This window comes from Papaver somniferum, chromosome 5 (assembly GCF_003573695.1).
Source record: "Papaver somniferum cultivar HN1 chromosome 5, ASM357369v1, whole genome shotgun sequence".
NCBI classification, from domain to species: Eukaryota; Viridiplantae; Streptophyta; class Magnoliopsida; order Ranunculales; family Papaveraceae; genus Papaver; species Papaver somniferum.
In genome coordinates, this window is record NC_039362.1 from 118601668 (window position 1) to 118673756 (window position 72089).

The following is a 72089-nucleotide window of genomic DNA, read 5'->3' on the forward strand; positions in this document are numbered from 1 at the left end:
TCTCACTCGAGAAAAACGCCTTGAGGCTGATTTAGCTGTTGCTCTTGATAAAATAAAGATGTTGGAAGATGACTTGAAAAAGTTCAATACTAGTTCAAGCAAATTAACCACTATGCTAGGGGCAAGTAAAAATCATCGTGATACACGAGGATTGGGCTATAAGGGAATAGATGCTCCAAGTATTAGCAAAGAGGTAAAATTTGTCAAGGCCAGTGATTCTTCTCAAAAAAAGGTTTCCACTGATGGAAAAAGTGAAATACCTTCACCGGCAGTTAAGGTTCAAAAGACCAAAGTATATCAACCTCCAAAACCAGCATACATGAATCCGGGTAAGAACGTTCCTTATATTTGTCATTATTGTGGAAACAAAGGTCATCTGGAAAGAAGATGTCGTTTTCGTATAAGGAATGAAAAACTTCATGACATTCTTGTTTGGGTGTCAAAAGAAGTTATTAAACCAGGATCATATGTTAAGTCTAACACTCTTGACATTACGGGTTGTAAACGTCCAACCTTTAGGCAAAGGAATCAGTGTTGCGATAATCCTAGATTTTCCTATAAACGTAATACGAAGTATTTTCACAATTGTAATGATTATCAAAAGAATAACTTTGTAAAGACGAAGACAAGATCTGATGCTCCCAATTGGAGAAAGACTAACTTGCAAAAGAATAGTCAATCCAATTCTCTTCCGAGAAAACTTTAAGAGAGTAATGGGAAGAAGGTTCCGGTTTTTCCTAAACGCACTCAGAAGTGGGTACCAAAGAAATCCAGTGATGCTTTGAGTGTGAAAAGGAATGATCTTCCAGAAAATTCCATGACTATGGAGAAGGCAGTATCCATGATGTTGGAACTTAACAAGTTTTTTGGAAAAATGGAATTGGATGTGAAAGGTTCTAAAAGCTATCTCTTTCATGATAATCCAAAGGTCACTTGTGGTGAGAAAGACATTGTTCACCCCAACGAAACTTGATTGTGTTGTAAGTGCATCCTCACCAAGGAATGCCCTGTTATGTATACGGTGACGGAAGCACGAGAATTGGGGCACACAGATTATGTTCGGTAAAGCGGTAGAATTCAATTGGACTTTTCTAAAAAGGTATGTCTATAAACTTGAGCAAATTTTATGTTTTTATTACTTGTTTGAGTACTTATAATGATCCATGTACCTTGCTTATCATTCATTTCTACCTAACTCTGTGTTTAAGGTTCTTCAATGTTTAGGTTTGAAAACATTAGTTCGGGATGTTTGGACTTCATGGTACACATACCAAGTATGCATAACATCATTTAGAACCAAAATTCAGGGGTTTAAGTTCGCAAACCTGGTAGGTTCGGAAACCTACAATAAAATACTGCAAGTGCACAGCGTCTAACTAGTAGACAATGGAAAGTACAGGTCGTTCCCACGAGGAGTGTGAAATACTACTACTGACTAATACCAACAATTAACTAACCGAATAAGATGATGTTTTAACGATGTTTAAGATAATTGGGATGAAATAAAATAATAATGATTCTGACAGTACACAAAACAGGAAAGGGTTACTAGGGTTTTCGATTTCCATCAATCCAATCATATAAAACTCTACTAATCTCTATTTATTACTCAAGACAAATTTCGAAATCAATCTCATGTCCCCGAAGATGTTATATTAAATTCTAAAGTATAGTTTCTCCGCCGTAACTTCCTTCGCTTCATGGGTAGTGATTCTAAAGCATTACCTATCAATCCCTGCATACCTCGTCTAGGGATTTAACCGAAGCACGAAATATCAATTCTGCAGGATCAGAATCTCACAGCAATAATGCCTCAGCGAAATTATTAATAACACAACACGGCAGCGTCGCAGAATAACTTCAGAAACGAAATAATAAACGACGTCAGCTAAATCATGAGAAAAATGTGATGGTTTTGCGAAAATTAGAGAGTTTGCGAGATTAACATTTGTAAGGTCGCGAGAATGTCGCAAGCCATATCCGAAAATAAATGACATATTATCTGTCATCCACTATATAATTCCCTATAAATAGCCGCTCAGTTGTAAAGGAAAGGAGAGATCTTTTTCTGAGTGAGAAGCAAGTAAATAGGAGAGAGAAAATCTAGAGCAGTGATTATTCTTGATTCCTGTATCTTTTCTTGTAAGATTGTTCAAAGATTGATCAATAAAATTAAGATTGTTAATATAAAATGAGTTGAATATTAATGAAATCTTGTGAGGGGTGTAGTGTAGGATTTCCTGCAACTACATAATGGCGCTAGAAACAGGGAACGATGGAAGATTGAAGATTTTTCTAGAAAAAATTGAAGATTAATATTGAGATTTGTGAAGATTTGGAGTGATAGATTAAGAATTTTACATAATATCTTGCAATTCATTAATATTGAAGAAATGGCTAGAAGAAGAAATACATCAGAACAACCAACTACTGTTAGAAGAAGCAAGAGAATTGCTGGAAGGGAAAGAAGTGAAATGGGAGAATCTAGTAGAATGAGAAATAATGGATAAAATCAAATTCAACCACCAGTTCAACAAACACTAATACAAGGAAGGAATACAGATTATGATAGGGTGAGTATACACACTTGGCAGTCAAATTCAGCAGCAGCAGAAGAAGAAGAGCAGCAAACCAGAAATCATAGACAAGTAGAGAGAAATCAAGAAGCAGATGAAGGAATAATTCATGGAGATGAGGAAATTGGAGCGTTGGAAACGTTGAGACGAAGAATACATGAAGAAAGAAGAGCTGAGGCAGAAGAACGTGCGAATCTAACAAGGCAAAATCACGAATTGAGGATGGAAAATATGAGACTACAGAGTAGAAGATCGAGAAGTATTACAAAATCATATTCAAGATCGACTAGAAGAGAGATGAGGCGAAACTCACCCACAACTAATGCCGGAAATAATATTCAAGAAGAAATATCAAATCCTAATGAAGAACATCGCGAATATAGAGAAAGGAATGATGATGGTTACGTTCCACAAAATGAAACTTTTGATGATAGGCAAAATGATAGAAATCAAGAAAATGGACAACGTCAGGGACAAAATAATCAAGATGACGAAGGGAATCGAGAGGAAGGAAGGAGAATTTTACATGAGAGAGAAGCTCAAAGAAATCAACAAATGATTGAAGAAGAAATTGAAAGACATTATGCTGAACAAGCACGTTTAATTTGCGAACGTGAAAGACTGAGAGAGAAAATGGAAGAACAAGAGATTCGGGAGACAATTCGCCAGAACAATCACGACAATCGAAAAAGAAGGCGTACACAAAACCGGAATAACGATAATACCAATGAAGAGTATGATAGAGTACAGAGGATGGATGAAAGACAGCGAATGGAATTGATAAGAAATGAACAAAATCATGGAGGGGAAGATGAGAGACATCATCATATGAGAATTCAAGATAGAGATGAGGAAGAGAATCGCAGAAGAAGACGAGATGAAGATGATGAAGAAGAAATGCAAAATTTCGCGAGAGAAGAAAGACATGAACGCAGAAGAAGGGAGGAGAAATTAAAAAGACCAATGGATCAAAATTCAGGTGTAAATAAAAAAGTCTTAAAAGAATTAGAAAAAATGAGAGGAATGCTAAATAATAGAGGAGAAGTGGGCAGTAGGAAATTAGATGAAGCTATAGAAGAAGCTGTGAAAACTCCGTTTACAAGGGAAGTACAACTAGGAGGAATACCACCGAAATGCAATTTGCCCGCATTAACCAGCATTTTTGATGGAACAACTTGTGCAATTCAACACATTAAAGCTTATGTGAGATGCATGTTGCAATGGGAAAATCATGATGTCGTTTTATGCAAGTATTTCGCATCAAGCTTAACAGGGGAGGCGTTAAAATGGTTCGAAGGTCTACCAAAGAATACAATAACATCCTTCAATCATTTGCATACTACATTCCTGGGGGCATATATAAGTAATAATTCTTCGCGACCTGGTATTGAAGACGTGTTTGGATTAAAACAAAGGATTGGCGAAAGTTTGAAGCACCTAACTAAAAGATGGAGGACTATGTGTAGCAAAATGGCTGGCCGTGTAGATGAGAGATATCTCATCTTATCATTTATCAATGTTATGTTTGCAACCAACCTATTGTATATCCAAATTTTCAGAGTCAAGAATACAATCACAATGACTGAATTGCGAGAACTTCAGGAAGAATATATTGCTCTAGAGGAAAGGCAAAATAAAATGGAATCATATCCGGTTGCGAACACCAGTTCACAAACATAAAATGCAAGCTTATTACCCAAACTAATAAACACAGTGGCGAGCATTTCGCAAGTACAACAAGAAAAGGTGACGGGCAACAATCAACAAAAACTGGTGGCTATGGGAAGTCGAGATCAAGAAGAGTATGAAAAAGAGAAATAAATTTCTACAATCGTGGTGGAAATAACAAAGTTCAAAGACTCGATCAGCCGCAAGACACTTATGGAGGTCAAAGACAAAACTATAATAGAGGACAAGGAGGCCACAAAGTGGTATGGGAAGAAATCAAGATGCCACCTCTAAATGCAAGTGTGGAGAAAATATGGGAAGCTATAATTTTGATGGAGAATATACTAACACCATGGAACATGGGAACGGAACCACCTCCAAACCACAGAAGTCATGAATTCTGTTCTTATCATCATTTTCATGGACATACTACAAATGATTGCAGAAATGTAAAAAGAATTATTCTGAGAATGATAGATCAAGGAAAACTAAACCACTTTTTGGTAGAGCACCCGCAATCTCAACCATTACCACCACCACCACCAGAGCATCACAAAGTAAACACGATGAAAAAGAAGGAAACATTCTTCGTAGAAGTTGGTGCAAAAGCAAAGAATCTATTCTGTCACTTTATCATACATTCATACAAAATAATTGAAGATTTTCATGACAATGTTTTGAGTAGAATATTCGCAAGATATAATGATGGAAGAGAAATTATGAATGTTGCAAAAATCTCGCCACTAGAGGAATGGAAAAAACAGACTATTTCTTTTATCGCAGAAGAAGTCCCCGGAGGTGGAGAGGTACATGACAATACATTGGTGGTAAAATTAGAAATTAATCCAAAACCGAAAGAAGATGAGGATGATGAAGCTGAAGATTCATGGGAAATTAATAGGATTTTAATCGATACTGGAAGCTCTGTGAACATCTTATTTTATCATACTTATAAAACTATGGGAGGAAGAGATGATGATCTTATACCATCAACATATAAGATATATGGTATTAATGGTACTGCCAACAAGCCTAAAGGGGAGATTACTATGCGAATTCCATTGAAGGGAATATCTTCTGAAATCCTGTTCTGTGTCGTTGACGTAGAGTCACCCTACAATGCATTAATTGGTCGACCTTGATTACATGATATTTTAGGTGTAGCTTCAACTTTCCATCAGTGCATCAAATTCCCTCACCCCAGCGGCGTAGGAATCATAAAGGGAGATTGGGTTGAAGGAAAGAGGTGTTACGAAACTGAGGTGGAATCCTGCGAAGGAAGAGCAAACAAGAAGGCAAGTTGGCGACAAAAAATCAAAGAGACACAAAAAGTGAGAGGTTGATGGTGGATGCAATCGAAAGAAAAGAAGAAGAGATGTTGCGAAACTAATGCTAGCTCAGAATAAAAAATGGTGAACATACCACTACCAAGGAAGCAGTAGCAGAAAATAACAAAGCAGAGGATAACAAAGGTAATGTATGAATGATTGATTTGTTGCGACACTCTCGCAATAAATAAAATTCTCAAAAATACATTTTATTGAATGACAAAATTGAGATTGCGAAATGCAAATACATATGATGATGTGCAAGAATCTCGCAGAGATAATGAATTCTACAAAAGACAATCAGAGAACAATGACAAAAGAGAAAGGGGCGAACCTTTATGGCGTACACCCTAGTTCGCGAATAAAATTTCGCAAGAGGCAAATGTAAGACCTAAAGTACGTCATATAAGGGGGTACCTGTTGCATGGCTCAGGGAAAGGCTACACCGCCACTGGAACCTGAGTCATGGAGATTTGGGGTCAATAAAGCCCATCCGGGAGAGGCACCTTGGATTCTCAGCTTAAGCATATGACTTAGGTTGGGTGACTAAGGTAATAAGGACTCTCCCAAGGAGTGCAGAATCTGATCAAGGAGTCGAGGTACACGGTTAAGTCAAGAGTGTCAGGGGCGTTTGGAGCGTATCTTGCCATTCTTGACAAGTCTTGGCTTATACTGCACTTGGCCCGAAGAAAACCCCACTTAGGGTGTAGTCCTGTAACCATAAGCCCTATAGGTAAAAGGGATAAGAGGCTACGAAAACAACTGGTTGTTGTTAAGACTGGATGGGAGAAGATAACCTTGTATGGTAGAAGTACGCCTCCTTGAAGGGGCAACCAGGGGGAGATAAGGGCGGCACCCTCCATTAGGGAGCTGATAAGTGTCTTAAGACGCAAATTTCATGAGTCTTTTTACTCGCAAGGGTATTAAGGCTTGTCATATTTGTGCAACAATCCTGAAGAGGAAATAATACAAAGAAAAAGATAAGACGAGATCAATGGGTTTTCGCATGAAAGTGCGAAGACGTCCTGCGATTTCGTCGTAAGACGACAATGTCATGGGGCTTTATTTTCGCAAGAATATTTAGGCCTGTCATATTGTCGCAACATTCCTGAAGAGGTCATAATACAAAAGAAAAAGTTAAGGCAAGATCAATGGGTTTTTGCATGAAAGTGCAAGGACGTCCTGCGATTTTGTCGCAATGACAAGAGGTGGCATAATAAGACCTTTAACTAGGAAGGAAAATAAGACCACACAGGATGAGATTTTGAAAAGAATCAAAATTCACTTTGCATATGATTGCGAAATTATACATAAACAACTGCGAAGTTGAGGCACAAAATAAGAAAAATCTGCAAAATCTCTCATTTGGATACAAATAACAGAGGCAAGTATGGGAATGAATGAAATTAGAAAATGTTATTTGTCTCCACATATAGATTTACGCAAAAATTAAAAATTAATGATTATATTGATTAACCATATTGCAAGGAAGAATTGTTTTAATGAATGCAGGTCAAAATGAAAGAAACTCATATATTAAGGAATATGGAGAACCAAAAGAATTCGCAAATATACAGAAAGAGGAATAAATGTACAAGTATTACAGAAGATTAAAGAAAGAACAAAGACTACTTCTTAGTTGATCCTTCATCATCTTCATCAGACTTGTTCCCTTCTTCGTCTGCATCAGAACTTTTATCTCCATCAGAACCTTCATCACCATCAGATTCTTCATCATCAGCTTCGCTATCAGAAATAGTCAGACTAGGAATGTTCTTTGGGATCTCCTCCAAGAGACAAGGATAATCAGAATGAGGAATACTATGGTCATCACAAACCATTTGAATAGTTTGATTGCGAAAATGCATAGCATTTCTTAAAGTTCGCAACAGTGATCTTGATTTGATTCTTTAATCTAGAATACTTATCGTTGCGAGAAGAAAGATTCTTTGCGAGTTCCTCTTTTTCAGCTTCAAGTTCCTCAATTTTTCGCGATATCTACTTTCAGAATCTGCGAGCAAAAGGCAATCAATTAATAACTTGATGAAAATTCATAAGAAACAAAAGATTAGTGAAGAAGAACAGTTAATAACCTTCTCTGTCAGAAATCATATCTCTAATCAAGGCTGTATGCTCAACTTGGAGACTAACATTTACACCTAAATCTTTTCTGGCATCGTCTAAGATTTTCGCAGCCCAAGCGAATTCATCCTCATTATTTATAAGGAGACGAGAACGAATTTGGTTTTCTCTTTCGCAGAGCTCGGTATTCTTGCGGTTAGCTTCATCTCGTTCAAGTTGAACTTCAAGAAGGGTCTCTTGGAATTTCGCCAAAGCCTTAGCACCTTGATCAGAGATGCGATCCTTATCATCTATGAGACCGCTAATTTTGGTTCTTAGCTCATTGATTTTCTCTTTAGAATTAAGAAAGACGCTTAAATCGGTTGGCTAAGCCTAAACTAGATCTATGGTCAATCTCTAAGAGGCGAAATTTGGATCTCAGTTCATTCAGAGAAAGAGATGAAATTTTATCATTTGAGAAACTATTTAAAGATTTATTAAGACGCTCAAGAAGGGTATCATTATCCAAGGCATTAGGAAATGAACGAAGAATGGTAGCTTCATCAGAAAGACCATAAATGTCTGCAAAAAGGATCAATTAAATAAGATAAAAAACAGGATGAATGAATGAAGGGAAAGGAGAAAAGTAACATACCATAGAGTTGATTATTAGCTTGCTGAAGACTAGAGATTTTATTCTTGTACGAAGAAGAATCAATTTCTAGTTGTTTGTTCTTCTCGCGAAGACTTTGACTTCAATTTCCAGTTCCTCATTCTTTGCACGAAATTGAAGATTCTTCTTTTCAAGAATTTCGCGTCTCCTCAGATCTGAGGCAACAGAAAGAAGCTTTTCCAGCCTGCGAGAAAATGTAAAAAGTATTAAAATAGAAAGAGATTTTGAGTTACAGTAATGAAGAAGTAAAAAGACGAAAGCATACCAGACTATTAAGAGAATGCAGGAAGTTGGGAGTAACGATCTAGAAACTCCGCGAAGAGAATTATCACCATCCAGTAAAGGAACATCGCAAATCGTAGCGAGAGCTTTGCAGGTATTAGCGAATTGACTCTCCCATTCCTTGCAAGAATCAGAAAAGAGGCCAGAGAGCTTAGCCATAGAAGATTCAGATGGAGAATCTTCATTTGCAGCAAGGTCATCATTATCCTCATCATCCTCATCACTCTCGGAGTTTTCATGAGAAGGAATATTTGAAGGAGAGGAAGAACGATTTTTCTCTTCTTTGAAGGAGGAGCAGTTGGTTTTCCCTGCGAAGAGCACCTTTGCCTTTATCACCAGTCTTCGCAACATTGGCAGGCTCTTCTATTTCAGCAATAATCTTCACACACAGATAGAAATAAGAAATAGAGGCAACAATATACTGTTTAAAATCATAAGAGAATATTTCTTACCTCATCTGTGTATGAGCGAAGAGCTAACAAGGTACTAGCCTTCCCAGTCCTGTGATAGCTATCTTTCAGTTTCTGGATCTGTAGAATTCGCAAGAATCAGCGAACAAAAGAATAAAGATAAATAAAGAAATGTAAAGTGGGTGAAACTGGAAGAGACGTACCTCTTTCTCCTTCTCGGGCCAAGAGAATACCCAAGGTTGATAGGAAGCGAGATTCTCAGAAAGAACATTTGACCCAACAATGTAAGGTCCTTTCAGTATCAAGGGAAAAACACACCATTTATCATCTTTAGATTGGAGAGGAGTTATGTTCTTACCAGAGTGCCAATCAATATCTTGCATGAGTATTTTAGCTTCATCAATGTTATCTTTCCTTTTCAAGCGAATACCCCAGCGAGTATTCTCTTTCTTCATGGAGATCAATTCGTAATTCTCAAAGAAAATCGTTATTTTATATTTTTCAGCGATTATCTCCAAGTCTGCGAATTTAGGATCCCTAAGTTCTTTGGAATAAAGAGATCCTTTACCAGCACCACGGTTAGCGAACTCCAGCATCAGACGGATGCACTCCCCACTCAATTGGAAGATAGCTCGCGAGAATCCCGAGTAAGCGAGAATTTCATAGAATAGAGGAATATCTGGATCATAAAGAGGAATGGGGAGACCTGCGAGAATTTGACCTAGCGAAATTATGATTGATTGATTATCACAATACTGATCAGAGAAAAGTTTGATAGAAAGAATTGACTTGGCACTTTCACCAGGAATGGTAGAAAGTGTGAAACCTTTCTCAGCAAGATCTTTTTGGATGTCTTTTAAATTTTTCTCATGTTTATGGCCACTTGGAGGCATATCTGAATATGAAGTATGGGAATGGATAAAAAGTAAGAAGATTGAAGAGGGAAGAATTACAGTAGCAGAACTTACGGAAGAACAATAGAGTTGCAGAGATGAGAGAATAAAAAGAGAAGAGAAAGTAAAAAGAAAATGGAAAGAAGAGTAAAAAGAATATATATATAAAATAAAATTTACTCGAAGAAATAAACACCATTAATGTGAAAAGACGTGAGCGGTTGAAAAGCAGCGGTTACAGAAGACGTGTTAGGAAATAGATGGAAGAAAGAATACGTGTGATAAATACAGAATATGAAGAGATGAACAGCTGCGGCATTTCTCACATCATTATCTACTTCGCAGAGAAGATATGAGAAGAGGCAAGATGTAGGATCAGAATCTCGCAGCAATAATGCCTCAGCGAAATTATTAACAACACAACACGGCAGCGTCGCAGAATAACTTCAGAAACGAAATAATAAACGACGTCAGCTAAATCATGAGAAAATGTGATGGTCTTGCGAAAATTAGAGAGTTTGCGAGATTAACATTTGTAAGGTCGCGAGAATGTCGCAAGCCATATCCGAAAATAAATGACATATTAGCTGTCATCCACTATATAATTCCCTATAAATAGCCGCTCAGTTGTAAAGGAAAGGAGAGATCTTTTTCTGAGTGAGAAGCAAGTAAATATGAGAGAGAAAATCTAGAACAGTGATTATTCTTGATTCCTTTATCTTTTCTTGTAAGATTGTTCAAAGATTGATCAATAAAATTAAGATTGTTAATCTAAAATGAGTTGAATGTTAATGAAATCTTGTGAGGGGTGTAGTGTAGGATTTCCTGCAACTATAAATTCAAAAGCATAAATAATCTAGAAAATCACATGAACGATAAAACACCAAGCCATATGAAGAGAAATCACTAATCAATGAATCATTATTAGAAATATCATCCTAGAGTTCATATAAATAAATTGGTTTTTATCTAAACCCTAATGGCTCTAGCTAGTCATGACTTTCTCAAAAGCCATAAACAAAATGGAAAAATCAACACTAGTCAAGCAAAAACGAAAATGAAAGAAATTAATCCTCAAATCCTACTCCCTCTTCACGGCTATGTGTCGCGGCCGTCTCCATCTTCTGATTTGAGTTCTTTTCATCTTTTATTTCTTTTCTTCCACACGTCACAAATAAATTATCATCCAAAGAAAGCACGCCACAACATCCTTTCCAGCACCACCGTATTCCAAATCAGAACATTGCCCAAGTCTGACCATCGGTCATTCTGTCCGTCACACCTCCTTGCCCGGTCAAACGAACTCAACCATCTGAGCGCTCCTATTTTTGTCTACTGACCCCGGCCATCACCACCGATCACATCACTACTTGGTTCCTCCAACGAAACCTAACTTCGCTGCTGCGAATGAACAGTCATCATCGAAACACCAGGAGGTCCAGGACTTTATATAGCTTCATAATCAACTCAAATCTTCTTCTCCCTGGTCGTCAGTGATGTCTTCTCCATCTCCTTCCTAAATCTGGCATCAATGTCCTACTTTTTGTCCATAAGCCCTTGTAAATCTCGGCTGCAACCTCTATTTGCTGTTTAAACTCGAGCTGTCTCCTTCATCTCCGTCTCACAACATCACTTAGAATTCGTCTTAACCCACAGGCTGCACCCGAATGCCGAATACTCTGCCTATCCACAGCAATTCCCATCTCCATTCACGTCCATCTAATTAATCCAACGCCAAGTCCGGGTGAATCCATCACAACATGACGAGACTCCATACTTTAAAACCACAGCATCAGCTCCCTAGCCTCTGAACAATCATACAGGCTCGTCATCCACCGTTGCCTTTGCTCGAAGCTTCATTCCATCACCATTTCCAACTGCAACCAGCTCACGACCACAGCTCATTCTTGGTTGTTTTCACGACACTCAACAGTCAACTAAGACTGGCACAGCAGGTAACTCGTGTACCGTAAATTCATTCTCCATCTTCGTTGCTTACTGATCGTCGACTGCAACACAGCTCCAAATTTCTATTCGTTCAAAGCATCGATTATCTCTCACTGGACCTAACTTGTTGACAACCATTCATTCCCTGAGATAGATGAGATACGACCAATGAAAATGGGCAGCAGCTACTTGATCGAAGACTTGCACCATCCCGCCTGAAAACAACTCCATTCAATAACCACCAGCATCACTGCCTCTTTGCTCCATCGACCTCAATCCATCACTGCCATTCATTACTTCAGCCAATAGCTCCTCCATCTTTTTCTTGTGTTACCACTAACGTAACGTCCAAACTGCTCAACAGATTCACATCGAGATCAATTCCAGACTGCAGGCACCATAAGCATCACCCAACAACAGAAACCGGCGGCCATATGCAACTTCAGTTCACAACAAACCCATTTTCTTCAACTATAACAAGATCACCATCAATCACCGCCGGTATTCAGCTCCTCCTTCCACTGCCATCTCCATTCATATCCACGATCTCATTGATGTTGTTGTATGCACAGAGAACCAATCTGTTCGACAGCTGCTTGCTTGATAAATGCAAATTTCTTCTCCTTATTTTGACCGAAATGAGATGAGGTGTAGAATACCAAAGAAGAAGCCACGTCCCCCTTTTCATCTTATCCATTAGTGGGCCGTGCTTGTATTGAAGATCTCCTGGCCGTGACATGCAGCCAAGCAGATGGTGCTGCACCATGGGTCATAGACTTGGCAACAAACTCAATAGTTAAGATGTGTCTCGGTGCCGTGAGAGCACTAGCTTTAGTTGTTTTCGTCGCAAACTGCTTTTGACTTCTACTTTAGCCATTTTTCTCCGGTAATCGGAATTGTTTGTATTTTTTATAAAAGCACTAAAATAGTATTATTAGCCAAAATATCGAGTCCTAACTAATATAAATATGAGCATAAAATGTAACATTTTCGTGCTTATCAACACCCACACATTTATATTTTACTAGTCCTCGAGCAAAACAAAGAATTGACCCGCTACACAGCTGGTCATATGAATATAGAGACCCGCTACACAGCTGGTCATATCATTTTTTTTCTTGTTTTTATTAGACCCGCTACACAGCTGGTCAAATAATAAGATAAAGAGAGAGACCCGCTACACAGATGGTCATAGAAAATACCATACAAAAGACCCGCTACACAGCTGGTCATGACCCTAAAAACCATAACGATAATAATATTTTTTTAAGACCCGCTACACAGCTGATCATTTTTTTTTTAATCCTAACCAAAGTGCCACTCCCCCACACTTAAATATTACATTGTCCTCAATGTAATTGAGTCATCCAACGTAGAAATCAAGGTGGAAAATTATAAATTGCAAAAAAAATAAACAAATAAAAATAAAAGATAGAGAAAAGGGAACAAATCTGATGTATTGTTTCCTTGCTTTCAATAGCACATAATATCAAACAAAATGAGGTTGATACCCCAAAGTAAGCTGCCAATCATATATATAGAGTCTGAAAAGTTGGGGATCAACCCAAGCAATCCGGTCAGCTGAAAATATGCACCTGCAAAAACTATAATCATCCAAATATATATGTGAATCCATTCCCCATAAATAACAATGCTTAGTAATCAATCCATGCATTGTCGGGATATGTAAATCATTCACACAAAGAGGTATAAATTTTTCAATAGATTCTAGTTGAGGTGCACGCCCTAAATCAGGTTCTAAATCAGCGGAAATGACTTTTATGGATGATATTGGTTCCAGTTGAGCAAAATAGGGCACACGAACATATGTTGGCTCAAATGGAGCAATAATATCATGACTCATAGACCCGTTATCATCTAAAACGGTTTCATTATTAATATCATCAAGAAAAAAAGATTCTGAACTTAATGGCTTAAAGGTCATGGTCGAAACTTTCTCGACTGATGGAACTAGTCGAGACTCGAACAAAACTAGAGGTTCTAGTTTGGATTTCCATTTATTAGTGTCTAACAGCGGTGTGGAGTCTAACAAGGCATTGACTTCACAAATAACACTATTGTCATCAAAATCATACCCAAAATGAGCTAAGCAAACCTCTAATGGATCTCCCAAGTGGCTCTTGCAAATATCTTGCGAGTGCATACTTTCTTTTCGCCCGCACTTCAGACTAAAGTACCTAAAAAAAATCAAACAAACTGCGTAAAAAGAACTAAAAGAACAATGAAAATAAATTGTTTACAAAAATTAAAAATAAGCTATATACAATGATATCAACTAGCGAGCATTTTGTTACCACTCCCCGGCAGCGGCGCCAAAAACTTGGTAGGTTGGGAAACCTACAATAAAATACTGTAAGTGCACAACGTCTAACTAGTAGACAATGTCAAGTACAGGTCGTTCCCACGAGGAGTGTGAAATACTACTACTGACTAATACCAACAATTAACTAACCGAATAAGATGATGTTTTAACGATGTTTAAGATAATTGGGACGAAATAAAATAATAATGATTCTGACAATACACAAAACAGGAAAGGGTTACTAGGGTTTTCGATTTCCATCGATTCAATCATATAAAACTCTACTAATCTCTATTTATTACTCAAGACAAATTTCGAAATCAATCTCATGTCCCGGAAGATGTTATATTAAATTCTAAAGTATAGTTTCTCCGCTGTAACTTCCTTCGCTTCATAGATGGATAGTGATTCTAAAGCATTACCTATCAATCCTTGCATACCTCGTCTAGAGATTTAACCGAAGCACGAAATATCAATTCAAAAGCATAAATAATCTAGAAAATCACATGAACGATAAAACACCAAGCCATATGAAGAGAAATCAATAATCAATGAATCATTATTAGAAATATCATCGTAGAGTTCATATAAATAAATTGGTTTATATCTAAACCCTACATGGCTCTAACTAGTCATGGCTTTCTCAAAAGCCATAAACAAAATGGAAAAATCAGCACTAGCCAAACAAAAACGAAAATGGAAGAAATTAATCCTCAAACCCTACTCCCTCTTCACGGCTCTGTGCCGCGGCCGTCTCCATCTTCTGATTTGAGTTCTTTTCATCTTTTATTTCTTTTCTTCCACACGTCACAAATAAATTATCAACCAATGAAAGCACGCCACATCATCCTTTCCAGCACCACCGTATTCCAAATCAGAACATTGCCCAAGTCTGGCCATCGGTCATTCTGTCCGTCACACCTCCTTGCCCGGTCAAACGAACTCAACCATCTGAGCGCTCCAGTTTCTGTCTACTGACCCTAGCCATCACCACCGATCACAGCACTACTTGCTTCCTCCAACGAAACCTAACTTCGCAGCTGCGAATGAACAGAATCATCATCGAAACACCAGGAGGTCCAGGACTTTATACAGCTTCATAATCAACTCAAATCTTCTTCTCCCTGGTCGTCTGTGATGTCTTCTCCATCTCCTTCCTAAATCTGGCATCAATGTCCTACTTTTTGTCCATAAGCCCTTGTAAATCTCGGCTGCAACCTCTATTTGTTGTTTAAACTCGAGCTGTCTCCTTCATCTCCGTCTCACAACATCACTTAGAATTCGTCTTCACCCACAGGCTGCAACCGAATGCCGAATACTCTGCATATCCACAGAAATTCCCATCTCCATTCACGTCCATCTAATTAATCCAACGCCAAGTCCGGGTGAATCCATCACAACATGACGAGACTCCATACTTCCGAACCACAGCATCAGCTCCCTAGCCTCTGAACAATCATACAGGCTCGTCATCCACCGTTGCCTTTGCTCGAAGCTTCATTCCATCACCATTTCCAACTACAACCAGCTCACGACCACAACTCATTCTTGGTTGTTTTCACGACACTCAACAGTCAACTAAGACTGGCACAGCAGGTAACTCGTGTACCGTACATTCATTCTCCATCTTCGTTGCTTACTGATCGTCGACTGCAACACAGCTCCAAATTTCTATTCATTCAAAGCATCGATTATCTCTCACTGGACCTAACTTGTTGACAACTATTCATTCCCTGAGATAGATGAGATACAACCAATGGAAATGGGTAGCAGCTACTTGATCGAAGACTTGCACCATCCCGCCTGAAAACAACTCCATTCAATAACCACCAGCATCACTGCCTCTTTGCTCCATCGACCTCAATCCATCACTGCCATTCATTACTTCAGCCACTAGCTCCTCCATCTTCTTCTTGTGTTACCACTAACGTAATGTCCAAACTGCTCAACAAATTCATATCGAGATCAATTCCAGACTGCAGGCACCATAACCATCACCCAACAACAGAAACCGGCGGCCATATGCAACTTCAGTTCACAACAAACCCATTTTCTTCAACTATAACAAGATCACCATCAATCACCGCCGGTATTCAGCTCCTCCTTCCACTGCCATCTCCATTCATATCCACGATCTCATTGATGTTGTTATATGCACAGAGAACCAATCTGTTCGGCAGCTACTTGCTTGAGAAATGCAAATTTCTTCTCCTTATTTCGACCAAAATGAGATGTGGTTGAGAATACCACAGAATAAGCCACGTCCCCCTTTTCATCTTAGCCATTAGTGGGCCGTGCTTGTATTGAAGACCTCCTGGTCGTGACATGCAGCCAAGCAGATGGTGCTGCACCATGGGTTACAGACTTGGCAGCTTACAAACTCAATAGTTAAGATGTGTCTCGGTGTCGTGAGAGCACTAGCTTTAGTTGTTTTCGTCGCAAACTGCTCTTGACTTCTAATTTAGCCATTTTTTCTCCGGTAATCGGAATTGTTTGTACTTTCTATAAAAGCACTAAAATAGTATTATTAGCCAAATTATCGAGTCTTAACTAATATAAATATGACCATAAAATATAGCAAAACCCCGTCTGCATACTACTCCAGGATAAGAAAATTCGTTTGCAAACCCGTATGCATACTTGACGTCGATATTCGGTAAACTTGTTTTGGCCGTAACTTCTTCGTCCGAACTCGGATTGACCTCATTCTTTTTGCAATCTCTTCCTCTTTGGATTATCTTCAAAATGGAGATGAGAAACCTTGAATTTGGATGAGTTAAGATTGGTATTTGTCCTGTATCTATTTTTTGAGAATTTTGCTCCGTTTCGTTGCACTTGTTCCACTTCTCTTGAACTTGGGCAGTTGGATTCTTGGAGTACTACTATTCTAAGCTAATTTTTAGCTTTTAAAAGAATGTTATTGGTGAATCACAAAGAAGGAAGTTCAAGAATGGAAAGTAGTACGCAGTGCTATGGAATTCTTGAATGTTCACAATCATCCTTTGTGAACTATGGTGCATAGTCGTTACTGACTTTCTATGTTCTTCTTTGTTAAGAAAATCTTTTTATACGCCTTTGGTAGCTATTATTGGTGTAAATCCATGCGAAAAAGATTGATTCTACCCTATACGGAAAAATCATCTTGTATGTGCATTACGAGTTTGTCTTGTTGCCTAGGGAACTTCTTATGAGAATTTATTCTTATTTTTGAAGGATTACTAGAGTTTGGAGTAGCCATTATTGTGATTACACATAGCTATGTCCAATATTTTCATCTTCATGTTTTTAGGTTTATGCTTAAATTCTAAATTGTTTGGAAGATGATTTTTTGCAGTATTAATATTTATGGTTTTATATATTGCAATATTATAGGATATGTGTGTTTACGTCCGTGAACTATGATTGTCTCATATCTTGTCAAAAGTAAAGTCTTTCATATGTCGATATGCATGTATTGATAAAAGAATGAATAGACTTTTGACAAATACAAATGTTAAGCCTATTATGTCAATTATTGATGGAAGATAGGTTAAAATCTTTTGTTTGCAAGGATTATGTCTATTAAATATCGTTATGCGAATAGTGATGGAAAATATAATGAATCCTTGTGTATTCCGCAGTAATTGATCTTCTCTGATCTATATTTTATGTATTACTGTGAGTCTCCGTAAAGTGTCTTATGTTGAGCGTTGAACGACCAAGTTGATTATTTTCATGATTAGCTATGTTGTTGTTCCGTAAGGTACTTTATGTCGAGCATATTCAACTAAATTAATCATCTTGTTTGGTTATTTGGTTGTTACTCCGTAAGTTTTCTTATGTCGAGCACGACCAATTAAATTGATTACTTTTGCGATTAGTTTGATTGTGTATTTCGATTAGATTAATTATGGGTTCTCTTGTGATTAATCTAATTGTATGTTTTTAAGTCTCCATAAGTTCACTTATGTTGAGCATTTGTCGATTAAATTAATCATGGGTTCTCTTGTGGTTAGTTTAATTGAATATTTTTGGATTCAAATTCATACTTCTATGTGATTTGTTATGTCCAGAGAAATCCTTCTTTTCTTTCGAAATTAAGGTCGCTCTTGTTGTTCTTTCGGGAATGACATTTAATGGGGAGAGTTCTTTTGAACTTGTGCTTAATGGTCATATCTTGAGGGGTGTGCGGCTGTGGAATTTTAGAGGGGTTATCTTGTATCTTTAAACTCCTTGATGAATGTTGTTAACTTCGGCTATATGATTGCATCTAAATAAGATGATGTGTGTTTCTTTCTCTCAGTCATGAAATGTCTCTTACGGAAATTTCATTATGATCCCGTTCTTGTACCTTTGCCAATTTTATTGACAAAAAGGGGGAGAATTAATATCTAGTTCACACTACAAATACATATGGTTTTCGGCTCATTGTGTAAGGGGGAGTGGTTTTCATGTGAGATGGAGTATTGACTAGGGGGGGTGATACATATCACCATAGTATTATTATTGAAGTTGTGATACAATTGGACTTTGACACTGTATAATAATACTATGACACTGTATAACAATGATCGAGACCGATGCTTTCTCATTGTTATAGCTACGGATCTTCAACAACGGTGATGCTAAACTTACAACCTTTGGGATCATTGGAGTACTTGGAAGTGACGAAGATTTCGAGGAATGTTGAAGATTAGACATGTGGAATATGAGCTACTAAAGTTTCATTATCTTTTTTGTATTCCATATGTATTGATAGTTTTGTCACTAAAATTGACAAAGGGGGAGATCGTTAGAGCACTGCTCGGTCAAACTCGCATGCGTTGCTATCTCAAGCATGTTTGTCAATGTTAGTGTCAAAACTATAAGTCTTGATTTCTAGTATCTTATAGCTAAGTCTCGGACTAGGATAGTAAGTGTAGTTGAGCTCAAGGACTTCATGGCGATTCATCATACAAGTAGAAGATCTACTCAAGGAACTGGTGGAACTTCTCGACAAAAAGGTATGTGGAGACTTGAACTTATCTGTCACTCAAAAGTCTATTTATTCTATCTCCTACTCTTTGAGACAAAAGTCGTATGCTATATATATAGACTAGATCATACACATTTGGTATTTCTATCCGAGTATACCTCGCCTATCTATATCTCGAAATATGTGTTGGTAAGCTTTTCGCTTCGGCCAAGTTTATCTTTACCTAGTGACGAAAGTCATGAATGTTTCAATCACTTTGAAAATTGCTTTGACGAGAAATAGTGTGACAACTATATAACGTCCTCTAAGAATGTTTCAATGATTGGAATGAGAGTTTAGATTACATAACCAATGGATTCCTTGAAGCGAAGTTTTCGAACTTTGTTGATCAAGAGAACCGGAAGTATGGCAAGTGCGACGTCCGCGAACTCAGTCCGCGAACTGCCGAAGTTCTCAAACCCGAGAATTTCTGCTGGAGTTGACAAACTACTTGCGTGAGCCAAGTCCGCGAACCCAGTCCGCGAATCGGCATAGTTCTCGAACCCGAGAATTTTTGCTGGAGTTTGTAAACTTTATCCGGTGTCTTAAGTCCGCGAACCTAGTCTGCGAACTTGAGAAGGTTATATATCTAAAGATGATTTCTGAACTTAATCTTAAAAGACTAAGGAATGCATTTGCAAACCGTGGATATTAAAGTTCATGAACCGATTCGAGTGAATCAAATCATCTTTGATTAAATTGTGTCTTGTGTAGTTACATAAGATTTCCTTGCAATTGAACAACTCTCTTAACTAGTTCATTTGAGTCAATTGAACTAGTTATGGTGAAGAAGAACATGGTTGGTATGAAACGCTCATATGGTTAACTTCTTTGGGTAGACTATTGTTGAACCAACAATGTACATGTTTGGGTGCGGTTAACAAACCTAGAAGCGTACAGTCATTTGTGTATGACAAGATAAGTTTTCGATCTAACGGTTGAGAAATATTAGCTTGAATCTAAATCAGGTTTTCATATAACGGTGAATATTGATTGCTTTGTAACTAAGGCAAAACCCTGATTTGAAAGGCTATATAAATGAGACATCTAGTATTGTACAAAACTAATCTCCACACCTTACGTTTGATACTAGTTTGCGTGCTAGAGTCGATTCTCCTTTAACCTTTGGTTTTCTTCTTTTAAAACCAGGTTAACGACTTAAAGACTTCATTAGGATTGTGAAGCCAGACCGATACAACTTTTATCATAGTTGTGTGATCTGATCTTGCATCTTCTATCGTAACAGTACAATCATATTGATTGGCTTGAGATCGTGAGAGTTCTCCGATAGGTAAGATATAAAAAGTAATTACAAACACCTTCGTCTCATCGTTTGTGATTCCACGAAATCTTGTTTCGCTACTATACGATTAAGATTGTTGTGAGGTAATTGATTAATCTAGGTTGTTCTTCGAGAATATAAGACCGGATTATCAATTAGTTCCTGTTCACCTTGATTATTATCAAAAGACGGAATAAAAACTTTTAGGGTTTTTCTGTGGGAGACAGATTGATCCTTTGATAGACTTGTCTATGTGAGACAGATTTGTTTATTGTTAAAGCCTGCGATTTTGGGTCGTAGCAACTCTTAGTTATAGGTGAGATCATCTAAGGTAATCAAGTGTGCGGTATCCTGCTGGGATCAGAGGCGTTGGGAGTACAACTGTACCTTGGATCAGTGGGAGACTGATTGGGGTTCAACTACAGTCCAGTCCGAAGTTAGCTTGGAGTAGGTTAGTGTCTGTAGCGGCTTAATACAGTGTGTGTTCAATCTGGACTAGGTCCCGAGGTTTTTCTGCATTTGCGGTTTCCTCGTTAAAAAAATTCTGGTGTCTGTGTTATTTCTATTTCCGCATTATATTTGTTTATATAATTGAAATAATACAGGTTGTGCGTTTGAATCAATCAATTGGAAATCCGACCTTTGGTTGTTGATTGATATTGATTGATCCTTGGACATTGGTCTTTGGTACCGTCCAAGTTATTCCTTGTGTTTGATTATAGACTCGCTGATTTCTATTAGCTTGAGTGAATCAAAACAAGAGAGAGATATTAACTCCTTGAGATACTTTTACCTAGATTGATTCTGACTGTCTAGTTGATTCTCTAAAAAGTGTTTCGGAGTTAGTCCATACAGATTGCTAAGCGAAATATTGGGTGTTGTTGTTGGACCCCCACTTTTTCAACTACTACATTTTGTATCTCACAAAGACTAAAATGTAGGGAAACGAAGGAACTAAAATGTATTCGTTCGCAGGTCTGGTATCAATTTTGTTATAGTTGTGGAGTCTAATGACATTAGTCTCATGGTGTTGTGGGAGAGCCATTTGGAATAACACTTGGCAGCTCTGCGGTAGGAAGTATGTTATTGTTCAAGGTGGCATTGGACCATTTGGATTGTTAACTTTAGTGCAGGGTTTCCGAAGCTCATGTGCTTATGTATTTTGGTAGTATCAGGTTAGTTACAATCAGTTTTTGTTAGTTACAAAATAATTATCAGTTTGTAACTCTGGCAGTTACGGAAGCAACTGTCAGGTTGTACACATAACAGAGAAGCGGAGTGTTAAAGCAGGAATTCTCAGTTGTAGGAAAGTAAATCAATTTTATCAATTCTATATATACAAAGTTTCAGCATATACGCAGAAATTTGCCATCTCAGTTCCATATATAATGTGTTTTCATCGTAAACAAAAGCCATTTAACCATCTAAGTTACGCGGATCCCATGGCTAGACCTTTTAGGTAATCAAACTGACTCTTGTTTTATGTGCATCAATATGAATCTGTGGCGCAATGGTAGCGGGTCTGACTCCATGTCAGAAGGCTGCGTGTTCGAATCACGTCAAGTTCACCATCCGACTTTAGTTATCTTTGACCCATTGAATAAAATGCCAAACTTGCAAGAACAAGAAAATCTTCACAAGTAGGGTTAGGTTTATTTTATTTCCTAGGAATCACATTGAAATGAAACTGCAAGTAATTTTCCTTGCAATGAATTACATGAAAAATGAACAACGACAAAAAAATTCCTTTGTCGTTATTAATTTTCTGAAGGATGCAACCATAATTCCAGTGTCACAATGACATGAGTTGAGTACATGGCAGTTCCATTAATACATCGATCATGATGTTTTCAACTCATTCCTTCCATTTTATGCAGCAACCATTTCTCTTAAATTTCTTGGGAGTGAAATTTTATTTAGAAGATTATAACCTTAACGGCATAGTTAAGTATTTGTTATCTATCCAAAAATACATCTGCTTTTCTTGCATAGTTTGGGCTTTCAACACGGTGCGATAATTGGCGGCCAGGATTGATTGGGAGTTTCTGGGTACGATTTCAATGCTTCCATATGTGTATAATTCACACTTTTTTTTTTGTTTTCTTTTTACAGACAACTAATCAGTCCAAACTTACCACTCCTGTAACATCTTTATGTTCTAGCCTTTTTTCTTTCATCCATCCATTTGAGAATAATAATAATAAGAATCCGAAGACTCTGCATTAATTGCATTTGCTAATAATGCTGGGGGTGAAAGTATGACACAAAAATTGAACAACGCATCAAATTAATAGAGAGGCCAACATGAACCCCACACCCTGATTTCTTTCTACCTCACTTATATTCGAAGGTCCATATATAGTACATATATATTAGTATATTTTGTGTGCTAAGTTTTTGCTAACAATCTTCTTAATACATCTCAGACGATATTCTTTTGGAGGGGTACCTTAGTCAAAATACTAGAACAAAGCGAACTGCTTAAACATGCACCAATGTTACCTAAAGGAATGTGTTGAATGACGATTTTATCAATCGTACCCCTATGGTGACATTTTGGATGTCCTAGCTTATAATTCTGAGAAAGAGGATGGAGAAATAACAATTTAGTACCTCCATCACAGATGTAATTCTTTGTCATATTCATGTACTGAAAGTGCTACACTCGAATACAACATCTATACGATATTCTTCACATGCTTAATAGGGAATGTACAAAGACCACATGTTGTCACATGGAAAATTGATGACTTGCAACTAATGCTCATTTTAGGTAGATGTTGTGGTTGTTTCTGTGTTAATATATTTCCCTCTGACAATTTTTGAGCATAGAGTAGAAACTTGATATGGTTTAATGTTATCTGGGGTATTGATTTGATCTAATTTGGGTTTGTTTTGTTGTGTGGATTGTAGCAAGCTATTAAGGTGTCCATTACACAAGTGTTGACTGTGATTTCTCAGAAACAAAAATCTTCTATAAGGGATTCTTACAACAGCGAGATTTCTACCTTGATCAGTTAACTTTTACTTGCAGTTTGGACATAATGTGGCTTGATTAGTTGTTGTAAGATGCACATGTTTAATTCCAATGGTAGTCTGAATTGGTAATTCCATTTAGTTTATTGTAATACACAATATCAAGCTCACCATACATTTCAGTGTTGTACTTCTGGAAGTTTACCCTCGGGGTTCTCTTATTATTGGCTTTATTTATTGTCAGCAACCAAGAAATGTCATGAAAATCCTTGCAAGGTTATATTCATATTAGCATGTACGTAAGTCTAGATTTATTCTTAATATTCCATTTCTACCATAATCTAAGATATCAGAAGGATTTAGAAAGTTGTAAAATTTTGCTGAGCAGACATTTTTATTTTACTTCAACGAATTAATCCGTTGCAGATGTTTGAGAGTTTCGGTATCCATCATTTAACAGTCTCCCTTCAACGGTGCAGCCGAATAAACAGGTGTAAGAGCATCAAATAATTAAGAAAACTTCAAAATCATCATTTGTGAGTTTTTCAATATGGTGTTGTTTGCAATCTAAACATCAAATTATGGGTAGTGGTTGACCAGATAAGGCACTGTGAACTTCAGCTTTATCATATTTGAATTTCATATCTTGGAAACTTATGTCTTTAAATTTTACAATTTTATTTCATAGTTATAGAAAATGTCATTTTTGCATTACCATGTTTGTCAAATTAAGTCAAACCAACTTGGTTAAGCATCGGTCAAGGCATGGAAAATGATTTTCATTCACAACCAAAGACATTTTATACATTGATTGTTGTCGAACATCTTGATTGTCAGTTTACTTGACCATAGTCAAGTTCTTTACTTAGCCCTATGTACCGAGTATTTATGTAGGAGTGAAGAAACTAGACTTTAAAATCAAGTAAACATCCGAAATATGTTAAATTAAGAACCCTTATATTGGATAACCATAAACATGTAACCAAATACCAAAACAGAGGTTGAGAATGTAACAAGTAATAACATGTTGAATCTTCTCTTCCAAATTAAATAAGCTTATTGGGGACCAAAATATTGTTTAAAATGTAAATGTGAACTTAGCATTATTCATAATTTAATTAATAAAACTTATATTGAATAACCATGGATAAAATAAAATATACAATGATGAAAGATTGAAAATAAAATAAAATAAAATAACCATGGACATAGACAATGTGATACCTAGAGACATAAGAAAGGGTAATCATTGCTTGAAAACAAGGTAATTAAACTCTGTAAGGATCAAGAGCTCTAACAGTGATGCTGGAAAAGGACAAGAACGCATTAGACAACAAAGGAAAGACCAATCAATTCTTGAGGGATTCTTATGGGTCCTTAATCAATAGTCAAAATATCCTGATACCAAAGACAAACTGGAGAACTTCTTGGAGTATCAACAACAACAAAAGGTTATCGGTTTAGACCTTTTGAGTCATTAGAATCTAAAAAAGAAATGTTCAAACATGAATTTGAAACGAAAAAAGTGAATGGAAGATTATGCAAAAAAATATTAAACAAGAATATGAGCTACAATATTTAATTAAACAATATAAAAATGAAAAAAATTAGAATGGCATTACATTTTTAAAATTTTTGATGTTACATGATGTTTTAAATTGTTAGATAAAAACGCTCAACATCATCCACTTAAGTCACATGATACTTTGACTTCCATCTTTGACAGATAATGTTCACGTTTAATCAATGACCACCATTTAGTTATCCGGGAATCAATGAACCGACAATACGAAGGAAAAAATTTAGGAAATCATCAACGATGATACCTAGATGACATAAACCAGAAAATATCAATGGAAACACCTGGATAACAATCATATTATTAAATTTTGAAATATTTTTACGGAACTTATCAAGCTAAAAATCATGAGTCCAATACCGAAGACTATGTGACACTTGACACTAATCAGAGGTTGAGTCGGGGCCGTAAGACCCCGATGATACCTAGTGTTGTTATGAATTGTACATATACTAAGTCTGTTTACCAGGGTCGACCACCAAGAACTGCTATTGATGAGTGTAATTTCTGTAAAAAAAGGGACACTGGAAATCTCAATGTCCACAGATTTAAAAAAGAAACAAGAAGGATATGTACACAAGCAATCCCAGACTGCTGCAGTTGCTACTTCTATAATTAAGAACCAACCTTCATAATCCTTCCTTGATCAGTTGCAGAAGATTTTGGAATCACAACAAGTGAAGCAAATGAATTATTCTTTCGCAGGTGCTTCAAATCATATGACTAAAGATATCTCACGTTTTTCGTCATGATTCTTTGTTCCAAACTGTCCACACTGCTGATGGTACCTATAGATGGTTGTGGAATTGTCACAACTTCTCAATAATCTCTTTTCGATGTATATTTTATTTCTAAATTAACCTTGAACTTAATTTCGGTTAGTCAACTATGTGATTCGGGTTATAATCTTCTTTTCCCTTATTTGTTATGTTGTTCAGTATCCGCGGTCGAAGAGGGTGATTGGGATACACTATAGGGAAGGAGTATTATATGTTATACAGCTTTGGATTCCTGATGTTGCGGCTTCCGCGGTCGATTCATCATCTTTTCATCTCACTGAAAAATCTAGTAATTTTTATTTATTGCATTCTCGTTTAGGTCATGTTTCTTCTTCTCTAAAACAAGTCTTTAACAAATCATCATATACACAAGCTTTTTCTTCAACCAAGAAAGAAACTATCTCCGAAAATGATGATGAAATCCAATGCTTCAAATGTCACGATTTTGGACATATGGTTAGAAATTATCCCAACAAAAGAGCCTACAAAAGAAATACAGCATATCAAACTGCTCTTGATGATTTACTGGAGGATAAAACCTATGATGTAATATCATAATAAGATGAATTCTATGCCAAAGCTAGCAGTGGTCATATGAAGGAGTTTGACATTTAACTCTTAGACCATCTAGCTAAACTTGAAGTAATCAGTATAGAAAACATCAAATTGAAAAGGGAACGTGACCATTTAAGGAGACCATTGTATAATAATATCAATAGGTAAAGAATATATGAGATAAACTTTCCGACACAATTGTTCAAAAGATAGAGAGATTGACATCATAAAAAGTGACTTGCAACGTCTCTCGGGGAGTTCTAGCAAAGTTTCGGCTATGTTATTCAAATATAAATCTATTGGGAATATGACAAAAACGTTTGTACTAGAAACAATACATTTATGCTTGCAAAGTCTTCTCTGCTAGAAAGCATTAAAAGGAAGACGAAACGAGAGTTATTGCAAAATCTCAAAGGATTCATATCTCAAGTTGTGTTCCTTTTGTAGAAGAAACGCTCACACTGTCAATTCCTGTTGGAATTCTAAAAGGAATAAAAATTTCATAAAGAAAAATCCAAAAGAACATGAAGAGAATGGACACATATCTTGATGAATTTACCAGATTAGGAAAATGGATTGTTGAATTCCATAAGTTCAGAGAAAAGAAACAAAACAAGTTGAGGACACAAGCTTCTGTGTTCATTAATCATCCTCAAAATGTTTCTTTCACTTGTGGTGAGACAATATCTCACCTAAACATTACCTGATTGTGTTGGATAAATGCATCCTCACTGGTTCCCCAGTTTTTCACAGTGAGGAGGCATAAAAATGAGCAACTATTCAGAAATTTGTTCATTATTAAGGTGATATTTCGTAACCAATTTCTATATGGTTTATGTCATTTTTTTAGTGCAATATATTTCACATTTTTTTAAGAAATAAAAATCTTTTTCGATATATTTACATATTTTGTTTCCGTAAACAAGATATGTTGCTCCTTGTCTCTCTCAGTTTTCGATATTTATATTTACATCTTGTCTCAAGAATGCATACTTGATATTGAATGGAGAAACTCATGAGAGATGTTTTGTCATCTTCTGATAAATCAACACTATTTTCATGCATAAACTATGAATCATTCACGAATGATCGATACAAAGGATGTTCAAAACTTGTTGTTCAACGAAACTCTTTAAGGGAACATATTTTGTCTGTCAAAGAGAGTATCAAATACTATAAACTTATTCTTAAGGATGCAAAGGAGATTCATGATGATCTTCAAACTCAACTTGTTGAGTTACACAATTTTTCGACCGAAAAGGAATTTATATGGAGGAATTTGAATCTTGAGTTCGATCAAGATAGTGATGTCATCAACACTCCCTTTAGGGCTCATGAAAATCTAGTTTGATAAGGTTAAACTAATTATTGATTGATTTCAATCTTTATGTAAAGTCTGTCTAAGACTATCAACGAATATGAATCATCATCTTTTATTTTAAATCCTTGTGTCAATGTTTTGATAGTTGCGATTGCATGGCTTGTTCTAACTTAAGATCTTTTTCCTTCGCTTTTGGTTATGAAATAAACTCTAAGTTTTCATTATCTATAAGTTTTAGTCTCATATTGGCTTATCTTTATTTTATTTTGTGACTTTCTTGATTTAGCGGATTTCACATCTAATCTTTTGGGTTGCTTTATCAAATAATCTTAAGAACATAATGGTGATTAACTCATGTGTGAAGTCATATATATATATATATAAACACTAATATTGATTTATTTTTTATAAATTGTGTATTTGGTACACATATGAGTTGTTTCGGTGTTAGCATTTCATTTTTGCACGTAATGGCTAAGATCTTGTTGACCTTTTTCTGGTAAGGTTGTTTTTGTGTTATTCTTTTGTTTTGTAGGGAATAACATACAATGGGGGAGAGATCTACGTTGAACTGGTGCTTAATGATATATTTTTGTGGCATGTTTGGTTGTGGACGTCGAGGGAAGAATTATTTATGATAATCTCTTTCCTGATAATTACATATATCGATTTTGATTCTAGTTTGGCTTATCAAAGTTAGGTAACGATTATTTCTATTAATCATTTTCCGGATAAGAAAACGAAGTTAATTCTAATCTTAGTTTTTTCTTATCAAAATAGAAACCAATTATTCGAGAATAATTGGTTCCTGATAAGAAACTAGTCACCTAACCTAGTTAGACTTACGAAACAAAGGTATAATTATTTTTCTTAATTCATTCTCGATAAATAACTAAATTAATTCTGATCTTAGTTTGAATTATCGAAATGAAGGAAAATGACTTTGGGTAAGTGTTAATTGGTAAGAGGCTAAAACAAATTACTTAGGTAGTTTCGGTTTTAGTTTTGCTTATAAAAAATGCTATGTTAGACCTCCATTTTGCTTAAGCTCTTATAGGTTGTATCGAGTTCTTAGGAACGTGAGGGTCCTTTCGAAATATATGGAGTATACAGTGACAAAAAGTGGGAGATATATCAGGTGTATACAGTGACTTACAATCACTGACAAAGGACATATGTGCTGAAAAGTATATATCAACACAGAAAAGAGTAATGCATTGATCAAGGGGGAAAAACGTATCATTTTTTTTTTCTGATACGAGAAAGCCGGACCCAGGCCCCAACCCGAACCCATCCAGTTGGACTGTCCCCACTGCCAGATCCAACACCTTCAAATCCACTATATAACTAATCTATTACAAACCTTTAGGGCGGGGATTGAACCCCTGACTTCATCATGTTGTGTCGTATTACATACTCTAAAAGTGAATAGAAAAAATGTTCAGATTGAATATATGCCTATCTTTCCTTTAGGGGGAGTAAAGTTTTTTGTTATTCAAATGCTAGAACAACGACATTTGTTTATTGAATATTTGCAGGACTTTGTAATGTTAAAACTTGGAATCTAGCGTATGAAGATAGACTTAAAAGATTGTTATGTAATGTAATGTTTCGTCTTTTAATTCTTGTATTGATCATATGTAAACAGTTTTGTCACTAAGATTGACATATGGGGAGATTGTTAGAGCATTGCTCAGTTAAACCCACCAAGCGTTGGTATCTCAAGTTTGGTTATCATATTTTATTTCCAAAACTCGAAGCTGCTTGATTAGATTACTATAGTCAACTTCGTTAGGTTAGACTAGGAACAATAGAAATGTTGAGGATTGCTCGTGCTACTCCAAAGAACCTGAAGACGTATCGGCATCACGAACACATCATCCTTTTGTTCGAGGTTAGTAACGCAGACTTGACTTGTTCCATTTCTACATACGTTTCTTTCAAGTCGACATACGAAGTATATTTATGAATTTCTAGTATTGATGACTTTATTATTTCGTTATGATCAAAGTGAAGCATATACTAGTTGTTTTACACAACTTTCGTATATTTGATTACGAAGTATAATTTAGATATTTGGACTTCCTAGATTTTTCATAACACTAATTGGTAACTTGTTGTTAGTTAGTGTGTTGAAATTTTGGATTCATCCCATACCTCGAGGACTATGTTTAATGATATCAGTTTAGGTTGAAAGGAATCAAATGATCTATTCTAGAACCGATCCCTTAAACAAAGATTTTTACTAGCACCAATCCTAAGGATCTCGAGTAGGACCAATTCCTTACTAAGGATCTCCAATATGACTGGTCCTAAGGATCACTACTAGGACTGATCTCATGGATTCCTAGCAGGATCTATCCTTAGGTTAACCAATATTAAAGTTTTCGGTTTATCTATTACTTTAGGGTTTGCATAGATACCGAAAATGTGTTTGGTTAATATGATAAGTTCATTAGATGTCGACATAATGTGCTTAACTCTTATTACTTAATGCTCAAGTATTTTCCTTGATACTCAAGGTATATCCCAAACCAAAATATTCTCAATATCTTTTTTTTTATATTCGAAATTTTCATATGTCATTCATATCCCAGTGGATAAGTGCAAGCTAATACTAGTTGTCTACCAAGAGAGATTTTAGTACATGAGTTGGAATTTTAACAAAACCGAAAATAACCACTTATGGCATATCTTTAGTATTTTCATATTTGGTAATTTATTGTTGTCTATATTTCCTTGGTCATTATAAATAGTGAAGCTTGTAATTCTTAAAAAATTATCCCTTAGACATACTGGACTAATGGTTTGTGTGGTAAGCCCACTAGAGTTTTCTTGTAATACTCGTTCGAGAGGAGAGTATCCATATTAGGTGAAATCTCTTACATACGCCTCATTTAAATACTTCTCTGGGATCAAGAAGCATCTACTAGTACTTTCGGCGGAAAGCTATTTAGTTTTCGATTATTGATTTGATTGACTAACGATATAGTTGAATCTTAACATTACCTAGTTTATTTATATTGTGATCCTTCTCTTTTGATATAAGGTCACTCGAACTAGTTATAGGATCGACAATTTCAGATCCACTTTATTAAATCTAGCTCTGTAGATATGACTTTTGATCATCCATTGTTAACAGACTACATTCTGTGTATGATCGATAGTTAGTGGAATCAAGTTGTTTGTGTGGGTACTTTGAAGACTGAAGATTGAAGACTAGAAGATTTATTTTTGGTATTATGATCTTTGTGATAACTTCGTGCACACTTGATTGACAGGGATCCCACAAGCTTGTTTATCTCTTATATTTTGACAATCTATATTTTTGTTTCTAATTGAGATCCACTTTGATAGGTTGTGAACTAAGATTAATTATTTTGATAATATTAATCTTGGTTGATCTAACCGGACAAAGGATCTTATATTGATTAAATGGAAGAACCTTTGTACTCAATTATATCTCTTATTAACTTTTTGATCTGGGAGATTGATTGAGAGGTTACTGAAACAGGTTAGTTATTTACTGTTTTGGATTACGATTTAAATGAGTTGAGTTGTTGAAGTCTTCGCAGTAGGTGAAGTGATAATAATTTTTGATGGAGTTGTAGTAAATAGGATTCGTTTCAGACTTGTGAAGGAAATGGAATTTTTAAATTTAATAAAAATATATATACAAAAATATTAACAATGGGTGAGAGGTACTGGGACTAAGGATTTGGCTGAATTCACTACACAAGGTTCATTCATATATTCTTTGACAATTAAAACTCAATAAAATTAACATAGACTCTGATTTTGCCAAAATAGATTCTTAAAACATTGATTGTAAGTCCTAAGCATGATGTATCAAAACAACTAAGCTAAGCATACATCATCAAATTAAATAACAACCAATTAATTCAAATCATATTTCAATTTTAGATTAATGCAAAAGTCATAAAAAAGAATAAAATAAATTACCCCAAGGATGAAATTCAGCCTCCTCCGTCGTCCCAGTGTTGGGTTTTAGCTCCTCATGATGAAAACACGCTCAAAATATATTTTTATAGCTCAAATGGTGTTTACAATGGAGAGAAAAGGTGTAAAACTGTAATCTGCGACGCACAAAAAGCGTCACAGAATGAACGATAAAACACAAGTGTTGCTGCTGTTTAGACTGCACTGCGACCCACGGCTGTGCGTCTTAGACACTGTTGATAAACGACTGTCCTTGCGAGTCTGTTCTTCGTGTTCTTGGTGTTCTTCATCAGCAGCAGCAGCAGAAACATAGTTTCATCAACTCTTGATTTCTGCTTCTCTGGACCTCCTCTCGACCCCAAACTCTCGACACCCCTTCTAGGACACCTAGGGAACCTATTTATACCCAACAGCGACAAGAAATCACGCTCATTAACTCTCCATGATCCTCCATTACTCGGTGTTAAAAGAAAATATTTTCCGAATATTTTCTTCCCTGAAATGATTCTCCACGCGTAAACAACTTCTGATACTCCCTTATTTAGCTTCTACACGCATCTTCAATGACTAAGTGTCATCCAAACACGAGCAGCACACATCAAACTTGCTGAAAATCCGTGAATATCATTTTCAAACCCGTGTTTCCCTGATTTCTTCCACGTGATTATCCAGCCAAATTCAGTCGAAACAATCACCCATACCAGCTCTGTTATGATATATTATATCTTTCCACAAAGTTTCAGCGACTGAATCGCACAAAATCACGTCCAAATGCAATCGAGAAAATCTGCCAGTGAAGAGCAAATATTTTCCCGCCAAAATATTTTTTTGAATTTGTGAAGAAGGTCACCCCTTATCCAGTGGTCGCCCCCTTATCCGTTGATGGAGTCCGAATAACACATGTCCCTTGGGGTGCCTTTAGTAATTTTTCTGGGGTGTTTCCAATTCTGGGTTCCTCCGGTGCATTTCTGGTGTGTCTTTAGTACTCTATCCTAGAGTGTAAAACACCACTTTTCGAGCCAATTTCGCCGCAAGAGCTTATTTTTCCAAAAACATCTACAAAAATATAAAATAACACAATAAGTATTTAATCGAGTCTAACAATACAGAACATTGAGAAAAAAATAGACACATAAATGCGTCTATCAAATACCCCCAAACTTATTATTTGCTAGTCCTCGAGCAAAATTTATTTTTGAAAAGTGACCGAGTTGATCTCGGGTGGGTTTATCAGAGGTGTACCCACAAAAAACCATTTACTCCAAAACCTAGCTATCTACGCAGAACCTTGGAAGGCACTAAAGAATCTCCTTGGTTGGGATACAAACATTGACTATAGGAGGAAGTACCCTGATGCGAAATTCCAAAATTCATATATAAGTGACAGAGCTCTACTCATATAGTTTCACTATGGACATCATAACCGGAGTCAAAACTAATCACATAGATAGATAATGAGATGGATATAGAAAAACGTAGATGGTTTTGATGTTTACTAGGTGAACGGTGTTTCCCATATCTGTCTGAAAGCCACTACTAGGATGAACCTATCCTAATGGACTGAGATACCGGTCTGACTAATATCAACACACTGGCATATACAAGGGAACCAGTGATTGACTACATAGAACTTTTTTTTTTGATTAACGACATGAATAGATCTTTTGGATCCAAGCGCATGCTTCTTGTCAGCAGATTACATGATAGTTCCCACGGGTCCTGCATTCCATGCTTGCTTAGGCGACGGAGACAGGGAGAACACACACATATTGCTATCCAAGTGTTAATGTTTATTCCGATTGGTCTAATTGGTATGTTTTTTTTTTTTGGTATCTCAATCACTCTATTCCACCCTAGCAGTGGTAACAACTTGAATCGTGGGACCCACCTACTCTCTTAGAGAAACGTAGTTTAAAAACAAAACAAAATAAGAATAGAAGTGAAAAGGACTCAACGAGATATGGTGAAACTATCATGTTATTAATAACACCTGAGCTTTGTGCTTTTATGAATAGACTCTTTCGATGTTTCCATCTAATCAGATTGGTTCCTCAACTCCTATAACCAAGATGTTCCCATCCACTTAGATTGGTTAGTGCCAACCTTAATAAGCATAAATTTATAGGCTCTGGAGTTTATTTATTTATTCTGCAACTGAAAAGTTTCTCCCATACCCCCAAACTTAAATCTAACATTGTCCTCAATGTTCTAAAGATAAAATTAAAAGCATGAACAAGGAGAGAAATTGTTACTATTTGAAGCAAAAGAGTTAAGGAAAGATATTACCGTGTTGCATGAGATTGGGTTACCTCCCAAGAAGCGCTAAGTTTAAAGTCTTCAGCCAGACATCGGAAGGAATTAGTCATCTCATAGAATCAAAAAGTAACAGTCGAAATAATTGTGGGTCTTCAAAACCAAAAAGAGCTGACCAAAGGAAACTACAATAACCCAAGAAAGTGAACAAGGATAACATGCCCTTATCTAGTTTCCTTATTAAGATATTTATATCTAACTGTAGTTCAGGTTCAGGTTCTATGAAAGGGTCTAAATAAAATATTTTCATTGGTTGCGTTTCTTCATAGGTGGGATCCGAATCATTAGGTCCTAGAGTCTGGAAAAACTCAAATAAGAACTTAAAAGCACAAAAAAATAACCTAAATAATTGAGGATCCTCTAAGTCAATCAGGTTTGAATTACATAACTGACCACAATGAGAGTAGTGGTCATTCTTAAGAAAACGTGTCGATTCTATCAACCTAAAGTACTTAGGCTTAGTCTCAGAACTTAATAAGTGACACATTTTAAATTTATACGTTCCCACAATTGGAAGCAAACTATTTGGTGGGAAAACAAATTCAATCTTGGTATTATTGCCTGGGAAAACCACATCAACCAGAGGATGGGTTTCTAATGACTGAACTTCTTCCTGGACATCATTAGGTTCGGGAAAACGAGTATGAAGGTAATCTTGTAAAATGGTCGAGGCAGAGATATCAAGTCCAAAATGAGGGATCTTTGTAAGAGTTATAGGTACGGCACAAGGAGAATGATAATCACCCCCAAACTTAGATTTTTGGGTATCTCTAGATAGACTAGCTACAATTTCCTTAATTTCTAGATCATTGGAATCCTGAAAATAGTCAAATGCTCCTTCGAGGTTATACTCAAGAGAGGCATCCTTACTCATATTTAATAGCTCCACGAGTTCATTTTCTTCGTCTAAGACTATTGTTTCTAAGTCGCTAGACTCTAAAACAACATTTTCGGAATAAACCCGTTCCTCTAAAGCATTATCGGCTTCGTAATCAAAAGGAAAAACTACATCGTCTAAAACGGTGGTATCCCTAATCAAATCCTCGTCCTTTTGAATAGGTGAATAATCATAAAAATTATTTGGATTTGAACTAGAAATAATAGAATCATTATAAAGCTCAATTGGATTAATAGATTCCTGATCACTATGCCTACACATTTCATATTCTTCATTACTACTATCCTCATCATAATAGTACGAAGATGATTGAACCTCATCAAAACAAGTGGTGTTACCAATTCTAACCTCGTCATCTTGATTATGTGAATAAAAACTATCCTTATTTTCGAGGGTGGTATTGGGAAAACTACACTGGAAAAATTAAGACTATCCTGAGCAAGTTTTTCCACAATCCTATTTGAATTCTCAGTAAATTGCTTGAGGGTATCTTCTAGAGATATCTTAGTTGACCGCTCTACGGACTCTTCTGGAAGCGGAATATTATAAGTCCCTTTCAAAAATAACTTATGTGTTGACTCATTAGAACTCTTGAGAGACTCTTCTAAAGAAATAGGAGGATTATTTTGCTCGTATGACCTATGCGCATGTGGATAGTAATTGGGATCACCATGGTATGGACTATAACTTTCAAAATTTTGGCGTTCCCAACCACTATTCACACTATGGTCATAAAAAGGATGATGTCCATATTCAAATTCAGGTCGATACTCATTGTATTGGCTTCTATCATACCAGTTCGACATTCTTAATTGCAAGGGAATTCTACACAATCACAAACAAGGCTGACTCGACCAATTCAAACCTATAGAATCTAGCAAACAAAAAGCATGATGGCTCCACTTAGATTTTTTTCTAGACCAGCTTCTATTCCTTCGAAAAGGAATTCGTTACAATTTGAGCACACCCCTCTGGAATCAATCCGAGCTAATGTAAGTTGAATCGAGGTGAGGGAAGCTCAGTGGAGCTTTGATACCCAAAGCCTCACCGGTATTACAAGGCGGCGCAGTCACGCATTCAACTTACAGAAACCATCAAGAACTTTGAAGTATGCTTAAAAGAGTAACCAATATGTTTCGAAAGATTTTCCTACCAAGCTCGTTACCCTATCGGTCTCGTTCTAATCAAATTTTAAGCTTGAGTTCGCGTTAGGTTTTGTTTACCTAAGGCGGGCAAGAATGGAACGGTGATGAAATCCGAACCCTTATCTTATATGGCCAGTTCTTGCCCTTTACTAGGAAATTAAAGCAGCCGGTTCAGTCCTCAACATATAATCACCTTAAGGAAGACAGTAAACCCGCTGACAGGAGATTCGCGGGTGTTTAGAAGTTTACCTCCCGTACCATACGGGCGAAGAACCGCTGTAGTCGACTCGTGCCACTGACTCCGATGTCAGTGTGCGAACCCGAGGGGCCGAGAAGATATTGTAATCGTCGTCCTTCCCTGCAAACAATTTATATTTAATTTTTTTTTTTATATAACCCTTCCGTAGGGTTTAAAATTAAAATATATTGTCCAAAGTCCATTCCAATGAAAAGAATTACAAAAAATAATAATAATAATTACAAAAAAAAATGGAAAGTCTCTTAAAAAAAATAAAAAATAAAAAATTCTCTCTCTCTTTTTTTCTTTATTTTTTTGCTTTGTCTTTTTTCCTTCTCTTTTAGCTTTAAGCTTTGATTCCAAGGTCTTTAGTATCCAACTTCAAACCTGTAATACAAAGACACAACCAAAGAGACGTAAAAAAAACAAATGGAATAATAAAAAATAATAAAAACCTAAAAATTCTACCTAAGCACAAATCCGCGTCGGCGGCGCCAAAATGATAATAATTTTTGATGGGGTTGTAGTAAATAGGATTCTTTTCAGACTTGTGAAGGAAATGAAATTTTTAGATTTAGTAAAAATATATACACAAAAATATTAACAATGGGCGAGAGGTACTGGGACTAAGGATTTGGCTGAATTCACTACACAAGGTTCATTCATATATTCTTTGACAATTAAAACTCAATAAAATTAACATAGACTCTGATTTTGCAAAGATAGATTCTTAAAACATTGATTGTAAGTCCTAAGCATGATGTATCAAAAAAACTAAGCTAAGCATACATCATCAAATTAAATAACAACCAATTAATTCAAATCATATTTCAATTTTAGATTAATGCAAAAGTCATAAAAAAGAATAAAATAAATTACCCCAAGGATGAAATTCAGCCTCCTCCGTCGTCCCAGTGTTGGGTTTTAGCTCCTCATGATGAAAACACGCTCAAAATATATTTTTATAGCTCAAATGGTGTTTACAATGGAAGAAAAGGAGAAAATGGTGTAAAACTGTAATCTGCGACGCACAAAAAGCGTCACAGAATGAACGATAAAACACAAGTGTTGCTGCTGTTTAGACTGCACTGCGACCCACGGCTGTGCGTCTTAGACACTGTTGATAAACGACTGTCCTTGCGAGTCTGTTCTTCGTGTTCTTGGTGTTCTTCATCATCAGCAGCAGCAGAAATAGAGTTTTATCAACTCTTGATTTCTGCTTCTCTGGACCTCCTCTCGACCCCAAACTATCGACACCCCTTCTAGGACACCCAGGGAACCTATTTATACCCAACAACGACAAGAAATCATGCTCATTAACTCTCCATGATCCTGCATTACTCGGTGTTAAAAGAAAATATTTTCCGAATATTTTCTTCCCTGAAATGATTCTCCACGCGTACACAGCTTCTGATACTCCCTTATTTAGCTTCTACACGCATCTTCAATGACTAAGTGTCATCCAAACACGAGCAGCACACATCAAACTTGCTGAAAATCCGTGAATATCATTTTCAAACCCGTGTTTACATGATTTCTTCCACGTGATTATCCAGCCAAATTCAGTCGAAACAATCACCCATACCAGCTCTGTTATGATATATTACATCTTTCCACAAAGTTTCAGCGATTGAATCGCACAAAATCACGTCCAAATGCAATCGAGAAAATCTGCCAGTGAAGAGCAAATATTTTCCCGCCAAAATATTTTTTTGAATTTGTGAAGAAGGTCACCCCTTATCCAGTGGTCGCCCCCTTATCCGTTGCTGGAGTCCGAATAACACATGTCCCTTGGGGTGCCTTTAGTAATTTTCTGGGGTGTTTCCAACACTTTTTCTGGGTTCCTCCGGTGCATTTCTGGGGTGTATTTAGTACTCTATCATAGGGTGTAAAACACCACTTTTTGAGCCAATTTCGCCGCAAGAGCTTATTTTTCCAAAAACATCTACAAAAATATAAAATAACACAATAAGTATTTAATCGAGTCTAACAATACAGAACATTGAGAACAAAATAGACACATAAATGCGTCTATCATGAAGCGACTTAAGATAGTGGACTCTATCTTAGGACTCACTTGCGTAGACTAGATTAGTTGTAGGCGCAGGGATACAGAAGGAACTGAGTAAATTGGAGTTGGTTTACTTGGTCTCAACTATACGAAGTTGTAGTATTCTTTGTATAGCGACTTAATTCTACAAGTATTCAAAACTTGACTAGGTCACGAGGTTTTTCTTCCATGCAATTTTACTCGTAAACAATATGTTGTGTGTTGTGTGATTTGCTTTACTTCCGCGTTATATTTCTTTGTCTTTATAATTGTAGTAAATACACTTGTACGTTAGTCTAAGACTTGGTTTGATTTCATAGTTTGGTTCGGATTCGAACTTACCACATATACTAAGTGTAAATCTTGTTTAAGTAATATCCTTGACAATTCGTGTATGTACTAGATTACACAAGGTGTGCCTTGCATAGGTTGATTCCAAAAATATTGTCGTCATTTCAGTATCCGTGGCTTGGGAATAATATTTTGGATACTAGAAGAAGCGTCGCATTTACTTGATCGTGAAATCTATTCATATATTTTGTGATGACCACTCGAGAAAGAGTTTTTCTCAAAAAAAAAGGGGTGGGGGGGCTTGAATGGTAAATTTTACACATTGTTATCAATATTATTATTTTTGTTTAATACGAATTCTCTTTTATCTATTCTTATTTCTCCTCTTTAATATTGTGTATTCGCATCTTTTTTCGTCTCTTCACATCCCATCAATCTCCACATTGCATTTTTCTTTCATCGTTACTACATTACTATACATTCAAAATAGACGAAACTTTAATTAGTGGGATATACTTTGGATATTGCAAACTGTTGGGAGACTACAAATAAGTCAATCTAATATGTTATCGATTCTGCTTCTACAAATCCACACATATATTTAGTGATATTTCTTTTAGAATTTCTAAAAAACAAAACAATTTAAATTTAAAAAAAAATCAAGCAAAGTTGGGCTTCGCTGCGCAAAGCACAGGAGCAGAGCCCCTGATTGACTAAAAATTAGCCCCCTAGATAATTTTTGTTTAGTCTACCGAAAATTTTATATTTATTCAACTATATTTCACACATTGTTGTAGGGCCTTTGGTCCATGTATGTGACCCATCAATATGTAACCAGGTTTGCACCCTAGCCTATATATAGAGAGGTTTATTCCTATGTAATATATGCATCTCATATCTAATAAGTTTTCTTCCTCTTGCTTATCAATATTACAACACGTTATAAGCACGACTCTACCAATTGGTGATTTTCCCCCTTCGTTCGAGATTGTTGAAGAAGTGCTTAATGAAGACATCAAAGTGGTTCGGATCATATTTTTCTTATATTATAGCTGTGTTATCAGGTAATCCCTTTTCACAAAAGAATTTGGTTTTCATAATGTATATATTAGGGTTCCACGAATATATGATTATCAAACATAGAGATTTCACCGTTAGATTTTCATGAAATTTTAATATATTCAACCTAATTAGGTATCACTTAGTAGTTTAAATTTAAATCAAGTTGGAATATGATGCAATCTCTAAAACCTTATTTTTAATGGAACTGTGTACGTTCAATAAAACCCTAATCTATAACAACGTCGTAAAACCAAATATTTAAGAATTAAAGCCGTTGGATTATGTTGTATTTCTGGTATTTGATGTATATAGTTCTTTTTGATCTATTGTAAAAATTTCATAATGGTCTAACCATGAGAAGTACTCTAAAGTACGTGATATTTTCATATGTGTTCACAGAAATGTTAATTGGAACAATCATACGTCTTAATGAATATCTTTTTATCCAGCCGTTGGATTACCTTAAAATTTTATTATGTTTGGCGCATTTTTTTTTGTAGATGTCTGTAACATTTTGATCATCATTGGACATCATCACGATTATTTGCTGATCACTACAGTTGGATGATGAAATTTCCAAATTTAGGGTTAACAATATGTTTTGGGCTCATATGCTAATAATTTCAAGTTTATTATCAACGGGTCTGAATAGTTCATATATAATGGACTATATATGCTTATATTCGTTAACCATGACCTGGTCAACCCAATGGACCGGACCTTAACTAAATAGTTGATCGGACTTTGACTAAACCAATTCAACTCGAATTTGACCTTTTGGGCTCAGAATTACTTGAGAACCATTATAGGGTCTTTGATGTGGATGTTTATTGAACAAGTACATTACTTCCATCGCAAAAAAAAAATATTCTACCTATGACGATGCATCTTTTAAGCAAGAAGCGGTAGTTTCTACGTTTGTAAGGCGATATATTAATTTTTCAGATTATTTTATCCTCTAAATGAAATTATTTAAAACATTCATTATATTTTCCCCCAAGTTTGAATGTTCAATGGGATGAGTTCCACTTGTTAAACTATAAAAGATTCAATAACTTCAACAAAGATATGTTGCAAATTAGCACTTCAACTTTTGTGGAAAAAAATTTATAAAAGGTGACATGAGTCAGAAAAATCTTTCCATTTTTATCTTTTCAACTTCATTCATTTATATTAAAGGACCAGTAGATTATGCTGAAGTATGATAACAAGAGATTCATGGTCTTTAGTAAGCTACTCAACCTGATGTAAATGGTTTAGAGGCATGTGAGATTCTCTTAAACAACAATATGTATATCTACTGGGATAAAAAAATTCTCAACTTAATTAAGGAAAAAACCTCGAAGGAAAAATTCTCAACTTAATTAAGGTAACCGTGGTAAGGCTAAATAAGGAAAAAACCTCGAAGAATAGATGGTTAGACACGCTAAATCATACCCACGTTGGTTGAAGATATTAATATTTTCTAAAATAGGGCCACAGATATAATTATGGCTTAAGTAGTAATGAAGTAAATGTATCTATTGGGCATTGACATAGACGTAATTCTGACTCATTTAAATGAGAGTTGGAAATTACAAGAAATGGGAATGGTACAAGCAATGAATGCAGGTATCATACAGTAGCAGCAAACTACAAGATATATAGAAAGTTTAAAGGACATCAAACTCATTATATGTTAAAAGAAGGTAGTACCCTTGCTTGTCAACGTCAGTGGCAATAAGAAATTTTCCCATTTAATACACTTACCCAATTTGATAATTTTATTATCTTTATTCAACTGTAGTTTATATGATTTGATCCTAGACTATTGATTGTGTGATAGTTTGATTGTTAGAGCACTGCTCGGTCGAACTCGCAAGCGTTGCTATCTCAAGCTTGTTTGTCAAGTTTAGTTGATCACAACTATATATTTGATTCTACTCTACTTATAGCTATGTCTCGGATTAGGATAAAGTGTGTAGTTGAGCTTTAGACTTCACGACGTTCACCAATTGAAGACGAAGATCTACTGAGGAGCTTGGAGGAACTTCATCAAAAAGAGGTATGTGGAGACTAAAACTTATCTATCACTCAGAAGTATATTCTATTCTACCTTCTAATGAGACTAAGTCGTATAGCTATATAGACTTTTACACTATACACATTTGATATCTCGAGCTGAGTTTATCTCGCTAATTTATTTCTCGAAATATGTGTTGGAAGCTTTTTGCTTTAACTATGTTCATCATATTTTTTACAAGTTTAGTTGGAGACAATTTATTTGTTGGAAACTAAATATTAAGTCAAAAGATGATCATGTGAAAATTACCTTGAACATCTTATATGATTTGTGTGAGACAGTCATTTGATGTGAGCTCGGAAAGTTTCGTATTGATCATTCGATCACTTGAAAATTACTTGAAGCTAATGGTATGTGTGAGATTACCATTGTCGTCTTCTAACGATGTTTCAATGACTGGAAAGAGAGTTTAGAACAATTACCCGTGTTTGGATACAACACGGTATGCATACCTAGTATGCAAACTGTATTGTGATGATTCAGGTCCGGGACTCTTGTTTTCGTACTTAGTATGCAGACAGATTTACCTTAGAAGGTCCGAAACTCTTGTTTTCGTACCTAGTATGCGAATGGGTTTACCTGAGTTGGGTCCGGAACGGTTTTTCGTGAACCGGGTTTGCGAACGGCTTGACTAGGCCAAGGTCCAGAGCTGCTGTTCGCATACCTAGTTTGCGAACACAATGGTTAAGTTCTAAAATCAGTTATGTATGATTCTCATACTCATGAACTAACACATTTCTGATTTAAGGAATGTAAATTAACTTTGCAAACCATGGCTTAATGTTCATGAATTGATTCTTGTATAAGTACTTTGTACAATTACAAATCAATCCGATTTTGTTTCAAATTGTTCATATATATTTCTATGAGATAGTGAACAATTAAACAACTCTATTTGAAACACAATCAGATTCATTTGATTATCTTTCATGATTGATTGATCATCATATTTGATCTAGAAGTGTTAGATGAATATGGTTAGGACTAAAGTGTTCATATGGCTAACTTCGGTTAACTATTACTGAGCCAACTCAATATACACGTTTAGGTACGGTTACCCATATCTATATATATATATATTTCATTTGTGTGTAACAAGCTAAGACCATCTAACGGTGGAGATTGATTGTTTAATTTCTAAGCAGACTTAGCTTGAATCTTAAATCAAGAGTTCATATAACGGTGAATATTGAATGCATTGTTACTAATCTATCTTAGATTTGATTATAAGCAACCCTGATTTGAAAGGCTACATAAGGGAAAACTCTAGCAACTGGAAAACCTAATCTCGACACTTTACTGTGTCCTAGTTGCAAACTAGAATCGATTCTCCTTTAACCTAGGTTTTTCCAAAACCATTATTAGGTTAACGACATGAAGACTTCATTTGGCATTCGTGAAGCCAGATCCAACTATTTTCTCTATAGTTGTTCCGATCTTACTTGTTATATCGTATTGAGTTTTATCTTCTCTAAGATTCGCTCGAGATTTATCTCCGATAGGTAAGAAATAAAAAGTAATCACAACAGTTCTTCGTCTCAGACTCTTGTAATTCCGCAATAACTTCTTTTGTTAATCAGTTAGGTTATTGTGAGGTGATTGATATTTATAGGCTGCTCTTCGGGAGTATAAGACCAGATTATCAATTGGTTCCTGTTCACCTTGATCTTTGTATCAAAAGACGGAACAAAAACCGAATAAAGAATAGACATATCTGTGGGAGACAAATTTGTTTATAAGTCTTCGGCTTTGGGTCATACCAACTCTTAGTTGTGGCTGAGATCAGCTAAGGGAATCAAGTGCACAGAATCCGGTGTGGTTCTAGAGGCGTAAGGAATGCGACTGTACCTTAATCGGTGTGAGACTTGGTTAGGGCTCATCAGTCTGAAGTTAACTTGTAGTAAGCTAGCGTATTTAGCGGCTTAATACAGTGTGGTGTATAAAAATATGGACTAGGTCCCAGGTTTTTTCTGCATTTACGGTTTCATTGTTAACAAAATTTCTGATGTCTGTGTTATTTCTTTTCCACATTATATTTGTTTATATAATTGAAATATCACAGGTTGTGTGTAGTTCAATCAGTTGATAAATATGACCTTGATTGTTGGATAGAACTTGATTGACACTTGGGCATTGGTCTTTGGTACCGTCCAAGTTATTTCTCATATCAATCAGGCTCACGGATTTCTATCTGTACGATTTGCTGATAGTGTTGAGAAATAGAGATAAAGCTCTTTGATATATTTCTTGATTGAGTCTCACTTTTAAGTTGGTGCTCTCGGAATTATATTGGAGTTTAGTACATACAGATTGTTGAATTAATTATTTGGTGTGGTTGTTATATCCCCGCTTTTTCAATAAACAATTTTTGTTTTTTAAAAGAAAACACTAAAATATACAATATTTTTCACGAAGAATTAAAATCATTGTATGTACTTATGGAATGAAAAGTGTATCATTTCCATAAGATTGAAACACTATAAATTACTTGAGATATACTCAAAAGTACTTGAGTTATAAGGATCATTCGTACATCATGACGAAAAGTATATCATCTTCATGAAATATAACACTCTAAAGTAAATGAGATAATTTATTTTCTTACGTAATAAGGCCACACCACATTTTACACGAAGCTCTAAGGAAATATATTAAACTGCTTGCTGAATTATTTCCTTATATAATTAAGTACTTTTGTTGGATACAGATTCCCAAAAAATATCTGCATTTTGAAACCTTTGGCAGACGATCTCTTAATTGCTATAATTACGGGTTATCACTTGATGAGACGGTCTTCGCATCATTAGAGAGAGACATAGAAAATGATTTTTCCAAGAGAATGACATGAATTATCGTGGTATGTTTCCTCTTTGTCTCAAATTGATTTTTGTGCTCCATAAATGTAATTTTGAAATGAAAAAGAATTATCAATTTTCAGAATGTGCACTGATATCGCTAAAGTGACAAGATCAAATATACCAGCTGCAAATATGCATGGGAGGTTATAAATCCTCAGTAATGCGTACACCATAGACTAAGGTGTTTCAACTACAATTGGTGGAAGTGTAGTTGAGGTCGTGGCTCTATAAAGGAAGATAGAGAGACCACCAGGTTCGTTCAATGCTCACCTATAAAGGAAGTAGGTGAACAATGCACAACCTAATTTACATCATTAATTAAATCATCTCAATATATTGTCTCTGCTATGTCCATGAATAAAACAGGAGGACCCTCCGAAGTTAGTTATTTTAGAGAACAATGAAATCTTAAAGGATTATGAGAACACACACGAGTCAATGGAAATATCGTGCGAGCATATAAATGATTATTATTTTTAAATACAGGTGCTCAAGGAAATAAAGCACGATGTGATCGAACCATGTTTCTTATTGTTTAATGTCAACAAAGGGCATATTTGGCTTACACAATACATGTAGAACTTGGTTCTTTGAAAAATTAATATACAGGTGTTTGGTGTGGTAGTGCTAAACAACCAAGTGTAAAGACTACAGGACATACATGAAATGGACATCAAATGCTAAATATAAAGGTCTTTGGCTTATAATTTTTTATTACTTAGTTAGCTTGGTAGTTTTAAAAGGACTTGAAATCAACACTTTACAAAAGTGATAAAGATGTTTACAAAAGGATTAAGGGATAAAGATGTTTGCAAAAGTGCATGATAGCCTTTTGTTTCCCATATAAAAAGACTCTAAACGACGGAGTGTGTTTACAATTAGAGTGGAACGCTCACTTAAGGATTGAAACAATCAGGAGGATTTGGTATACCCGTCTAAGTGACTATTTGATTGGGAGAGATAAACAAGTAAGGTATTATGCCATGCGTACTCACAAAGAAATTTTATGAATTGCAATTGTATCTATCTAGATGATATGAACATGGTATGTACTCTTAGTTAAAGAAGAGATTTTAGAAGCTGCTTGAAATTCAAATTTGAGATGAAAGTTTGGAAAAATCTTGATCGGATACCGAGATTGTGGTATATTATTCCACCAGTTTGCATATGTCCAAAGTTGTCAGGCAGTTTAACAAAGATATGCATCCTTCTAGCACTCTCATGATTAGTAAAGGTTCAAATGTAAGTAAACGACCATTTTGTCGAAAGGAAGACGACGAAGATGTGTTGGGTGTAGATACCGTCGAAATCCGTTATGATCTCTAAATATCCGAAATGGGAATCACTTGAAAATTATTATTAAAGGAAGTCGCAACCCAACTTAGGGAGTTGAGACCCAAAATAAGCACTGGTCCAAAACAGAGAAAAAGTCCGGGAATCAAGATACGGGCTAGGAAGGTATGAGGCACCTAACCCGTCCAATCCGAAGATCGGCCTCTACTTTATAATTGGGATACTAGGGTTTTGACCGTCAGACAACAGAAATAATAACTTATAACTTCATAAAATATACCAAAATAATTGAATAATAAACACACTGGCTCGTACTTTTTCCAACCAAGAAAACCTGCTCTCAAACCGATTATTATTATTGCAAAATGGTCACAAATTACTAATATTATTATTGGAAAAATAATCCAAGTAAATCAATTATTATCATTATTATGGCAATTAAATCATCGTCCTTAGTATCGTATCATCACAAAGAAATCATAAATTAATCCGAGCACCTATGTACCTCACAGAGACTACCTTGCCCAAGCAGTGAACATAAACAAGCATTTAGTGATCATTACCCAAACGTGTATGCAAGCAAAACATACTAGCTAGCATGAGAAACAATTGTCACGCGTAATCAACTACAAAATCAACTAATATGCACTATTAAATGGTTTGGACTACTATTAATAAGACAAGATCAAAAATTGAGTAAACAGTGGACAAATGGGAAGCAAAAATGAGTACGTAGAATAATAAGATACTGTAGGACCTGCATTACTACTAGCAACTACACAAGAGTTTTATGAAATAATTTTGCTTAACGAGAAGATGACAAAAATTAATAGATAGCTCGAAGATTAACCTGTTTTCGATGCACGTCTATTTATGATGTTACTTAGATGGAGTTGAATCAACAAAACACAATTGCCGCCAACCGTATCCGAATCCCTACTCTTTTATCGTTCTATTGCTCTCCTAATGTTTTTTTTTTCTTTTTTACTTCAATTTTCCTTGCTGATTTTACCACAATTTTTTCTCTCCTAATTTTTTCTCCTAAACTTTTACCGAAATTCTCCCCCCTTTAAAAACCAAAAGTAGCTCCCAATTTATAGTTTTTCTCCATTAACCATAACCATTGGATTAAACGATGTCGATCTTACGGCTCACAATAAATACCTAAATATCATTACCAAATTGTAGATGGGGAAAAACGATTTGCTGGTTTTTTAAGGAATTGAGGAGACGACCGTACGGAGAAGACTCTTCGAACGGAGCAAAATGTTAAACCTCACACAGATGCACCGCCGCAAAGGGGGTGCTTTAGATTCGAGAGATCAATCTGTAGTACTCCGGCCTAAATCAAGACAATGACCGTTCCAGAGTAAATTCGGTCACAAAGAGAGGATGGGTTGATCTGTAGGAGGAAAGCTGAGAAATGTGTGGAATCAATGGTAATCAAAGATTGTGGGTGTGTGAATTCTGAATACGATAAGCTCTGAGTGATTGAAATTGCTCAATTGAGAGTAGTTGCTCAATTGATGAGTTGATGATCTCGCATTGTCAGTTTGAAGTGAGATTGATGATACTGATGATGCCGATGATTCAATCATGATTCAGAGACTTATTTATATTGTTGGAATTTTAGACACCATGATTCCATGAAGTGTGACAGTTGATGGAATCAAGGAGTGGGGAAGTGGAGATCGTGTTTAAACCAGTTGCTCAACGTAAGGAGACTTGGTCGATTTTCCACCCACTACCTCGTGAATTCCTTCAACTGATTGCACGACTTGCTCACATTCCATCGTGTGTTTGAACACACGTGTCGTAGACCGCCAGACCAAAACCATAAGTGATATCCCCCAAGTGACACGATTGACGTCTCGTGGTTTGTTAGTCAATTGATGACTTTGTGGTTTGATGGGACGATGAGTCCATGTAGTTGCTGAGTTGAACATGATGTTCTGAAACTCATGAATTGAACATGTCATGAGACAGAGGCATAGTTCTTACGATGAAGTGAGCATGTATTGCTCATTCGATGGATCGTTGAATATTAATTGTTGAACCAATATTCCTTGGTTTGAGCAAATATTTATCATCTGAGTAAGTGTTGCTCATGTGATGAATTGTTGAATATTTGATCGTCTGAGCAAGTGTTGCTCATCTGATGGATTATTGGCAGCGTGACCAAAATATTAATTAAAGTACTAGTTGTTGAACCGAGCATAATTAATAAGATTAATGACCATGAGGTCGTCGTAAAATTATTAAGGTTGGAATCTGGAATGATGATCCTTGGATTCAGAAACCCTAATTTGATCAATTGATGATCAATTCATGGTTCGTCATAATTTCAACCATGGGACAAAGGAGGGAGCGCTACATGAGACGTGGATCAACCATGCAGTGTCCATATGATCAATGAGCAAATACGAAGAACTCCCTGAAGAGTTGACGATGTTGGTGGAGAGGGAATGATTAAATGCGGGCTTAATCATTATTCAAAAAATGCTCGCTGAGCCTTAGGTGAGAAAACCTAATTAATATATGACGAGGCGAGGGAACGACCATGGAGTCATGAAAACGGCCTGGGTTGTCGCGTGACCGCTCCTGACGATCCTTCATGAAAATCCCAAGTGTTTGGGAGAGTGTTTTGGACCTAATACGAGCAATTTGTGCAAATTAAGGTCAAAACTGTGAAATTGATGGGACCGGCTTCCGTGAGCCAAAGAGCAATCTTGTCGGTAAAGATAGCGTTCTGTGTCCCCAAAGCGTCCGCGTCTCAGTCCTGAGAATTTTGATATTTGTCTGGCGTGGCAATTGAGTATCCCATTCGACGAGAAAATATGCCAAAATTAGGGTTTCGACGAAACTGGGAAAACACCATGGGATGATGAAAATAATTATAAAATAAGGAATGAGGAGGCTTGGGACGCCGTGGTCAAGGCATGGTCGGCCGGTCGTGACCACGGTCCGTGGTCTTTCCTATATTTTATAATTTTTGATGATTTTTATGAAAAATTCATGAATTTTGAGACAAATTTGATGAATTTAGGGAGTTTCCATGAATTGAGGAGTTTTTCTTATGAGTGAAAGGCTGAAGCAAAAATATTAAAATAATAAAAACAAGGGCGTGTGGACGTGGAAGGCGACGGGCCGGCTTGGGCCGGTCCACGAGTTTCCCTAATTTTTGTGTATTTTTCATGTATTTTTGTGTGAATTGAGGGAATTTTTCCTATTTGAGAGAGAATACCATTGAAATCAAGGAATTTGATAATTCAAGGAAATAATAAATAAAATAATAAAACAAAAGGGGCGTGGTGGGACCGTCTATTAGGACATGGCGGCGGCCAAGGCCCGGTCCACAAGTTTTCATAATTATTTTATTTTATTATTATTTGATGTTTGTGCAAAAATACATGAATTCAGGAGTTTTTCATGAAATTAGAGAAATAATAATAATAATAATAAAATAATAAGGAACCATGGGGTGTGGTCCGGTTGGGACCAAGGCCATGGCCGTGTGGCCAATGGTCACGCCCCACACCTTTTCCTTTTTTTATTTTTTTATGGTTATGGAAGTACCATGAAACGAGGAGTTTCTCGAGACGATTGAGATTTGATAAAATGAGAGGAATTTTCATCAAATCATGGAAATAATAAAAATGCACTAAAAAATATAAAACTGGCGTGGATTGACACGACACGGTCGGTCGGGTCGTGTGTCTGTGCTCCCAGCTCCCTGGTAAATATTTTTAATTATTTATTTTTTCTTCTCTATTTTGCATAGGTTTCATCGTTTCGTTGTATTTTTGAATATATCGTTTCGTGCGGTGACGGTTAGGTGTACGTCGTTGAATACACCTTCACCATTTGAATCGGGTCTTACTTAGAGGTAGCTCAGACGCCCGGTTGTTGATTATTTATTACTAATTGTGGAATTCGGTGGAGAATAATTCACAAAACTGAGTAATAAGAATTTTATTATTAATTCATAAGATCAGCTGAGGATTCGACTACGAATTCAGAATAATAAAGTGAGCATTACCATTCCATGGGATCGTAGATTCGACCATAGAATCAGAGTAATTAAGATTTATCTATTACCATTTATGAGACCAGTTGTGGATTCGATCATGAAATCGGAGTAATGGGATAATATAGTTATTGCTATTCTATGAGATCAAGCCGTGGATTGGATCATAGAATCAGAACAATTGTTATTGCCATTCCATGGGACCAGTCGTGGATTCGACCATGGAATAGGAGCAATTGTTATTGCCATCCCATGAGACCAGTCATGGATTCGACCATGGGATAGGAGAAATAAAAGATTATTCTGGGAATTCAGAAGTGAATGTCACGACAAAATTAATCGTAATTAGGAATAATTAGCTTTGTGGCTCTATACTAGCAGAGCAAGCTGTCTAGGAGCATTAATTATCCCGATATGAGCTTGTCGGTAAGTCATATCCTTTATATAGTCAGGGTAAACTTGTTGTTTGTTCCTGAAGACGTTATCGCTCTATACTAGCAGAGTAAGTTGTCTAGGAGCCGTCCATCTCGTGATACTATATAGAAATAATCACTGAAAGTATTCAGTATTCATGAGATATTCCGTTGTCCAGTCGTGAGACTACATATCTACATGTACTCTGAGAGAAAGTACTCTCCGTTGAGAATTCGATGAGAGAGCCGTGTCTCGATACTCACATATGATTGTTGAATCAGAGCTTCGTATGATTATGAGTTTAAGATTTTAGTCTTTGTAGAAAATCCACCATCTACATTAAGTCCCCTGCTTACTGAGGAAAGCTGTGTTCCTCAGTCAACATTAAATGGTGATTTTCCGGCCATAAATAATAATACCAGTAATTGAACTTAGTCGTAAGTTGAGACGTTACCGGATTTAGAGAGCATGAGCAAACCACGACTTGATGAAGGATTCAATGTCATGATTGGATCGTCGTTTGATGAGCATAAATTGGTGTCGAGCAGCTGGTTGGACGACGAGTCCGTGGTCGGTTAGGATTCGCGGGTCGGGCCCAATAGGGAAATCCTTAGAAAATTAGGTTTTGGAAATAAAATTGATATAAAAGGGATTAATATTTTTTTTTATTTCACGCCCAGAGCTCCATCACGCCTTCATCTTCATCACGTCCGAGCATCAGGAGTTTTCTGCCGGAGTTCCGATCCCCGCGACCGTCAGAGGCACCGACCAGGTGAGCGAATTTTTTTTTTGATGTTTGTTGTTGTTTACATGAATTTCATGAAGTGATCATGTTGAAATCATATACATGTGTATACAATTGGTGTGAGTTTTATGAAAAAACCCTCGTTTTTTGAAAACGTCCGTTCGTTCGATCGTTAGTTTTGAAAACTAACTATAATCCCTGATTTTTGAGAGAGATTTTTTTTTAAAAATATGAACCTAGGTCCAGTGATAAAACTTAGTGTATGAGCTTTCATGTATACCAAGGTTTCATCATAAAAGAAGTGAATTTTCATGAAATCGGAATAATCCTTCGTTTTAAAGACAAATAACGACGACATGAAGGAAAATATGTATGATGAACTTGTGTCCAGTGATAAAATTTTGCTTATCAGCTTTCATGTAAATATAAAACTTTATCATATGTATGAGATGTGAGCTTTCACAATATTTTTGAAATAAACCTTCGTTTTAAAGACAAATAACGACGATGCGAAGGAAAAATAATTTTTTTTTTATATATATATGCAGCCGTGACATATATTGTGAAAAATATGATAATATATTTTATTTGCATGAGTTTGTTTTAGATAAAATCCTTGAGAATTTATGTATGCAAGTTGCATTAATTGTTGTTTTTTCAAAAAATCAAAACGTGGGTTTTGAGGATTCTTAAAAGATAGACAATATATTTATGATAGAATATTGTATTGTTATGAACTTCATAGGTCAGTTGTGTGAATGTTCACATTATGAAAATTGTGTCAATGATTTCATGAAAAATCAATTTCGGAAATTAATAAAGTCTCGTTAATTATCGCAGGTTTCGAAGAGACGAGCGATTTTGAGGTGTTAACTCTAGCATTACTATCACTATTGTTAGTGGAAGTATAAAAGGTAAGAGTTAAGAGTTACCATTTTTTCTTGTATTTCCTTGATTTATATCTGGACGGCATACTGAAGTAGAATTTTCAGCTACTCAGCAAAGATGACCAATTCCCAAGCTGACGACACCTCGAGGGAAGAGATGTGTGTTGATGATGGTATCTCCAGAGATGAGACATGCATGGATGAAACTTCCGTTGGGGGAGACGAAGACGAAATCCCTGGGATTAAGAATGTCCCGAACATAGATGATGTATTCTTTGAAAAAGATATTCCAGGAGCTGAGCAACATTTGAAATCCCCAGTGTATCGTATTTTGATAAATCCCAGAACTGTTACTCAGAAGAAATTGGTGACTCCTAAGACAGTGATTCGATTTTGTCTTGAACGAGGGATATTTACCTCATCGATCATAGAGTTTAAGCTTTCTCGACGACCATTGGAGAAATTTTCCGGCTGGGCGAGGCATATGTTGGGTTTTCCTCATGTGAGGACTATGCTCGACCAGGCGCAGGTGACGAGAGCTATTCAAGCTTCTGGAGAGTTTGTTCATTTATCAAGACGCAAGTGGTATTGTGGCTCTGTTTGCTCGCTGGTGCATTCCCACTCACACTTTCATTTGTAGATGGGGAGAGTTTACCATTACCTTGGAAGACGTGGCGGCTCTGATGCTCTCCCGATCACGGGCAATCTTCCTGGGGATCTTTCAGACGAGGAGACCTCCGTTTCTCATGTCTTGACAGCTGCAATGGAGAAAGCGAATAAGGATGGTAGTAAAGGATGCTATGCTTCCTGGTTGACACACTGGTGGCCCAAAGACGAGGTTTCTGATAAACCCATCGACGGTATGTTACCCATTGCTGCTTTCTTATGTTTATGGTTGTCCAGAGACGTTTTTGAAGACAGTGGAAACTTGTTGAAGCCTTTTGTGATTCCCTTTGCTATTAAGATGGCTCAGGGTGAGCAACTTCCGATAGGTAGTTTATTCTTAGGCTCCTTGTATCACAACCTGGATTCCTTGATTATAGACTCCAGTGTGTTGAACGGCTCTATGAAGATTCAGTGTTATGCCAACACGATGTTTCTTCAAGATTTGATGTGGGAGCACTTTAAGAATTATGCACCCACTCCACGTAATGTTCTGTAAGGACCGAATACTGATGCGCGCCATACTTTCCCTGAGAAAGATAACGCTAGGATCATGCGTTGGTCCACAAAACAACCTCGTTCTAAAATACGCTTCATTTATGTGTTAGATGAAGAATCTGAGTTCAATTTTCGCCCGTGGGTGTCAGTCCCTGATTATGTTTTTCAGCCGATGACTTTCAATACTGGAGAAAGTACGAGTTTGACGTCTGGTGCGCATCTGAGTGATGGCGAAAGATCTTTCATGTTGAGTTGCACCCCTGGTCATTTGCTATCAGCCACGTTTGGAGAGCTTTCAGTGGAGGAGTATAATATTGATAGAGCAGCTCGACAAATGGGTATGGATCAGTGTGTTCCAACCATACGGAGAAGGAAGCCATCAATTGAGGAACTCAGGACTCATTTGGATCACACTCACGTGGAAGGGAGTAGCTACCGGTTTCCTGGTTCTGATAGATTTCCCTATGTAACCCCAGGTTATGTAAAATTCTGGGATCAGCAACTTGAGCATTTGCATGGCTTTGTAAGATTTCCCAGACCTCCATTCAAGGATCTTCCTTCGGCTGAGATGATTTCCCGTCGACCAAGATTGAAGTATCTTTCTGGTGATAAACGAAAGTCGTCTCCAAGATGCTCTCAGGTATGTTTCTTCATATAAACTTCACGAAATTATAAGAACTGTATTCTGATTATATTACTGGATTTCACCACAGGACGGTCGTAATATACGACCTCGAATCGGTGTAGATTTCTCAGACACTGAGGCGGTTATTCATGGCGGAGAAGGCAGGCATAAAGGTTATAAGCTGTTACCTAATACCGTAAAGTCCCCGGTTGGTGCTTTGGTGAGTTCCCAATATTTCTCACAGTGACTTTCATTGCTATTAGCATTAGAATCATGAAGCCAACGTTGTTAATTTTTTTGAAGAATTTTACTCCATCAAGTCTTGAAGGTCTTCAATTTTCTGCTACTGAACAAGCAATCGCTGATTTGAGTGACGAAGAAACTGTAAGTATTTCTTCACATGTTCAAATGGGGTGCTTCATAGATGAAAATATTGATTGTAAAGGACGTGTACAGGAGGATGTCGTCATGGAGATGGAGAATTCTGGAACTCAATCATCCTCTGGGAATGGGAATGGAGGTAATTCCCAAGATTCGGAGCCGGATGGAAGTGATGTTCCTCTTGTCGTTGATGTGGACAATTCCAACCCCTTGGACACTTTGGAGACAACTCAAGTAAGTATATATCCTGTACATTCTTCATAGAAGTATAAAAGTGATGAATTGTAAATGAATGAATGAGAACCCATGTGAATATGTGAAAACTTAGTCGAATTTTGTCGTCAGAAAATTCAGAACCCAGCGTTTTAGTAGAAACGCTGTAGAATCTTCGTCCGGAGTCGGATTTTGATGATGTGCATGTGCAAATTCAAGCCCGGAAAATTTCCACTTAATATATAATCTTTTTAAGTTTTGAGCACGTTCAGAGCCTGAAAAAGGATAAATAGTAAACTTCCAGGAGACTTCCAGAACTTTTTCAGATTAAGCGTCACTTGATATTTTGGCCACATCTACTTGCTCGTTCATCGGATTGTCATGAAATTTTGATATGTCATAAAGGACATCCATACGAAGATAATGGCATATGACCCATCCTCAGATTCCTTGTATATTGCTCCCAGTTCGTCTCTTAGTACAGGGCAGAGTTCAGTTTCTTCAGACGGATTCATCGTAAAATGTGTTTTCATGACTTTCATGTTATTTGCTCGTGCCTTGAATATAATATGATAAAATTTGATGATATTGCCTTGCGGGTATACTGTGTTTCATAATCTCCTTTGTCTTCGTGACTCTAACCTCATGTAATCTTCGTATTAGGTGCTAAATACCGAAGTTGAGGATACTGGAGCCAATGATGACAACTCTAACCCTTCCGAAGTTATTGATGAAGAGACAAACATCCCTGCAATTCGAGGCCATGAGATGGTCGCTGCTGATGTTATGTAAAACCAGATGGTTGTTGCCTTAGTGATAGAAGAAACCGAGATAGCAACGGAGAATACCGAAGGAATTGCTGCTTTGGTCGTGGAAGCTGCTCCTGAGAATCGTATAATAGTGTATGAATATCCAACTGCAGGGGTTGCTTTCGATCCTCCCTTTAACACTTCACTCCCGTATCATGAATTGGTCGGTGGATTCAGCGTTCCCATTGGATATGCACGCTTGTACGAGACGATATGGAAGAAGTTTGGCCACATGATCGTTGACAGGAACTCTGGGCGTGCTTATGCTTTAACCATGCAAGTTGGCGTTATCTTGCGTGTCATGAGTGATATGCATACGAGACCCAGGAATACCGTGACTCCAGATATACTCTTTTATTGGGAGTTTAACTTGGAGAATTCAGAAAGAATTGGCCTCAACGTGAAATGGCTTCGTAAGCAAATAAACATTATCAAGGATTCATGTGAGAAGAACATACCCTTTCCAATGATGCTGTGAGGTGAAGGAGAAGAGACAAGATTGCCAAGCTGACCGAGGAGTTGAACAAGGAAGGGCGGCTTTGCAAATCTTGAAGGATGCTGATGAGCGAAACCTTTTCTTGCTGATCTCTTGAACTTCTGAACTTCTGAGAGATGTGAGGTTTATACTTGGGTTTTGATATTTAGATGGTTTTGGATTGACTGATGGTTAAGGATTTTCTTGTAGATTTGATAGAGATTTTCTTTTACGAAATATGAACTGAATTTTGATAAACTGAATTCAAATACTGATTGCAAGTATTGCAAATGTTTTGGAGGAATTGAAATACAAATGAAAGAAAATCCTAAATGTTAAATCCCAACGCCATGATGCTTCAAACGCCCAATACCTTAAATGTCCAATAATTTCAGATAAACGCCTTGAGCCAATTTTCGTGAATTACTGGTAGGGTTCTGCCATCTGTGTTGTCAATTTGTAGTATCCTCCGGCCACGGACTCAGCGACCATGAATGGTCCTTCCCAATTGGAGTTCCTTGTAGAATGAAGACCGCGCTGAACTGCTTTGAGAACCAGGTCCCCTTCATGAAACTTGTTAGGCTTGGTCGATCGTGCCTTGAATATCTTCCGCTGATTCGGAATTCCCTGTTTGATGGAATTCCACGATTGTGGCACGTATGGACACTCGCGCAGAAGAGAGTATCCAGCATAGTGTTGATCATGCTTAGCCAAGTCTTCAGCAATAAACCTCTCGATGGAGCGACCGATTTGAAGAAGTTCTGAACCCAACCATTGAGTGTAATATTGCTGAGGTGAAGTTACCCACTCGTAGCTTTTGATGACTGCTAAATTGTTCATGGGGAGAAGTCCCTGGACCATAGTAGCGTATTTGAACATTGGTAATATTGGAGCAAGAGGAGGAATAAGACTTGCCTGAGCTCGAAACCTTCTGACAAAAGTGTGCAGATCTTCTCCAAGTTCCTGCGTAAGCCCCATCAGAGTTTTTACTTCTTCCAGATGCTCAAACAGTGGTGTGTTCCCTGCTTCATATTCCGACTCGGAATCCTTGTCGATGACAGGATGTGTTGAAGGCATCGTTATCCTTCCGGCATGAATCCAAGTTTTTCTAAGGACCATGTCGTACCCAGGGTCTTACCATATTATGAAAAACTTGACCTCAGTGCAGATCAATCTTTCCGTAACTTTGAGAGTGATGAAGCCGTATGCGTCTCTGGAGATTCCTTCGTGGTCCCTAATTGCTATGGGAGCGTGGGTGGCTTCCTGTCGAGTGACACCGGTAGCTCTGAGAGTTTTCAAAGGGATGATGTTGACAGCGGTACCAACATCGACGAACGCCCTTTTGAACTCATTTCCTTTAATGTGCACTGTGGTGAGCAGTCCCCAGTCATACATTTCTTTGTCGGTGGCTGAAGATTCGGTGGTGGTTTCTTGGATCAGCACACGTTTTCCAGACACGATGTGGTTCAGTGCAGCAAACATGTCTTTCCTTTGAGCTATCGAAATATATAACAACTCGCAGACATGTTCGATCAGAGATTGGACCGTTCCTTGACAGGAGGTTCAGAGATGGTAAAAGTTCTGATGGGAGGGGGTTTTTGTGCACCCCTCAGTCCCCAGGTTGAGCTCTGATTCGACCTTTTCTTGAATATGCGCTTCAAAATTTTGCAATCACTGTGGGATGGCTGACGTATCTATGGAACGGCAATACCGAGGATTTTCCATGGCCTCTTCAGTTGGTTCCTTCTTGACATAAGGTAATTTGATTGCACCATCTTGAATCCAGGCATCGAGTAGTTCATTAACTTCTTCCATTGAACAGGGAAAATCAGGTGCTTCTGGATCCGTATGCTGAGGAGGGATTTTCGAATTCTCCTTCTTGTGTGTCTTTGAAGGGGTGGAGGAAGTCTGCTTGTGTGTGGTTCTGCTTTTCGCTTACTCCCTTCCGCGACAGCATTTGTTGAAGGTTGCAGGTTATACTGCTTGTTGATCAAACGCCTGGTCGGAATTGTCTCCGGGATATTCTGATTGTTGTTGTTGCTAGTGTTAGCACGGTTTGTGTTAGGATTCGTAACTGAACCCGACCTGAGATCAACCATCTTGTGAAATTGTGAGATTCCAACCGAGAGAATGATCTCCCACTGTGGTCGCCAATCTATAGATGGGGAAAAACGATTTGCTGGTTTTTAAGGAATTGAGGAGACGACCGTACGGAGGAGACTCCTCGAACCGAGCGAAATGTTAAACCTCACACAGATGCACCGCTGCAAAGGGGGTGCTTTAGATTCGAGAGATCAATCTGTAGTACTCCGTCCTAAATCAAGACAATGACCGTTCCAGAGTAAATTCGATCACAAAGAGAGGATGGGTTGATCTGTAGGAGGGAAGATGAGAAATGTGTGGAATCAATGGTAATCAAAGATTGTGGGTGTGTGATTTCTGAATACGATAAGCTCTGAGTGATTGAAATTGCTCAATTGAGAGTAGTTGCTCAATTGATGAGTTGATGATCTCGTGTTGTCAGTTTGACGTGAGATTGATGATACTGATGATGCCGATGATCAATCATGATTCAGAGACTTATTTATATTGTTGGAATTTTAGACACCATGATTCCATGAAGTGTGACAGTTCATGGAATCAAGGAGTGGGGAAGTGGAGATCGTGTTTGAAACCAGTTGCTCAACGTGTGGAGACTTGGTCGATTTTTCACCCACTACCTCGTGAATTCCTTCAACTGATTGCACGACTTGCTCACATTCCATCGTGTGTTTGAACACACGGGCCGTAGACCGCCAGACCAAAACCCTAAGTGATATCACCCCAAGTGACACGATTGACGGCTCGTGGTTTGTTAGTCAATTGATGACTTCGTGGTTTGATGGGACGATGAGTCCATGTAGTTGCTGAGTTGAATATGATGTTCTGAAACTCATGAATTGAACATGTCATGAGACAGAGGTATAGTTCTTACGATGAAGTGAGCAAGTAATGCTCATTCGACGGATCGTTGAACCAATATTCCTTAGTTTGAGAAAATATTTATCATCTGAGTAAGTGTTGCTCATGTGATGAATTGTTGAATATTTGATCGTCTGAGCAAGTGTTGCTCATCTGATGGATTATTGGCAGCGTGACCAAAATATTAATTAAAGTACTGGTTGTTGAACCGAGCATAATTAATAAGATTAATGACCATGAGGTCGTCGTAAAATTATTAAGGTTGGAATCTGGAATGATGATCCTTGGATTCAAAAACCCTAATTTGATCAATTGATGATCAATTCATGGTTCGTCATAATTTCAACCATGGGACAAAGGAGGGAGCGACTACATGAGACCGTGGATTAACCATGAAGTTTCCATATGATCACATGAGCAAATACGAAGAACTCCTGAAGAGTTGACGATTTGTTGGTGGAGGAATGATTAAATGCTGGCTTAATCATTTATTCAAAAATGCTCGTCTGAGCCTTAGGTGAGAAAACCTAATTAATTATGACGAGGCGAGGGAATGGCCATGGAGTCATGAAACCGGACCTGGGTTGTCACGTGACCGCCTGACGATCACTTCATGAAAATCCAAAGTGTTTGGGAGAGTTTTGGACCTAATACGAGCAATTGTGCAAATTAGGTCAAAACTGTGAAAATTGATGGGACCGGCTTCCGTGAGCCAAAGAGCCAATCTTGGTCGGTCAAGATAGCGTGCTCGTGTCCCCAAGGCGTTCGCGTCTCAGTCCTGAGAATTTTGATATTTTCTGGCGTGCAATTGAGCATCCATTCGAGAAAATATGCCAAAATTAGGGTTTCGACGAAACTGAGGAAAACACCATAAGATGATGAAAAATAATTATAAAATAAGGAATTTGGAGGCGTGGGACCGCCATGGTCAAGGCATGGTCGGCCGGTCGTGGTCACGGTCCCGTGGTGCCTTTTTCTTAATTTTGTAAAATTTTGATGATTTTATGAAAAATTCAAGAATTTTGATGAATTTAGGGAGTTTCCATGAATTGAAGGAGTTTTCATGAGTTCAAGGAAGCAAAAAATATTAAAATAATAAAAACAAGGGTGTGTGGGACCGTGGAAGGCATGGCCGACCGGCTTGGGCCGGTCCCACGAGTTTCCCTAATTTTTGTGTATTTTTCATGTATTTTTGATGAATTGAGGGAATTTTTCCTAATTTGAGAGAAATACCATGAAATCAAGGAATTTGATGAATTCAAGGAAAACTAATAATAAAATAATAAAACAAAGGGGCGTGTGGGACCGGCTAGGACATGGCCGGATGGCCAAGGCCCGGTCCCACAAGTTTTCATAGTTTATTTTATTTTATTATTATTTGATGATTTGTGCAAAAATACCATGAAATCAAGGAGTTTTTTCATGAAATTAGAGAAATAATAATAATAATAATAAAATAATAAGGAACCGTGGGGTGTGGGGCCGGTTGGGACCAAGCCATGGCCGGTTGGCCAATGGTCACGCCCCACACTCCTTTCCTTAATTTTATATTATTTTTTATGGATTTATGGAAGTACCATGAAACCGAGGAGTTTCCTCGAGACGATGGAGATTTGATAAAATGAGAGAATTTTCATCAAATCATGGAAAATAATAAAAATGCATTAAAAATATAAAACTGGCGTGGGATTGACCAAGACACAGTCGAACGGTCGTGTATCCGTGCTCCCAGCACCCTGATCAATATTTTTAATTATTTATTATTTTCTTCTCTATTTTGCATAGGTTCATCGTTTCGTTGTATTTTTGAAATACTCGTTCGTGCGGTGACTGTTAGTGTATCGTCGTTGAATACACCTTCACCATTTGAATCGGGGCTTAATTAGAGGTAGCTCAGACGCCCGGTTGTTGATTATTTATTACTAATTGTGGAATTCGGTGGAGAATAATTCATAAAACTGAGTAATAAGATGTTTATTATTAATTCATAAGATCAGCTGAGGATTCGACTACGAATTCAGAATAATAAAGTGAGCATTACCATTCCATGGGATCGTAGACTCGACCATAGAATTGGAGTAATTAAGATTTATCTATTACCATTTATGAGACCAGTTGTGGATTCGATCATGAAATCGGAGTAATGAGATAATATAGTTATTGCTATTCTATGAGATCAAGCCGTGGATTGGATCATAGAATCAGAACAATTGTTATTGCCATTCCATGGGACCAGTCGTGGATTCGACCATGGAATAGGAGCAATTGTTATTGCCATCCCATGGGACCAGTCATGGATTCGACCATGGGATAGGAGCAATAATAGATTATTCTGGGAATTCAGTAGTGAATGTCACGACAGAATTAATCTTAATTAGGAATAATTAGCTTTGTGGCTCTATACTAGCAGAGCAAGCTGTCTAGGAGCATTAATTATCCCGATAGGAGCTTGTCGGTAAGTCATATCCTTTATATAGTCAGGTAAACTTGTTGTTTTTTCCTGAAGACGTTATCGCTCTATACTAGCAGAGTAAGCTGTCTAGGAGCCGTCCATCTCGTGATACTATATAGAAATAATCACTGAAAGTATTCAGTATTCATGAGATATGCCGTTGTCCAGTCGTGAGACTACATATCTACATGTACTCTGAGAGAAAGTACTCTCCGTTGAGAATTCGATGAGAGAGCCGTGTCCCGATACTCACATCTGATTGTTGAATCAGAGCTTCATATGATTATGAGTTTAAGATTTTAGCCTTTGTCGAAAATCCACCATCTACACAAATTAATTATATTTTCTTCCAATTAATAAAAATCTCAAATTTTATCTTATCTCATTTTCTAAAATTATGAAAGATATCAATTAATTCCTAGATTTGAAATTAAATGGAAAATCTTGGAGACAAAGCTAAACTTGGCTGACTAGTCTTAATGTCGACATTTTTGTTTCATTTGTGTCATTGGACTCGGCTGTACTACTAGACCACTTTAGGTGTATAAGATGGGATGGACGGGTTACTCAAGTGATCAATGGATAGTAGTTTTTGGACTCAAACATTAGGCTTGGTAGAAAAACTTTGGGTGGTCTATACTCGGACCTATGGAATTAGTGGATAGTGATCGGTGGACTTGTGTACCTATAGCATTTAGTTTGGACTTTTACCACTTGGTGTCAAACTCCTGATTAATCATTTTGGGTTTGTAGGATCATGACGCCTATGACCATCTCGGATACGATTTAGAGGCATATTCTCGTGACCGTGCAAAATTGGGGTGTCTACATTGGGAGACGAAATTCCTATTTCTATGTGCTATAGACGCATTGTTGTACTTAGCATAATGTACTTGTCTATATATTTCATCCTTAGTGATGAACTTTCTAGCTAGATATATAGCTCAGCACCGACGCAACATCATTGCAATAGTATAAGGAATGTAATCGTATACTTAAAAGGAACCATTCATATGAGTTTGTTTTATCTCTGTAAAGATAGAAAATGGACTGCTAACGGAAGTTCAATCCAAAATTTATTGATTATGAAGCAACTATAATATCGTCTCCCGTGAATAATCAGGCTATATTCACTTTTGGATAGTATATGACTAAAGTGAAAAAGCGGGGGTACAACAACCACACCCAATATTTCGCTTGGAAATCTGTATGGACAAACTCCAATATACTTTCTAGAGAATCAACTAGACAGTCAGACTCAATCTAGATAAAAAGTATATCAAAGAGTTTATATCTCAATCTGTCGATTTGATATATACTCAAGCAAATAGAAATCTGCTAGTCTTTATCAAATACTAGAGAGATAACTAAGATGGTACCAAAGACCAATATGCAAGTGTCAATCAATTTAAATCAACAACCAAAAGGTCGGATATTCTAATTGATTGAACAACGCAAAACCTGTGATATTTCAATTATATAACAAAATATAATGCGGAAAAGAAATAACACAGACACCAGAATTTTTTTAACGAGGAAACCGCAAATGCAGAAAAACCCCGGGACCTAGTCCAGATTGAACACACACTATATTAATCCGCTACATACACTATCCTATTCCAAATTAACTTCGGTCTGGACTGTAGTTGAACCCCAATCAATCTCACACTGATCCAAGGTACAGTTATGCTCCTACGTCTCTGAATCCCAGCAGGATACTACGCACTTGATTCCCTTAGGTGATCTCACCCACAACTAAAAGTTGCTATGACCCAAAGTCGAAGACTTTAATAAACAAATATGTATCACACAAAAAAGTCTACGGTAATAGATAAATCCGTCTCCCACGAATATACTTACGAGTTTTGTTCCGTCTTTTGATAAATCAAGGTGAACAAGAACCAATTGATAACCCGGACTTATATTCCCGAAGAACAACCAAGTATTATCAATCACCTCACAATAATCTTAATCGACGCGGCGAAAGAAGATATTGTGGAATCACAAACGATGAGACGAATATGTTTGTGATTACTCTTCTATCTTGCCTATCGGAGATAAATATCTCAAGCCAATCGTTACGATTGTACTCAACACGATAGAATCAACAAGATCAGATCACACAACTACGAGAAAGTAGTATCGGCCTGGCTTCACAATCCCGATGAAGTTTTTAAGTCGTTAACCTGGTTAAGAGAAGAAACCAAAGGTTAAAGGAGAATCGACTCTAGCTTACACAACTAGTATCACACGTAAGGTGTGCGGATTAGGTTTCCTAGTTGCTAGAGTTCTACCTTATATAGTCTTTCAAATCAGGGTTTGCAATCAATGTTAGCTTGGTAACAAAGCATTCAATAGTCACCGTTAGATGAAAACCTGATTAGATTCAAGCTAATATTTCTCAACCGTTAGATCGAAAACTTAGCTTGTTACACACAAATGAAATGCACGTTTCTAGGCTTGTGTAACCGTACCCAAACATGCACATTTGTTGGTTCAACAATAGTTAACCAAATGGTTAGTCATATGAGCAATTTCATATCAACCATATTCTTCTTCACCATAACTAGTTCAAATGACTCAAATGAACTAGTTAGAGAGTTGTTCAATTGCAAGGAAATCTTATATAACTACACAAGACACAATCGAAGCAAAAACAATTTGATTCACTCGAATCGGTTCATGAACTTTATAGCCACGGTTTGCAAAAACATTCCTTAGTTTATATAAACATGATTTCAAGAACAATCGTCTTTAGATATAACCAACTCAAGTTCGCGGACTGGGTTCGTGGACTTAAGTTCTCGGAAGGAGTTCACAAACTCCAGCAGATATTCTCGGGTCGAGAACTTCCGCCAATTCGCGGACTGAGTTCGCGGACTTAGCTCACACCACTATTCCGGTTCTTTTGATCAAAAAAATTCGCAAACTTCGGTTCAAGGAATAAGGACTTATACATATATGTGTTTCCACAACAATGCTTATATCCACCAATGGTTATATAATCTAAACTCTCATTTCAATCATGGAAACATTCTCAGAGGACGTTATATAGTTGTTATTCACAAACCATTTTTCGTCACAAAATTTTTCAAAGTGATTTAAACATAACATGACTTTCGTCACTAGGTAAAGATGAATTTGGCGAAAGCGAAAGCTTACCAACACATATTTCGAGAAATAGATAGGCGAGATAAATTCGGCTCGAAATACCAAATGTGTATAATCAAAGTCTATATAGCAAAACGACTTTTGTCTCAAGATAGGAGATAAAGTATATAGACTTTTGAGTGATAGATAAGTTCAAGTCTCCACATACCTTTTAGTCGATGAAGATCCACCAGCTCCTTGGGTAGTCCTTCGTCTTGTATGATGATTTCCATGGAGTTCTTGAGCTCAACTACACTTTATATCCTAGTCCGAGACCTTAGCTATAGTAGACTAAAAATCAAGACTTATAGTTTTGATCACTAACATTGACAAACATGCTTGAGATAGCAACGCATGAGAGTTTGACCGAGCAATGCTCTAACAATCTCCCCCTTTGCCAATTTTACTGATAAAACTATTAATACATATGGAATACAAAAAATAAATAAATTAACTTTTGTAGCTCCTATTCCACATGTCTAATCTTCAACATTCCTCGAAATCTTCGTCACTTCCAAGTAATCCAATGATCCCAAAGGTTGTAAGTTCAACATCATCCTTGTTGAAAATCCGTAGCTATAACAATGAGAAAACATAATTCTCGATCATTGTTATACAGTATCATAGTATCATTATACAGCGTCAAAGTTCAATTGTATCACAACTTCAACAACAATACTATGGTGATATGTATCACTCCCCCTTAGTCAATACTCCATCTCACATGGAAACCACTCCCCCTTACGTAATGATCCGAAAACCATATGTATTTGTAGTGTGAACTACATATTAATTCTCCCCTTTTTGTCAATAAAATTGGCAAAGGTAGAAGAATGGGATCTTAATGAATTTCCGAAAGAGATATTTCATGACCAAAAGAAAGCATATATCAACTTATTTAGATGCAATCATATAGCCGAAGCTAAATGCATTCATAAAGGAGTTTAAAGATACAAGATAACCCCTATAATATTCCACAGCCGCACTCTCCACAAAGATTTGGCAATTAAGCACAAGTTCAATTAAGAACTCTCCCCCATAATATGTCATTCCCGAAAGAACAACAAGAGCGACCTTAATTTCGAAAGAAAAGAAGGGTTTCTTTGGACATAACAAATTACATACAAGTATGAATTTGAATCCAAAAACTCAATTAAATTAACCACAAAAGAATCATGATTAATTTAACCAAAAATTCTCAACATAAGTGAACTTATGGAGGCTTAAAAATACTCAATTAGATTAATCACAAGAGAACCCATAATTAATCTAATCGGAATACAAAACCAAACAAATCACAAAAAGTAATCAATTTAATTGGTCATGCTCGACATAAAGTACCTCGCGGAGCAACAACTAAGCCAAAAACAATAACTCAGTCGATAGAGCTCAATCATAAGACACCTTATGGAACAACACAGTATAGACACAAAAATTGTGGATTGGAGATCGACCTAATATCGTGGAATAAACAAGGACTCATTCTATTTTCCATCACCATTTGCACAATAACTACAATAGACATAATCCTTATAAAGAAAAGATTTTAACCTATCTTCCATCAATAATTGACATAATAGGCTTAACTTTTGTATTTGTCAAAAGTCGATTCATTCTTTTATCAATACATGCATACCGACTTACGAAAGACTTTACTTTTTACAAGGTATGGGACAATCATAGTTCACGGACGCAAACACACATATCCCATAATAATTTTCAATATATGAAACCATAAAGATTAATACTGCAAAAATCATCTTCCAAACAATTTAGAATTTAAACCAATAAATCTAAAAACATGAAGATGAAAACGTTGGACATAGCTATGTGTAATCACAATCATGGCTATTCCAAACTCTAGTTATTCTTCTAAGCAAAACAAGAAAATAGAAGATTTACTAGGCAAATAAAAAAGGTCACAAGCTAAGAACCAAAAAGCAGACTCCAGTGCTATGCCCGTACTCGAACTAAGATCAATTAGACAGTTTCAGGAACATTACGAATCTTGGTGTCATTGATCTTGCGATTGACAGGATCCATTGCATCTTCAGAGAAGAGATTCTCTTTGAGAAAATCATTGATGTGAGATTTTATGAGACCAAGGTTAGAGGTAACCTTTTTCAACTCTGTTTTTAACACATCAAGACTTTTCAGAGTATCAACGAGATACAGTTTTGATTCCTTAAAATATTTAAGAAAATCATGAACCACTTCAGCAGAGATCATATCCTCCTTCGCAACATCTTCATGAGTATAGGCATAGTAACATGAGGCATTAGGATGATCTTCATCTACAAGGGTTCTTTTCTTCCTCCCTTCGGACTCAAAACCAATACCTTTATCAAGAAAGTCTTTAGCAAAACCACAAGCTCGTGAATAGGACAGCATTCTTGATAAACCAAAATAACCTAGAGTACGCAAACTTGACTCAGAGGTTTGGTATTTATATGGTTTCTTAAGGAAGAATACCTTTAGGGTTTCAAGGAATTGATTCGTAATAGTAACAGGGTTACCCGTACGAACGAAACTCGACCCAAGGAAAAACTTAAGAAACTTTATGCTACATGAAAATTCATTAATGGCTCAATAAATTCCATACCAACATAGGAGTAATTTAGAGCACAAGAGTAGCAGACAACAATGTTACAAAAGAAAAAAATGACAAAAAAAAACTTAAGCAACCTTTTCTGCAGACCAGAAGTTTAGCTATAGACGATAAGAAAATAGCTTCACTAATCAGAAGTAGTATGCTAACAGTATACCTGAAAATTGACACATCTTACTCAACATGATTTTTATGAGTAAGTTCTTTAACCCTTGTGATTAATTAGCACAAGTATGAGCTCTGAGCTCATTAAAAGAATTGTGTTTTCGGTTGAATCTCTTTTTGAATCTAGAAAAGGATCCATTTTGATGTGAGAAATTATCATAAAACTTACTGTCATCAAAATACGAGACATAGTTTGAGTTCTTACCAGAAGAATTTTGACTTGAGGAGGATGACAACCTGTCGATAATTTCTTTATATCCTTCAATTATCTCCATCAGGTTATTTCTCATATCATCAATTTTTCTTCTTTCTTCTGGGATTTCATTCACATCAAGGGTAATGTTGTTTCCAGAGGAAACGACTTGATCTTTCCTTAGACGATTCTTGTTAAGACTTCTATTCTGCTTCAGGGCATTTGAGGAACTCATCGAACTGACCTTCCTGGTAACATACACAGGGTAAGTACGAAAATCAACTGGTTTAGACATACGAATGTCAGTTACACCTTTGAGAATTAATTCTAAGGTGTGTTGAAGTTGAACCAAGGAGTTTTTATACAACCTAGAGTTTCTCTTTTGTTTAGCAGAGCCTTTTGCATTGCAAAAGAGGCATACTTTCTGATCACAAGAGTGATTAGACAAGGTAGTCTTAACAACCTCGTTAGGAGATTTCTTCCTTCCATGTGACGTGGAACATCCTTGATCAATGGGGATTTCAGACACATTCTTTTTGACTGGAAGGGTTTCCGATTTTACTTCTGGAGCTGGAACATTTTTAGTCATAGTAGAAGTACTTGGTATATTAGACTGCTTAGAGCATCCTTGAATAGAGAGTTTCTTCAAGCGATGTTCTATTTCCACAACATCCTTTTTGAGACTTGCCTCGAGAACCATACGTGAAGAGTGATCCTCAGTATTTTCTATGAAATTGCAGTCCCGTAGTACACCAAGGACAACATTGACATGATGTTTTAACCGATTAAATCTATCAGATGGATTCTAGCAAGATTTAGAACCAAATCACTCTCTTCAGCTGTTTCCTGTTCATTTAGAGAGATAAACTTTTTTGAAGGGTAATCGGAAAAACACATGTCGAAGCCTGTCTGTCTTGTTTGAACACAAGGTTCGTCTATATTTGAGATTGACGAATCTTTCTCTTTAATGGAAATAGACGAGACAGAACTTTTATTTCTGGTGACGCGTTTATCAGAGATAGTACTCTTGTCCATAGAGTCAGATCGCTACAAACACAGACTTGTAAGGTCTTAAACGTGTTTGCCCGCTCTGATACCAATTGAAAAAGTGGGGGTACAACAACCACACCCAATATTTTGCTTAGCAATCTGTATGGACAAACTCCAATATACTTTCTAGAGAATCAACTAGACAATCAGACTCAATCTAGATAAAAAATATATCAAAGAGTTTATATCTCAATCTCTCGATTTGATATATACTCAAGCAAATAGAAATCTGCGAGTTTTTATCAAATACTAGAGAGATAACTTGGATGGTACCAAAGACCAATATCCAAGTGTCAAACAATTTAAATCAACAACCAAAAGGTCGGATATTCTAATTGATTGAACAACGCACAACCTGTGATATTTCAATTATATAACAAAATATAATGCGAAAAAGAAATAACACAGACACCAGAATTTTGTTAACGAGGAAACCGCAAATGCAGAAAAACCCCGGGACCTAGTCCAGATTGAACACACACTGTATTAAGCCGCTACAGACACTAGCGTACTCCAAATTAACTTCAGTCTGGACTGTAGTTGAACCCCAATCAATCTCACACTAATCCAAGGTACAGTTATGCTCCTATGTCTCTGATCCCAGCAGGATACTACGCACTTGATTCTCTTAGCTGATCTCACCCACAACTAAGAGTTGCTACGACCCAAAGTCGAAGACTTTAATAAACAAATCTGTATCACACAGAAAAGTCTATGATAATAGATAAATCCTTCTCCCACGAATATACCTACGAGTTTTGTTCCGTCTTTTGATAAATCAAGGTGAACAAGAACCAATTGATAACTCAGACTTATATTCCTGAAGAGCAGCCTAGTATTATCAATCGCCTCACAATAATCTTAATCGACGCGGCGAAAGAAGATATTGTGGAATCACAAACGATGAGACGAAGATGTTTGTGATTACTTTTCTATCTTTCCTATCGAAGATAAAGATCTCAAGCCAATCGTTACGATTGGACTCAACACGATAGAATCAGCAAGATCAGATCACACAACTACGAGAAAGTAGTATCAATCTGGCTTCACAATCCCAATAAAGTCTTTAAGTTGCTAACCTGGTTTAGAGAAGAAACAAAAGGTTAAAGTAGAATCGACTCTAGCTTACACAACTAGTATCACACGTAAGGTGTGGGGATTAGGTTTCCCAGTTGCTAGGGTTCTCCCTTATATAGTGTTAGAGCATAGCTCGGTCGACCTCGCATGCATTGCTATCTCAAGCATGTTTGTCAATGTTAGTGATCAAAACTATGAGTCTTGATTTCTAGTCTACATAGCTAAGTCTCGGACTAGGATAGAAAAGTGTAATTGAGCTCAAGGACTTCATGGCGATTCATCATATAACGACGAAGATCTACTCAAGGAACCGTGGAACTTCATCAACAAAAAGGTATGTGGAGACTTGAACTTATCTATCACTCAAAAGTATATCTCTTCTATCTCCTACTTCTTATGAGACAAAAGTCGTATGCTATATAGACTGGATCATACATATTTGATATTTCGAGCCGAGTATATATCGCCTATCTATATCTCGAAATCATGTGTTCGTAAAGCGTTTCGCTTTGATCGGGTTTATCTTCACCTAATGACGAAAGTCATATTGTTTCAATCACTTTGAAAATCGCTTTGACGAGAAATAGTGTAATAACTGTATAACGTCCTCTAAGAATGTTTCAATGGTTGGAATGAGAGTTTAGGTCTATATAACCAATGATGGATATATGCATTGTGTGGAAACATATATGTTCATAAGTCTTATTCCTTAATCCGAAGTTTGTGAACTTTGTTGATTGAGAGAAACCGGAGGAATTGGCTTTTCCAAGTCCGCGAACTCAGTTTGCGAACTCAGTCCGCGAACTGACGGAAGTTCTCTTGCCGAGAATTTCTGCTGGGATTTTCCAAAAACTCGTTTGCGTGTTTAGTCCGCGAACCTAGTCCGCGAACTGGGGGAAGTCTCCTTGCCGAGATTTTCTTCTGAGTTTGGAAAACTCTGCCGGTTGTCTTAAGTCCGCGAACTTGTTTGCGTACTTGATTAGGTTATGATCTAAAGATGTGCTCTGAACATGAAACTTCAATTACTAAGGAATGCAGTATGCAAACCTTAGCTATAAAGTTCATGAGCCGATTCAATCGAATCGAATCTTCTTTGTATCAATTGTGTCTTGTGTAGTTACATAAGATCTCATAGCAATTGAACAACTCTCTAACTAGTTCATTTGAGTCAATTTAACTAGTTATGGTGAAGAAGAACAAGGTTAATATGAAAAGCTCATATGGTTAACCTTTTGGGTTACTATGTTGAACCAGCATACATGTACACGTTTGGGGATGGTTTTCACAAACCTAGTAAACGTATATCTCAAGTGTGTGTGACAAGCTAAGTTTTCGATCTAACGGTTGAGAAACACTAGCTTGAATCTAAATCAGGTTTTCATCTAACGGTGAATATTGATTGCTTTGTAACTAAGGCAAAACCCTGATTTGAAGACTATATATAGGAGACATCTAGCATTGGAAAAAATCAATCCCCACACATCTGTGTGATACTAGTGCGCTCGCTAGAGTCGATTCTCCTCTAACCTTTGGTTTTCTTCTCTAAAACCAGGTTAACGACTTAAAGGCTTCATTGGGATTGTGAAGCCAGACCGATACTACTTTTATCGTAGTTGTGTGATCTGATCTTGCATCTTCTATCGTACGAGTACAATCTTTGATTGGCTTGAGATCGTGAGAGTTCTCTGATAGGAAAGATAAAGAAGTCACAAACATCTTCGTCTCACTGTTTGTGATTCCTCGACGTCCTCTTGTGTATTTAAGTAAGACCGGATTATCAATTGGTTCCTGTTCACCTTGATTTCATATCTTAAGACGGAACAAAAATATAGGGTTTTTCTGTGGGAGACATATTTATCCTTTAATAGACTTTTCTGTGTGAGACAGATTTGTTTATTATCAAGTCTGCGATTTTGGGTTGCAACAACTCTTGGTTGTGGGTGAGATCAGCTAAGGGAATCAAGTGCGCAGTATCCTGATGGGATCAGAGGCGTAGGAGTATAACTGTACCTTGAATTAGTGGGAGACTGATTGGCGTTCAACTATATTCCATTCCGAAGTTAGCTTGGAGTAGGCTAGTGTCTGTAGTAGCTTAATACAGTGTGTATTCAATCTGGAATAGGTCACGGAGTTTTTCTGCATTTGCGGTTTCCTCGTTAACAAAATTTCTGGTGTCTGTGTTATTTTATTTTCCGCATTATATTGTTTATTTTTATAATTGAAATAATACAAGTTGTGCGTTAAAGTTTAATCGATTAGAGATCCGACCTTGTGGTTGTTGATTTCATTGATTAACACTTGGACATTGGTCTTTGGTACCGTCCAAGTTATTCCTTGTATTTGATAAAGACTCGCTATTGTTTTTAGCTTGAGTAAAAATCAAATCAAGAGAGAGATATTAACTCCTTGAGATACTTTTATCTAGATTGAGTCTGACTGTCTAATTAATTCTCTAGCAAAGTATTTCGGAGTTAGTACATACAGATTGCTAAGCGAAATATTGGGTGGTGTTGTTAGACCCCCGCTTTTTCAATTGGTATCAGAGCAGGCAAACCCACTAAGACCTCATCAGTCTGTGTTTGTAGCGATCTGACTCTATAGACAGAGGTGCTATCTCTACTAACGTACCACCAGTCTTCGATGGCTCTAATTACTTATTGTGGAAATTTCTATGCGAGCCTTCATCCAGTCGCGTGATTTTCAATCATGGGTATATGTTGTCAATGGCTATGATGCGCTTTTTGTTGCAGCTGGAGACGTAAACGTTCCCAAGAATATTGGTGAATATAATGCTGCCGAGATTCTTGCTGCAAAGAAGAATTCTGAAGGGTTAAATGCTATCATACATGCCATTTCCCAAAGTCTTCAACACCACGTGTC